At 38.5% G+C, this 71,298-nt stretch overlaps 1 protein-coding gene and 2 long non-coding RNA genes across 3 annotated transcripts; 1 reads left to right on the forward strand and 2 right to left on the reverse strand.

Moving 5' to 3' along the window:
- Positions 1 to 357: 357 nt before the first annotated feature.
- Positions 358 to 1,392, forward strand: LOC307151907. The gene is made up of 3 exons (XR_013819944.1): positions 358 to 503; positions 1,142 to 1,260; positions 1,350 to 1,392. It is a non-coding gene; the product is annotated as an uncharacterized lncRNA (long non-coding RNA).
- Positions 1,393 to 21,796: 20,404 nt separating this feature from the next.
- Positions 21,797 to 24,633, reverse strand: LOC307151774. The gene is made up of 3 exons (XR_013819931.1): positions 24,411 to 24,633; positions 22,184 to 22,306; positions 21,797 to 22,057 (listed from the first exon to the last, which is right to left on the reverse strand). It is a non-coding gene; the product is annotated as an uncharacterized lncRNA (long non-coding RNA).
- A 12,084-nt stretch (positions 24,634 to 36,717) lies between these two features.
- Positions 36,718 to 53,903, reverse strand: LOC307151531 (E3 ubiquitin-protein ligase RNF19B-like). The gene is made up of 4 exons (XM_079859625.1): positions 53,029 to 53,903; positions 48,486 to 48,589; positions 42,602 to 42,751; positions 36,718 to 37,512 (listed from the first exon to the last, which is right to left on the reverse strand). The coding sequence occupies exons 1-4, from the start codon at positions 53,099 to 53,101 to the stop codon at positions 37,057 to 37,059; spliced, it is 783 nt and encodes a 260-aa protein (XP_079715751.1). The 5' UTR covers positions 53,102 to 53,903; the 3' UTR covers positions 36,718 to 37,056.
- Between the last annotated feature and the right edge of the window lie 17,395 nt (positions 53,904 to 71,298).

Here is a 71,298-nt window from a genome sequence, read left to right on the forward strand (position 1 = left end):
TCCTTTAGGTTTTGCATCGCCATTTTTTTCAGCTTTTCGAAGAGTCTCCTGAATCTCCTGCAATGTTCCTGGAATCTCCCTTGCGGTACAATCGTGCCTTGTGCGTTAATGCGCAGAAGTTTGTGGGTCAGAAGTTTGCATCAGGTTCAGACAAACAGGACTTTCAACTTTTGTTGCAGTGGCGCATCAGTCCGAGGCTAGTAGAGCTAGAGTAGAGCGTGTAATGTCCTGAAATATTTATCAGGCTGGGGTCCACCCACCCTGTTGTGTAGAATGTATGGAGGTTGGCCTCAGGAAAGCCATAAATAACTAGTTCCTGCATAACCAACAAGTCCTACATGTCGCCAGAGAGAAGTTTGAATCGTTCGAGTCATACACACAAGTGCAGCGATGGAGCGCGTGAACACGAGCAGTGTGAGAGGATTCCTGAGATCTTGCGACGATCTGACTGAGAAGATTCGCTGTTTAATACAGAAGAAACTCATCAAGAAGTACTTGAGCAGGTATAAAAACCTATTTTATTTGTGGATTAAAGAATAGAATAAAAAATAGCCATTTCTATAATAAAAGTATTTCTCTCTCACTATGGACAACCAATCCCATGCATGCCAAACTATCATTATCAACATATTTTTGATAAAATAGTTCCAAAGTTCACTTTGTCCACAAAAAGGAACTTAGCCTTAATTTACTTTATGGATGTTAGGTAAATACATTTATTAAATTGTACACATTCATTATTAATGATTCTTAATATTGTTTCTTCTCCTCTCACATTAAATCACAATTTAGAAAAAAAGAAATTAGAAAAAAGTTGATTATTTTTGTAGTTGTTTAACATTTCTCAAAACATTTGTCAAATATGAAATGTTTAGTTTAGCTACTTGCACCTTATCTCGCACTTTATGACCGTTATCAGCTATTATCAGATACTATTGTCCTAACATAGACTATTGTTTTAGCTCTGGTTTAACCTGATGTGCGTCTGTTCACCATCCATCATGTGCTCTAACACTGCAGCATCAGCTTGTTCATTGACTTTGAACTGGTGTATGAATGTGTTTATTTTATGTTAACTTTATTTTTGCTGTACATACATTATATTCTTCTAACTGTTTGTCTTTGGTTAGCACAGCTGGAGAAGAACAACAGGGAGGTTGGAAGACACAGTAGAGGAACTACAGAATAAATATGGAGAGAAAACAGCATTAAAAAGGATCAAGTCCATAGTGAAAAAAATCAGAAAAAAGAATATCAAACGTAGGAAAAAATTTATAATTTTACTTTGTTAGTAGTCCATACGGTTCTCAATCTTCAATCTTCTTAAATTATTTTTTTTTTTTAAACAGATGGTGACGTTCAGACGCTGAGCATTCAAACACATTCTGGAAACATGACAAACCAACAGCCTAACAACCATCTACAACGACAGCATAATAATAATAATAATAATAATAATAATTCTACATCATTCGGACGGCTATTAATTCAGATCCCTAATCAGCTTACCTTCACAATTGACCAGAAGAATGGTGGGACAATAGTTGCTCCAATCATGGTAGAAAAGACAATATATGGTGATGTTAACATCATGAGTGTCTGATAAGTTAGTCCATAGAGTGTGGAACTTTGCATCGCTATGCTGTGTAAAGATACAGCCAAAGATTTAAGCACAACTACTTACATACATAGGAGAATATCTAACAATGTAGATTGTGAACTGAGATCTCTTTAATTTTGTGCCGGATGTTGAAGTGTTAGTTAATAACAAAAACTTTAAATCACCATAATCAATAAAATAAAATTACAGTTTGAAAATGTTTATTTACAACGTTTTGCGTTGTGAGTGAGATGTTAGAGAAATCTGGTTGCACTACGCCTGAAACTTAATCATCAACATCTAAACTAAACATTATCATGGTTTAGTTGTATTTTTCTTAAAAATGTTTTTTTTTCTTAAAAATTATCTTGTTTAATCGTATTCATATTTATCAGGTTGATATTTAGAAATAAGCAAAGTACATTTATAAAACAAAAAAAGAACCGGTTAATGGCCTTGTGTCAGAACACAACAGGTTATTCTAACTTTGAAAAGTGTCATACAGTATTTGATTTTGGGTGAAAATCTGGAAAACTACCTTACACATGCAGTGTTTTCGCCAACGGGCCTAAACCGTTGACCCCTGAAGTTCTGACTTCTGAAGGTCTCTCATGTGTAGATTGAAAAAATGGTATTTTATTAGCTAAAATCATTGTCTTTATTCATAAATATGTCCTCATGGGTGTAAAATGATCTGTGCCAATGATCTGATTTTAAGAAAGATAATTTCTTATCTTTTATTTACATGGGGCGGGTAAGTCCAAGGAGGCTTCCGTGTCGTTCCGCCATCTTGAAACACTATAATACCAGAGAGGTACAAAAAGCACTAGCAGGTTTCATCATCAACACTACTATAGTCAACAACCAAATTATGACTTAAAAAAAAAACGTTTTAAGTATTACATTAAAAAGGCGTCATTGTAATTCTGAATTAAAAAGTTGAAGAAGGCCTCTCATGCGCAGATTGGCTCGATTGAAAAATGGTAATTTTAATATGTGCTTAATATCTGCTAACTCTTTATTGTGATGCTCCCCAACAGATATTTTATTCTAATATTACTTATTCTAACCCTACCAGTCCACTAATACTCTACTAACACTAATGAGAGTTTACTTTACACACTCTGACTCTCACAAGCGAGTTAGTGGACATGCAGGTGCAACACTACTATAGTCAACAACCAAATTATGACTTTAAAACATTAAAAAGGCGTAATTGACAAAAATTGTAATTCTGACATAAAAAATTTAAATTATGACTATGCGTCATGATAATGAGATGAAAAGTTGAAATGATGACGTACTAAATTGAAATTATGATAAAGTATTCCATAGTGAAATTTTCTGAATTCAATATAATTGTATTTGTGAAAATGATTCAGTACCGAATCTTCAAGAAACTGCTTGTTTCTGCAGTTCGTGTAGGCCCCTAAGACTGTGAATAACTAAAAATGATCATTGATGAACTTGAATAACTTGAATTTTGTTGGCAATGTAAAAAATTGTCTTCCCATACCGGGAGTCGAACCCGGGCAGCCTGGATGAAAACCAGGAATCCTAACCGCTAGACCATATGGGAGACGTTGATATTTCCCGCGGCACATTTGAAAGGCTGCACTGCACGGTACAATATAATGCTGGATCATAGTTATGCCGAGCCACAGGAGAAGTTTTAATTAAATTCAAATTTAATTTATCGGTATGTAAATAAATATCGGGATAGCTTTTCCCAGGTGGAAAGAGGGACGCAGTAGACACCTACTTTCTTCTCGACGGGTAAGTCAAAGGTACGGTCTATTGCTTGGTTGCGTAAATCATTATATAGAACGGTAGAACATGTACGGTAGAACATGTAACAAGTACATCATAACGGTAGAACATGTACAATTAAACTCGATGAAGCGCTATCGGAAGACATGTTGTCATAGATTCTTGAAACATTTACCAAAGTTGAAAAAGCGATTAGATGGGAGAACCGCTAGAGAGCACTATTCGTTTAAATGCAAAATAGAATTTCACCGCTAGATGGGAATCTTTTTAAATCTTTAACAAAAAGGCCTGCAAAATCGAGGAGGTCAAAGGGCATGCTTCCTGCTATAGCTCCCCTACAAAGTCTGTTCATACGGCCACCATCAACAAATGCTAACATTTGAAACTTCTACATGTATTTTGAGTAGATGGCCGGTGGTATATTCTCAGTAAAGGGTTTCACCCTAGTTCGGGAGATACGAGTAAAAATGATCTTATACGATCTTATACTTATACTTTGAATTAAGACGATGTGTGATTTTTACTTATCACAGATTGCATCTCTCAAATTGTGTGGTGATTTTCCAAATTATACAACTTTGTCTAAATAAGAGCAATGTAAAGTCCTAGGATTTCTTAAAAAACATTGTGACAAACTTTGACAACATGTTTCATGTTGTATGTTGTATGTAACAATCTAAAGTTTTTGGACAGACGCTGCTTAGTAACAATAATACATAAATCTTCTAAGAAGATATGATTTTAATAAAACTTTAAAGATTTGATTTAAACTTTTAAGGTTATGCTTTTAAATGAAATTAGTGTAAACTATGGATGTAGTATGCTCTGAAACGCAGACTAGACTTACTGCGACATTGTTCGCCGAGACTCATCTGGTTTGTTGCCCTATATCCTGAAGCTTCAGGTCACACTGTAGTTTATCTCTGAAGGGTCTGGGGCTGATATGTTTATGACAACTTAAACTATTTGCTTTTTTGGATCGTTTTTATCATTGCATAAAGAACTACTTCGCCTCTCTGGAAATGTAAGGTGTTTTTATTTAGCTAAAACTTTGTTTACATTTTATTAAATTATTTATTTATTTCATTTTGAAAATGTAGTTTTCTGTGATGGTCGTGTTTAGGTGTGCGGGATAGCTATGGAAAGCCTCCCACCATAAAAATTGAAACCCCCAGATGGACAAAAAATGCTGATTGAATCTTTTTCATATAAATGAGATTTAAGACGACCAAGTACAGTTTTTGAACAGACATTGTTTAATAACAATTATACTTTAGGTCACCGTTAAGCAAAACAATAATTTATATCATACATAAGTACAGATAAATAGAAGATGAGTATGTATTGAAACTTTAAAGATTTAATTTAATCAATCTTTTAAAATATCTAATGCAAACTTTTTAAGGTTATGCTTTTAAATGAGAGAGAGAACCACTCTGTTATTTTGTATTATATTATATTATTTTAGATTATATAATTTATATTATATAAATTATATAAAAGGATAGAATATAAAGACTATAATGTTTTATGTAAGATGGATTTTATCACTTTTGTTTATCTAAAACAATTGGTTTCAGCAGATATTTTTTATATACTTATAAAGAACAGAATGTTTTTTAACTTTAGTTAGTGTGAGATACACTTCACAGTGTCACTGTTACCTCTGGAAATGGAAGGAGGGGATGTCAGAATGCAGCATAGACACACAGACACACGCGCGCCCCCGTCGGCCTGCTGACAGACACGAGCGAGGGCCTCTGTTTGAGAGACTTTTTTATTAAGACTTTTAATAATGTATTGAATTTAATTTAAAAACATTTTATAAAGATATCATTTAAACTTTGAAATAAATTTAGCCCTAACACAATGTCTCATTCTGATCGCTGAATAAACCCTAGGAGTCAGAGACGCTGGTGTGTGAGAGAACCACTCTGTGATTTATAGCTCTCAACAGCTTCTTGAACACATAAGTTCAAGAGTCGTAACTCTCTAAACATGTGAGATTAATTTTATTCTTTTTACAAGCATTTCAGTAGATTTCTAGCAAGGTATTTATTTTATATTATTTTTGTGAAATTTAAAACATTATTATCACTTTCACCGTGCTCAGGAATGCGAAGGAGCAGAGTCAGGAAAAAACAGTCTTTTCTATTACAACTGCAATCTCATTCATAGGATGTATGGACATCTATATGTTATGAAACAAATATTTTTTAAAAAGATATCATTTAAACTTTGAAATCAGTTTAGCCCCAACACAGCATTCAAAATGTCTCATCCCATCACTGAATACAACCCTCTGAGTCAGAGACGCTGGTGTGAGAGAGAACCACTCTGTGATTTATGTTTAACACATGCACACACACACACACACACACACACACACACACAAACACACACACACACACAGAAACGCGCACGGCTCCTTTCGTTTTGAGACAGTGTGAGGTCATTCAGGAATGACTAGATGAATTCAGTTGTGTAAAACAATTTTGAACCCATTCATACATTGCATTTTTGTGGACATCCATGGTAGGACATACTTTAACTCTCTCTAACATGTAAGATGATTTTTATTTTTAGTAAGATATATTGTATAAGCATTTCATTATATACTTTTAAAGGATAGAATGTTTTTCAACCTTAGTTTAATTGTTTTAGATTATATCATTTATATTATATAAATGATAGAATATAAAGGATAGAATGTTTTATGTAATTTTTTCTAAAACTAAAACAATTGGTTTTAGTAGGCTTTTTAAATGCTTTTAAAGAACAGTATGTTTTTCAACTTTAGTTTAATTTGCAAGATTTCATTTAAACACTTTTAAAGGATAGAATCTTTTTTCAACTTTAATTATTTTAGTGAGATATTATTGTATATTATTTGTATAAACATTTATATACTTTTAAAAAGAACAGAATGTTTTACATATGAATGTGAAATAACTGAATGTGACATATATGAAATAACTGACCCCATTTATATATACTGTTCAGGAATGTGAAGGCAGGAGGGACCTGCGACTCCGTTTCATACATTGCATTTTTATGGACATCCGTGGTATACTTTACCTCTAACATGTAAGATGATTTTTATTTTTAGCAAGCTTTTTTATTTTATATTCTTTTATTCATCTAAAACTAAAATAATTGGATCAATAAGATATTTATATTTTATATACTTTTAAAGGCATGTTTTCAACTTTAGTTTAATTATTTTTGTGGACATCAATGGTATGGACATTGATGTGTTAATTTTAAGTCTGTCATTTTATATTCTTTTATTCGTCTAAAACTTAAATAATTGGTTTCAGTAAGCATTTCATTTATACTTTTATTCATCTAAAACTAAAACAATTGGATCAATGAGATATTTATATTATTTTAAAGGCATGTTTTCAACTTTTGTTAATGTGAGATTTCACAATGCAAAGGAGTATGCAAAGGAGGGGGTCAGAGCTCAGACGGAGAGGGGGCCCGCATAGACGGACACAGACACGCGCGCGCACCAGTCTGAGTGCTCTGGTGAGCTCATTCAGGAAAGGAGTGTTTTTGTTTTACCACTTTTAATAATTTAACAACTCTATTACAACTTTTAATAATGTATTCAATTTAACATAAAGGGCCCTATTTTAACGATCTGAAACGCAAGTGTCAAAGCGCAAAGCGCAAGTAAGTTTGTGGGCGGGTCTTGGCGCTGTTGCTATTTTCCCGGCGGGATAAATGACTCTTGCGCCCGGCGCAAATCTAAAATGGGTTGGTCTGAAGTAGCTTCATTATTCATAGGTGTGGTTTGGGCGTAACGTGAAATAAACCAATCAGAGCGTCATCTCACATTCCCTTTAAGAGCAGGCGCGCTTGTTCTAAAGCGGATTCCTATTATAACGGCGGATTTGCCAGACGCGCGCCAGGAGCGGTTCACAGCCGAGGAGAGCAACGCTCTCGTCAGGGACGTTGGGGATGGAGAAACCCACCCAAATTAACTTCGGTTAAAAAGGCGTATGATAATTTGGGTAAATGTGTAAGCTAGATGTATGCTTTTATAATAAATTGTATATCTATCTATCTATCTATCTATCTATCGTAATAATGTATAATTTGCAAAAATGAAAACTGCTGCTTCTGTGTAGATGAGAGAATCAAAGTGCGCGTTGTGCACACGCTACATTGATTATGGCCAAGCATGCGCCCTTAAAATAGCATATGAATAACATGCGCAATGCGCCACTGACTTTAAACGATTTTTTCCTGGTTAGTGGCGCAATTGTTTTCTAAACCTGCAAAATAGCATGGAGGAACGTTTGCGCCGGAACACGCCTCCTTTTTTGCGCTGAACCGCCCAGGGAGCGCAAGTTCATTCCCTAGTTTAGCGACGTGCTTCTGTGGAGGGAAAAACGCGCTTTGCGCGGGTGCAAAATAGGAATGATACATGCGTCGGTGTACAAAGTCAATTGCGCTGGGTGCAAGATAGGGCCCGATATCATTTAAACTTTGAAATCATTTCAGCCCCTGATATCTTACAAACATATAAGATGATTTTTATTTTTATTCTTTTATTCATCTAAAACAATTGGTTTTAGTAGGCTTTTTATTTTATATTCTTTTATTCATCTAAACTGAAAGAATTGGTTTCAGTATAGATTTTACTTTAAAAGGATGTGAAGTTGTTTCAGCACATGTTCAGATGTCAGTGCCCGATGCTCAGGAATGCAAGGGTGGGGGATGCCGAAGGCATCTGTGACACATGTTCTATATAACACACACATACATCCGAACAACATGACAACATATAACCCTTCTTCACACACATATGACACAAAGCTTGTTGTCTGTCACACACACACACACACACATCCGTATAACATGACACCGGCTGTTTGATTCCATCAAAACTATCCGTCAAAACTATCCGCCTAAACTTCCGTCAAAACAACATCTGTTTTATTTCCTTCCGTCAAAACTATCCTTCAAAACTATGATTTAGGACTAACTAGGTTTAAAACGGATTAAGCACCTGTCATACAACATGATCGATGCGTGGGAGAGGTCAATAGGTTAATCCCATAATCCCATTCGGGAAGTTCAACCCATCAATCATAAAAGGTCACAGGAAGTTCAACCTGTCACAAAGGTCAAAGGTCAAAGTCATTAATCATTTTGACACAATGTGCCCCATAAGTACTCTGATTTTATTGTTTGTCGTTTAAACGTCACATATATATATATATATATATACAGAACTGCTTTTGAAATTACGATTGGAATTATTATAGGCTACAGCAGGGGCGATTCTAGGATTTTCATTTTAGGGGTGCTCAGCCCCCAATGAAGGTATGATAAAAAAAAAAAAGTTAGTTTATGGTCTAATGCTCATTATTAACTAGTTACATAAAAAAAAATTTTACACAAAAAGAAAATTTTGATTTCTCTGATCTACATATCTGCATTTTTAGATGTTTTGAAGGCCAAAAAAATTGGATAACAATAGCTTTAAAACCATGTACCGGCAGCTGTTTTTTTTCTCTCCTCATCAGCATCACACTCTTTTTTCTCTTTGTTTTTATCTTGCTCTGTCTTTTCCCCTCCTAAAGCTGAGCTTTGACTGATATAGGCTTTTCATTTTTGTCTGTCATTGAAGAAAGTAAACATTGGGTCAACTGATAGGTTGATTTATGAATCATTTTCTCAGACAAAGTTACCAGGAAAGCTAGGTAACTAAGTTTATTAAATTCATTCACAATATGTACACATTCATTATTGATCTAGGCCTAATACATGGCCATAGACAGGGCTTTATAATCAAAGAGGTCATAAATTTGAGGTTGTTATGGGGTTACACATTTTTATTTCTCTGATATGTGCATTTCAAGACGTTTGAAGGCCAAAAAAGGATAATAAATAGATTTAAAACCTGCTCTCTCCTCATCTCCATTACTCTGTCTTTTTCTCTCAGTCTCCTCATCTTGCCCTGTCTCTTCCCCTCCTAAAGCTGAACTTTTTTAATTTACTGAAGGCTACAAATTGTATTATATTAATTCTCAACATGTACACATGCATTATTAATCTTGTGCCTATGAAAACGACTTTGTTAATGTTTCTTGTCCCCTCACAATGACATAATTACACGTTATATAGGCCTATTTTCAGCTCAAAATGGCGAAATAGACAAAAGTTTATTAGTTTTCTAATTATTTTTGTCATTCGTTTAACATTTATGACCTAAAAAACTGTCAAATATAAAATGCTTAGTTTAGCTACTTACATCTTCTTAACTCGCACTTGACCGTAAACTGAAGCGTCAGTCGTGCTGCTAAAACGATACTCGGTTACTCACGTAACCTCGGTTCTCTCTAGAGAGGGAACGAGTATTGCGTAAGGAACTTACGCTACGGGAAAAGTCATCTTTTCTCGAGATACTGAAGCCAAAAAATTATCCTTAATTTTTCATAATTTGTCAACGCAGTGCAGCAGGCAGCACAGCAGAGCTAGAGCGGGCAATACTGCGTGCTCATTGGCTGCCGCGCGGCAACTGCTTAAGCCTACCAGTGAGCCCCGCGTGACGTCACGCCCAATCAGGGTGCGCGCGTCCTCGCGCGTCACAACCCGCCAGAAGGGGCGGCGTCAGAGCGTATAAAAACAGGGCTCGGAGGCTTAATTCTCTGGTTTCTGTCGAATGAAGCGACATGAGCTCGAGGCGCAAGCACGGCAGGGAACGCAATACTCGTTCCCTCTCTAGAGAGAACCGAGGTTATGTGAGTAACCGAGTATCGTTCTCTTACGAGAGGTTCTCTCGTATTGCGTAAGGAACTTACGCTACGGGAACCCTTTGTCAACGCCGTGCGCGCCATGCATCCACACACAACTCCAGGGGGAGGGGACCCGGGGAGTGAAGAGTGGGGAGAGAGGTGGCCAGCAATGCGGGCCAACACATGTACATAAGCACCCGTAGGGAGAAACAGAGCGGCGCAGCCGGTCTGTATATAAAAGCTTTCCCTGAAAGTGCGGCTCGACCAGAAGAGTCAAATCTAATATCCAGCCTGCGAAGAGCAGGGCATGAACATGATTTTAGACTGCAAGAAGTTTAGCCTGCAGGGCGGGAACTTCCAGGTTATAAAACCTAACAAATGTAGACGGGGAGGCCCAGCCTGCTGCCGTACAAATGTCATAAATGGAAATCCCACTGGACCATGCCCACGATGAGGCAACGCCTCTGGTGGAATGAGCCCGTATGCCCAGAGGGCACTGCAGGTCTTTGGACGCGTATGCTGTCGCAATAGCGTCCACTATCCATCTGGATAGCGTCTGTTTCGAGGCGGCGAGACCCTTGGTGTGCCCACCAAACGAAACAAAGAGCTGCTCTGAGAGCCTGAAGGCTGCAGAGCGCGTAATATAAAGCCTTAACGCCCTGACAGGGCAAAGGAGGTTATTATCGACCTCGCTGGCTGCCGGCGGCAGGGCTGAGAGGGAGATAACCTGTGCTCTGAAAGGAGTACCCAACACTTTAGGGACATAGCCATGTCTAGGTTTGAGAATGACTAACGAGTCGTTAGGTCCAAACTCGAGACACGACGCGCTAACTGATAGCGCATGCAAGTCACCCACACGTTTTACTGAGGCGAGGGCCAGCAGAAAAACGGTTTTGAAAGTGAGGTATTAGAGACCCACAGAGTCTAACGGCTCGAAGGGAAAAGCTTTAAGGGCCTCCAGGACCAAAGACAGATCCCATATCGGAACCGAAGGTGGCCGCGGAGGGTTCAGCCTCCTGGCGCCTCGCAGGAAACGGGTAATGAGTTTGTTTCTTCCTAGTGCGCGGCCGCGCGCCGAGTCGGCGAACGCAGCAATCGCCGCAACATACACCTTGAGCGTGGAGGGGGACCTGCCCGCGTCCAAGAGCTCTTGGAGGAAGTTCAGAACCTGTGGAACCCCACAGGACTGAGAGTTCAAACTCTTCCCTGCACACCATTTGTTAAACACTGACCATTTAGACGCATAGAGCCGCCTCGTCGAGGGGGCTCTGGACTGCGAGGTTGTGTTAACTACCCCTTCTGGCAGATCAGCGAATATTCGTTGATTACCCACGCATGCAGAGACCAGCGCTCTGGATGGGGATGCAGAATTGACCCTCGGGCTTGAGAGAGACGGTCTCTCCTCGCCGGAATCGGCCACGGGGCTGTGTCTGACAGGCTCACCAGCTCCGGGAACCAGGGTTGGTTCTCCCAGTGCGGGGCTATGAGGAGCACTGCGCAGCGCGTTTCCCTGATCTTTGCTAATACCTGAGACTCGAACACTCTCTTTTCTCCTATCACCGGCGAGTGACGGACGCGGGGACAGTAGCTTTCTTGTAACGTAAAGAAAACTAACCCCGCGACTGTCAGCTTCTGCAATCCCTTGTGAGCGGCGCAGTCTGCGCGGCTCGAACAGAGGGAGAGAGTGCGGGGAGGGCGAGCAGCCAGAGAGCATTATCCTGTTTGCAGGTGTGCGTGTACTGAGACAGGCTCGTTTACTGCAGTATAGATATTCCCAGTAGCCTGAACTAGGAGGAGACTGAGAAATATGTTAGAGATGGCGGTTAGACCGGCCTTGGCGGGTCTAGAACACTCTTTTCTCCTTTCGCCGGGAGACGGCGGGCGGGGGGAGGGGGGGTAGCTTTCTTGTAACGTAAAGAAAGCTAGCCCCGTGACCGTACGCGTCTGCGATCCCTTGTGAGCGGCACGTTTTGCGCGGCTCGAACAGAGGGAGAGAGCGAGCCCCGTAATCATCCGCATCTCTAACACACCTTGTGAGAGGCGCAGTTGCGCGGCTCGACAGAGGGAGAGAGAGAGCGGGGAGTGGTGCGAGGCATTTGAAACAACGCCTCGTGTAAAGATACATAGTAAAACACATAATGAGAAAGGATATATCGCCGGATAGCTGAGCTGGCACGGCAGGCTGAAGGCGGCGAAGATTCGTCCGGCTTCCTCAGGCTGTCCTAGGCTGGCTCGTTGCTGGTTTCGACGGCGACGGCTTCTCTCAGAGAGCAGCGATGCGAAGAGCTTCGCTGAAGAGACAGAAATCAGAGAATTAAGCCTCCGAGCCCTGTTTTTATACGCTCTGACGCCGCCCCTTCTGGCGGGTTGTGACGCGCGAGGGCGCGCGCACCCTGATTGGGCGTGACGTCACGCGGGGCTCACTGGTAGGCTTAAGCAGTTGCCGCGCGGCAGCCAATGAGCACGCAGTATTGCCCGCTCTAGCTCTGCTGTGCTGCCTGCTGCACTGCGTTGACAAATTATGAAAAATTAAGGATAATTTTTTGGCTTCAGTATCTCGAGAAAAGATGACTTTTCCCGTAGCGTAAGTTCCTTACGCAATACGAGAGAACCTCTCGTAAGAGAACTCGCGCTCAGCAGCTTCTGCGAACACGCATTTGTGTAGCCTACACTTAATCACAAATGTTTAGGGGGCCGAGGCAGAAGTTTAAAAAGGGCCTAGTGACGCCTTGGTTCTCACTCTGCGAGTGTTTCGCGCTGGATGACGGTCGTGCTGAGCGGTGCAGGTACAGAGGAGAAGTAGAAGAAGAGAAGAGGATTACACCATTTGCTAAGCGGGGATGTTTTCATTTTCATCCGTAACACATAGCCTACATTTTAAACCACAAACTACAGAGTATGTTTTGGACATTATTTAACCTTGTCAAAGACGAACAACATTTTTAGAATTAAAGCTGCAAGCAGCGATGAAAGGGCCCTCGCACCCGTGCCATCAACACTCGGTGGCTTTAGGAAGACAGAGCATGGTTGGGAAATGTACATTTAAGGAGGTATATATAGTAAGAGTATGTCAAAGTCAGTTACAAAATGTTTTGTATAATGGTGATAATAGCATGCTTCATGACTCAGCTAAGTGTTGCTAGCATGTTTAGTCTGTTTCTAGCATGCTTAGTACACAATAATTATGTGGTTAGTACTGCATTACTGTGTTAACCATGTCAGTTTCTGTTGCCAGTAGGTGGCGTTATGACTATAACTGAATATGAGCATGGATGTGTGTTCAGGACAGAACTCTTATCAAACTTGTGAAGTTTGGTGCAAATTGGACATTGCCTTCTTGAGTAACAACAAAGTCATGTTTCATTGAATTAGCATTCTTTAGCACTTAGCTAAGCATTACTAGCATGTTTTAATATGTTTCTAGCATGTTTAGAACTCAATGGCATTTTTAACATGTTGCTAGAACGGCATCAACGTGTTAAACATGTCACTTCCTGTTGCCAGTAGGTGGCGCTATTACTATAACTGAACATTCTCATGTAGATGTGTTCAGGCCATGACTCTTATCAAAAGTGTGAAGTTTGGGGCAGATTGGACATTCCATGCCTGAGTTACAGCAAATTCCTATTTAATTGCAATAATAGCATGCTTTAGCACTTAGCTAAGAGTTTGCTAGCATGTTTTAGCATGTTTCTAGTATGTTGTTAGCATGTTTAACACTTGCTGGCACTTTTTTATATGTTATTAGGAGTCCATAACAGTGTTAAACATGTCACTTCCTGTTGCCAGCAGGTGGCGCTATTACTGTAACTGAATATAAGCATGGTCATGTGTTCAGGACAGAACGCTTATCAAAAGTGTGAAGTTTGGGGCAGATTGGACATTCCATGCCTGAGTTACAGCAAATTCATATTTAATTGCAGTAATATCATTCTTTAGCACTTAGCTAAGTGTTTGCTAGTATGTTTTATTATGTCTCTAGTATGTTGGTAGGATGTTTAGCATCTACTGGCATTTTTTTATATGTTATTAGGAGTCAAGAACAGTGTTAAACGTCACTTCCTGTTGCCAGCAGGTGGCGCTATGACTATAACTAAATATGAGCATGGACATGTGTTCAAGAGATAACTCTTATCAAACATGTGAAGTTTGGGGTAGATTGTACATTGCCTTCTTGAGTAACAACAAAGTCCTGTTTCATTGAATTAGCATGCTTTAGCACTTAGCTAAGTATTGCTAGCATGTTTTAATATGTTTCTAGCATGTTTAGAACTCAATGGCATTTTTAACATGTTGCTAGAACGGCATCAACGTGTTAAACATGTCACTTCCTGTTGCCAGTAGGTGGCGCTATTACTATAACTGAATTTGAGCATAGACATGTGTTCAGGCCATGATTCTTATCAAACGTGTGAAGTTTAGGGCAGATTGGACATTCCATGCCTGAGTTACAGCAAATTCCTATTTAATTGCAGTAATAGCATGCTTTAGCACTTAACTAAGTGTTTGCTAGCATGTTTCTAGTATGTTGCTAACCTGTTTAGCACTTGCTGGCTCTTTTTTATATGTTATTAGGAGACCACAACAGTGTTAAACATGTCACTTCCTGTTGACAGCAGGTGGCGCTATTACTATAACTGAATATTCTCATGTAGATGTGTTCAGGCCATGACTCTTATCAAACGTGTGAAATTTGGGGCAGATTGGACATTCCATGCCTGTGTTACAGCAAATTCCTATTTAATTGCAGCATTTGCATGCTTTAGCACTTAGCTAAGTGTTTGCTAGCATGTTTTAGCATGTTTCTAGTATGTTGTTAGCATGTTTAGCACTTGCTGGCACTTTTTTATATGTTTTTATATGTCCACAACAGTGTTTAACATGTCACTTCCTGTTGCCAGCAGGTGGCACTATGACTGTAACTGAATATGAGCATGGTCATGTGTTCAGGATAGAACGTTTATTAAAAGTGTGAAGTTTGGCGCAGATTGGACATTGCCTTCTTGAGTAACAACAACATCCTGTTTCATTGAATTAGCATGCTTTAGCACTTAGCTAAGTATTGCTAGCATGTTTTAACATGTTTCTAGCATGTTTAGAAGTCAATGGCATTTTTAACATGTTGCTAGAATGGCATCAACGTGTTAAACATGACACTTCCTGTTACCAGTAGGTGGCGCTATTACTATAACTGAATATTCTCATGTAGATGTGTTCAGTACAGAACGCTTATCAAAAGTGTGAAGTTTGGGGCAGATTGGACATTCCATGCCTGAGTTACAGCAAATTCCTATTTAATTGCAATAATAGCATGCTTTAGCACTTAGCTAAGAGTTTGCTAGCATGTTTTAGCATGCTTCTAGTATGTTGTTAGCATGTTTAGCACTTGCTGGCACTTTTTTATATGTTATTAGGAGTCCATAACAGTGTTAAACATGTCACTTCCTGTTGCCAGCAGGTGGCGCTATGACTATAACTGAATATGAGCATGGTCATGTGTTCAGGACAGAACTCTTATCAAACGTGTGAAGTTTGGGGCAGATTGGACATTCCATGCCTGAGTTACAACAACTTCCTGTTTCATGGCGAAACATCGAAATTTATCAGGCCGCCGAGGACCCGCCCTTTGACGAAAACTCAAGATCTTCGCAATTTAACGTCGCAAAGGCCTTAAGATTACACTCACCAAATTTGAAGATGATCAGATTAAAACTGTAGGAGGAGTTCGTTAAAGTACGAGGCCTGAAAATGGCAAAAACTGCACAAAAATCTGAGAGGAAGTTCAAAATGGCTGACTTCCTGTTGTGTTTAGGGCTATGCTCCAAGAGACTTTTTTGTAGGTATTAGGTCATTACATGTATGTACCGAATTTCGTGCACGTACGTGGAACGTTGCGGGAGGCGCACTCCGTTGAAATTTTATAGGTGGCGCTATCGAGCCATTTTGCCCCGTCCAATTCTGAAACCTATATCAGATGTAAATTTTCGCCAGTTCTGATGCGTGTGCAAAGTTTTGTGAGTTTTCGAGCATGTTTAGGCCCTCAAAAATGCAATTAAATGCGGAGAAGAATAATAATAATAATAATAAACAGAGCAATTCCAAGAGGGTCCTCACACCATCGGTGCTCGGGCCCTAATAACAACATTTCTTACTCCAAGTTTTAGGGGTGCTGAGCTACTTTTTAGGGGTGCTGAAGCACCCCTAAAAAGGGGCTAGCCTCGCCCATGGGCTACAGAAGTAAAGTCATTGTATAATATTTGTTCCTTAGTGTAAAATGGAAATGCATGGTGATTTTATTTTGTAAATAGGCTATAAGCAAAAAACTATGTTTTAGAACTAGACAAATCTCTCTGCATCAACAATAGACTATAAAATGCATTAATAGGCTATAAAAATATCAATAGTCTAAGTTAGTTCGGGATTCGATCCCGTGTCATCTAAATGATCGTAACGTAAGTTCAACCACTCGGCCACGATTCACTCGTTGCGACATGGCCTAATGTTCCAGTGTGTGTTCGCTCACACGAGCGAGAAGCGCTCTTCATTCAAATGAACGCGCCGCCGCGTTTGTCGAACACTAATTCAACATGCCAGAATAAAACCTGGCTTTGGAACAATGCATAGCGCCACTCGTCATGGTCTGTGCCAAAAAAATTATAATAATTTAGTTTAATTTATTTCAGTGTTAGTGTTTGAGTTAAAAAAAATCCTCTACAAATTATATTAACACAAAGTCGGCTGTAAGAGTCCTTTATAGGCTAAGTAAAAAGCAAAGGGCTTACAGTCTTAACATTTAGGCTACTTTGCTTAAATTCGATACATTTATTTTCAGTAGGGCCTAATAAATTTGTAGGGATGTAATTTCAGTATGCTTTACCAACGCTATGTATTCAATTAAAGTTCCAAGAGGTCTGGTATATATTTCCTTCCCAGCTGACACTAATATGCAAGTGCACAGCAAAAATCACAACTTGTGCTTGCTGCGAATGCAACTTATTTAAGGTGTCTCAACTGTACACAGTCTACCCTACAGTGTGAATTCGTTACAAGGTTTCATTTAATTATTTTTTTTCCATCTATGTTGAATATGAAAAGTGAACAGCACGAGTAAGATAGGATGCATTAGGCTATATCGAGAGATGGATATGGAGTGGGTCAGACATGATTTTGACCACTTCATTAAGTTTTGTTCAGTAGAAAACCTTTCTTTAAAGTGAATTTCGTTTTCTATAAATTGTATCTTAATTTTAACCAATTTTTCATCAACCAATTGCCTGTATTTAATAAGTAAGAGAAGCAAATATAACAGACACTAATCATGGAGGCGCCCGCGCGGTCACTTGCGTTGCACGTCAGCTGGAGCGCATCTCATCCTAACCTAACGAAACTCAGCGTATGCCTCACACAGACATGATAAATACATCAAATACACAAAGCTTGAAATGCCTTCAAACGAAATAATTCAAAACGAAAAGAAAAGGCTACTCTGATAATCAGATTATGTCTTTATGTGCATTTATCTCTAGGTGCGTTCACTACAAATATGGCGATCGTCAAGAAAACACTAGTTTATTGATAAAAATCAATGCACGCATCACCGGATTTACAAATACACATCTTGCTTGTTGCACGCACACATATTATGTCGACAAAACGATATTATGATATAACGAAATATTAAGTTGAAATAACATTATTATTAATAATACATCTTTTAGAATATTTGATTAAATGCTGATTGTTGCGCTTGTTCAATTTAATAAAATTAAAACTTTAATTGTGATAATTCAAATAATTGAAAATTAAATATTTAGTGGCCAAGTTTTGCTAATTTATTATATAGGCTATTATATGCCTATTGCCTATATTAAGTAGGTCATATTAAGACAAGGCATATATTAAGTTATTTTAGCTGTTATGAGAAAAAATAAATCTAACGAAATCTAAAATCTAAATCTAATAAATCAAAAAAAAAATTCTAACGCCAATTCAACATGCCAGAATAAAACCTGATTTTTGAACAATGCGTAACGCCACTCGGCCTGGTGTGCCAAAACACTACATTTTAAACTTCAATGTTTAATTCAAAACAATCTCAAAACGCGTTGTGTCATTTTTTTAAAGCAGTAGCCAAGCCAATATAGATTAAGGGCATTGAAACCAGGATCTTAACTAAAACGCGTTCCGCGTAATCTCTCAAAATTTATGCCACACTACTCCATGTATTTTTTTTAAGGACTGCTTTTGAAATCACTATAAATTACTATGCAATTGTATCGCTCACGAGAGCTCTTCATTTATCTAATTCCTCAACAGAATAGTAAAAATATTCAGCGTCATTGCTCCTAATATCGTCTCTATTTTTAACTTTTGATTCTATTTTTTCAGTTCTAAAATTGATTCTATCTTTAGTTCTATTCTGTTGTAGCCTTATAGGCCTATTTATATATATGAAAAATATGCCTATTAGGCTTAGGGTTTTATATTTAACCCACTTACATTTTAAAATATGGCAATTGCTGCTGATTTGCACAATGTCCCTTTGCGCCACCTGGCGGTCATTTCGGGAACGACTTTGAAATGCGGCTGGCTTATTACTGGCTTATGAAATCACCGCGGCGGCTGGCGCGGCGGTAATAGGCATTCTGGTTGGGCACCATCTGTACCATGTAAATAGTTGTATCATTGTGCAATAGCAATGCATTTCATTATTTAAAAAAAAATATATATATATATGTATATTGTATTTATCACCATGAGGGTTCATATGATATTCATAATAACATATGAGTGCTGAAGCAAAACCTTAAAGGGACAGTCCACCCAAGAAGATCTCTTATGTTCCACGTGAAGGAATGTCATACAGGTTTGGAAAGATGTGAAGGAGTAAATGATGATCACAGAATGATTATTTTTGGATGATCTATCACTTTAAGAACCACTCTTGTAGATGTTATGCAGGTGTAATAAAAGGACCGACTCATCGATTTAATCATACACTCGATTTAATTATATCACATGGAACCGATCCAACCGATATAGATATCATTCCACAAAGTGACGATGTCACTGACCATTACATGGTAACTTGCATATTACGTACTCCTGTAATATATCATGCTGCGCCGCGTTATCGATTAGGCAGAACAATCCTTCCATCCACCATAGATAATTTTTCAAACAGCTTATCGGATCTGTCTCAGCTGCTCAGTGAACCCAAACAAACAGATGAACTTGAGGAATTAACTAGCACTATGAGCACCATTCTCTCTGGATCATTGGATATTGTTGCACCCATTAGATTAAAAAAGGTCAGAGAGAAAAGTAAAGCACCATGGTACAACAATACTACGCGTGTTCTAAAGAGAGAAACCCGTAATTTAGAGCGTAAATGGAAACAAACCAACTTAGAGGTCTTTAGAATCGCATGGAAAGACAGTATGTCAAGTTATAAAAAGGCCCTAAAAGCGGCCAGGGCTGAGCATCTACGCAAACTAATAGAAAACAACCATAACAATCCTAAGTTCTTATTTAACACCGTGGCGAGACTAACAAATAAACAGATGTCTCCTGAACAAAATATTCCATTACAGTTTAGTAGTAATGATTTCATGAAGTTCTTCACTGAGAAAATAGAAAACATCAGAACCACAATTGTAAACGTTCAATCCTCAATCGCGCCTTATAATTCAGCCTCAATTATCACCCCGCAAGAACAATTACAGTGCTTTACAACTATAGAACAAAAAGAGTTAAATAAACTTTTTACTTCATCTAAAACAACAACATGTTTACTAGATCCTATACCAACTAAACTATTGAAAGAAGTGTTACCTGTAGTGGAAGAGCCTCTCCTCAATATTATTAACTCGTCTTTATCTTTAGGTTATGTTCCAAAAACATTTAAACTGGCAGTTATAAAACCTCTCATTAAGAAACCACAATTAGATCCGAATAATCTAGTAAATTATAGACCCATTTCAAATCTACCTTTTATGTCTAAAATACTAGAAAAAGTTGTGTCCGCTCAACTGGGCTCTTTCTTACAAGAAAATGACACCTATGAAAAGTTTCAGTCTGGGTTCAGGCCGCATCATAGCACTGAAACTGCGCTCGTTAAAATCACAAATGATTTACTTTTAGCTTCTGACCAAGGCTGTATCTCAATATTAGTTTTACTTGATCTTAGTGCTGCGTTCGATACTATAGATCATACAATACTCTTAGATCGACTACAAAATTATACTGGTGTTCAAGGACAAGCATTAAGCTGGTTTAGATCGTATTTATCTGACCGCTACCATTTTGTTTATTTAAATGGAGAAAAATCTATCATAACTCCAGTAAACTATGGAGTGCCGCAGGGATCTGTGTTAGGCCCTCTATTATTCTCAATATATATGCTGCCACTTGGAAATATTATAAGGAAACATGGAATTAGTTTCCATTGTTATGCTGATGACACTCAAATCTATATTTCATCACGGCCAGATGAAAACGCTAAATTATCCAAATTGACAGAGTGTGTTAAAGATATAAAAGATTGGATGACGCATAATTTTCTTTTATTAAATCCAGACAAGACAGAGGTACTACTTATCGGTTCAAAAAACCACCCACAAAACCTCTCACAATACAACTTTAACATAGTAGGATGTCCTGTTACTTCATCCTCTACAGTAAAAGACCTGGGTGTTATATTAGACTGCAACCTGTCTTTTGAAAATCATATTTCATATGTTACAAGAACAGCCTTTTTCCACCTTAGAAACATTGCTAAGCTACGTAATATGCTCTCAGTTTCTGATGCAGAAAAGTTAGTTCATGCGTTCATGACCTCGAGACTAGATTACTGTAATGCGTTATTAGCCGGTTGTCCTGCATCCTCAATAAACAAGCTACAGTTAGTCCAAAATGCCACCGCTAGAGTTCTAACTAGATCAAGAAAATATGATCATATAACACCGATTTTATCATCCCTACATTGGTTATCTATAAAGTCCCGTATTAATTACAAGGTATTGCTACTGACTTATAAAGCCCTAAACGGCTTAGCTCCAGTCTATTTAACGGATCTTCTATCGCCCTATAATCCATCGCGCTCTTTAAGATCACTAAATTCGAGGCTTTTGGTCATACCTAGGATATCCAGATCCACCAAAGGAGGGAGAGCATTTTCACATTTAGCACCAAAACTCTGGAATAGTCTTCCGGATACTGTTCGTTGCTCAGACTCGCTCTCCCAGTTTAAAACTAGATTAAAGACACATCTCTTCAGCCAGGCATTCATATAATACTTTTAATCCTACAGTTAAATCCGACCTCTAGTTCATAAACGCCAGAGGAGAACTGGCCCCCGACTGAGCCTGGGTTCTCCCAAGGTTTTTTTTCTCCATTAGGTCACCTGATGGAGTTTTTCGGTTCCTTGCCACTGTTGCCTTTGGCTTGCTCAGTTGGGGATATTTGGGGATATTTAATTTAATTAATCAATCAACGATACTATTGATCAGCATTACCAAACGTAGACGTTCCACTAGAAACAAACATTGATGTATTGTTCTAATTTATTACTGTGAAGCTGCTTTGATACAACCTATGTTGTGAAAAGCGCTATATAAATAAACTTGACTTGACTTGTAACACTTAAACTATTAAGATAATGGATAGTCATGAAAAATGTCCAAAATTAGAATACAATTTTATTAATTTCCAAGAAGCAGATTAGTCCATCAATATTCAGCAGCAGTGTAAATAAAAAAAGTGAAAAAGTAAAGTCAATTTACAATATTTACAAGAATGTACAAAATGTACAGACACACAGATGTGGTTCTAATGGCGAGTCATTTATGAGTCTAAAAGATTCACATGTTGGGTGGTAATGTTTCATAAGAATCACTCCTGGGAATGGTGGAGCCGGCTCCTTGGGTCTCTTCAGCTGAAGGTTTGCCATAGGAACAAAAAATACAGAACACAACATAAATGTGATGAAAGGTTAATAAAGATGTTTTATACTCAAATTTAAAAGGAAAAGACATGTGTTTTATGCAATAAGAGACATTACCTCCACCACCAGGCATTCGAATAGCACACACAATAACATAGTTGTTTTGAATGCTGTAAAACCCGAGTGTGTTATCTTCTACCAGTTCTTTGTGTCCAAATATCAATCTCAGTCTGGTGATATCTATGAAAGAAAAAAATCATGCAGTTTTATGAGCTCATATTAAATGACACATGGCTAAAATTAATCACACTAGCCGATATACATATATCACCTTATTTAGCAAATATCACAGTCTATTTCACATTTGAACACATTGGTCTTTTTAAAACATTTCATCTATCAGGCCTCTCTTAGATTTAAAAGAAAATTTTATAAATGTTATGAATGTATTAAATGAAATCAAAATACAAAGAGTAGATATCTAACAGCATGGCACATCTTTTACCTGTCATTCCTCTGCCATCTATTGACTGTGTTTCGTCTAATCACTGCCATCACCTACAGCTAACTTTCATTTTGGATATGGCAGTCAAAAGTTTGGAATAATTTAATGTTTTTGAAGGAAACCTTTTATGCACACCAAGACAACATTTATTTTGTAAGAGTAGTTTATTCCTGTGATCAAAGCTGAATGTTCAGCATCATTACTCCAGTCTTCAGTGTCACATGATCCTTCAGAAATCACTCTAATATGATGATTTGATGATCAAGAAACATTTATGACTATTATCAGTGTTAAAAACAGTTCATGCTTTTGTGGAAACATCATACATTTCATTTTTCAGGATTCTTTGATGAATAGAAAGTTCAAAAGTTCAGCATTTATTAGAAATATAATCTTTTGTAACATTATTAATTAAAAGTATTAATTTCTTTCTTTTTTTTTAATCTTACTCACTCCAACATTTTAAATGGTAGTGTAAGAAGGTTTCCACAGAAACCTGAAGCAGCTCAACTGTTTTCAACACTGATAATAATCATAAATGTTTCTTGATCATCAAATCATCATATTAGAGTGATTTCTGAAGGATCATGTGACACTGAAGACTGGAGTAATGATGCTGAACATTCAGCTTTGATCACAGGAATAAATTACACTTTATTTCTCCATTCTGTCACTGATGGAGTTCTGGTTCCTGCCACTGTCACTTTTGTCTTGCTTATTTGAGGACATTTAATATTCAACAATATTATTTATCTCCTGCACTGACACCATTATATGAGAACTGAGCTGAGCTGATGATGACATCACGGTTTCTCCAGAGCTGATAGATATATATATATATATATAAAATGATCTAAATTAATAACTTTTTACAACAGAAATGAAGCATCACTGAACTTACTTAAGCTGTGATGATATTTTCTTAGAAACAAACTTTGTTGCATTATTTTCCTGTTATCTCTGTAAAGCTGCTCTGAAACACTCTGTCTTGTAAAAAGCGCTGTATAAATAAAGCTGACTCGACTTGACTCGGCATGGAAAACAGATACTGTAATAATATTTTGCAATATAACTTTTACTGTATTTTTGATTATATAAATGCAGCCTTGGTGAGCAGAAGAGACTTAAAATAAAGTGTAAAAATAATTTTAAAAGCTATTCTTTTGACTACCAGTATACATATTTTCCTCATTGTTTAGGACATGTTAGTAGATAAAGCTATTAGTACTATATTATTAAGCTAGGGTGGCCCTTGTTTCAGCCCTACACATTAAACAAACAAGAATATTGCCATATTAAACAGAAAAGAGACCAATGTACAACTGCGCGGTAAATTTGTGTATTGCGTTATTATGTGTATCTTACTTCAATGTCACAAATATTGCACAGTATAACCTAGTGCCTGTTGACTGTAAAATACGGCTTTTGGAAAGCAGCTGTTGCGGTTATTTTGACTAACGTTAGCCTATAGCTGCTTTGGTGACAACACGCACGAAACGCATTCATAACTGTAACCTGCTCCGTTAAATAAACGTGACAATTTGATGTGCTACTTGCAGTTTAAACTGTATTTTTTAAAGTTAAAACATGGGTAGAATACGATGCATTTAAGATAAAAGTTGCGGTAAAGTGAACCGTGCAGAAACACTGAATAGCCTATAATAGCCTAGCCTAGGCCAAACTCGAACCCACTGTTTGGAAGTCTCGTTGATTCAGATATCTTTATTTTACGAAACCATTTCTAAAACTAAACGACAGATATAAAACAAAATTTTGACAAAAGTTTTCTAATAGAGTGTAAATCCAAGTGAATCAAATGTGTCTTGTGTAGATCTTTACCTGGCCCTCCTGGAATTTCCTTCACACATTTCTGCTTTAACTCAGTAACGGTCGTTTGTTCAAGTTCCTCCTGCGAGTCCGCCACAGGTATTGGTAAAATGTCTTTCGTTCCATTAAATCTAAGAAGGACTTTATAACTCATTCTGAATTAAAGATTTCAGCTGCAAATTTCCGTAATCCATAAACGAAAGAGAAACTGGAGTTCCTACGTGCTGACGTCACTGGAACGCAAGACTTCACTGGTTTGGAGCATAGACGTAAAAATACATACTTCACATTGGCCGTTTGGGTTGGGTCGTAGGTTGGATCATACGTCAACGGCGCCGCCATTTTTGTCCGGGCAACTTGCCGTAACTCTCATAAGTGGAGTGAAGAACTCATCTTGTACACATGCTGTGAAAGAAACAGAATTTAAATTATTTTAAAGTGATGCCCTACAAATGAGATTGCTAGTATCAAAGTCCCTTTAGATCTTTTAGAAACCTGTGAAGGTTATCTTACTGAAGCTAATTTTCTTCCCTCAAGATGACACTATAATAAAAATGTTTAAATACTTTTTTCTTTTTTTTTTTGGTGGTGGTGGTGGTGCTTTAAGCTCTATTATACTACTTTATGCCAAAGTTATGTGATTTTGTTTTAAGCTTTGTATTCTGTGTCCATTTAAAAATTAAATAATACACAAAAATAAAGCAAATACATTTTAACAGTGTCTGTAGTGTGTGGGTATTTCTCTACAGTGTGGCATTATTCAGACAACATATTTTTCAGATGTACCTGCAATTTGCATGTTTCAAAAACTATGGGAATCTGCTACAAAATAAGTGCACACACAACACACTTTAAAAATATAAATTACTCAATGCCACATATTAAGCACTTTACAACTGATAATCTAGCTACTGTAAATCCCTGGGAGTAAAGTGTTTTGTAATAAAACTTGTTAAAACAGCATGACTCAATGACCTTAATAACAAATAAATTGAAAGAGAGTGTGTAACATTTGTTTTCTTTATTAATATAATTTTTAGCAATTATTTCTAAAAGCTGAAGGAATCTTTCCTCTCTTACTTCTCGGTCTCTTAATTCCTTCTCTGGCCTCCTGTTCTAGTCTCTTCTCATGCTCTCGTCGCTCTCTTTCTTTTCTTTCCTCCATCTCTCTCAATCGCCTCTCCTCCCTTTCAATTACATTTCTTCCTCTTACAGCTTCTTTCTCCATCTCTCAGATCAGATCCTCAACATCTTTTCTTTTCTTCCCCACTCTTTCAGGCTCTTACCTCACTGAGTATGGAGAGGTAACAGCAACATCCGGGCCAGATGAGGCAATGGGGGCAGGTGGTGTGATGGAGGGTCTCATCCATGGCAGAATACCATTTCCAGGATGCTGCTGTTACGTGTCCATCGTATATGCACTTCAGATTCTCGCCGGAAGTACAGTATTAGGACATCCGGGTACTTTTCACCTACAGGTTTTCAAATACTATGAATTTGCACATACTAAATCAAATCAAATCAAATCAAGTATATTTGTATAGCGCTTTTCACAATACAGATTGTATCAAAGCAGCTTCACAGTATTAAATTAAAATAAAATAATACAACAAAGTTTGTTTCTAGTGGAATTTATTGATTGACAGAATAAAATTAAATATCCCCAGAATATCCCCAACTGAGCAAGCCAAAGGCAACAGTGGCAAGGAACCGAAAAAAACTCCATCAAGTGACCTAATGGTGTCCTAAAACTCCATCAGGTGACCCAATGGAGAAAAAAAAAACCTTGGGAGAACCCAGGCTCAGTCGGGGGCCAGTTCTCCTCTGGCATTTATGAACTAGAGGCCGGATTGTAGTTTGAACTGTGAGATTAACAATATTATATGAATGCCTGGCCGAAAAGATGCGTCTTTAATCTAGTTTTAAACTGGGAGAGCGAGTCCGAGCAACGAACAGTATCAGGAAGGCTATTCCAGAGTTTTGGAGCCAAATGTGAAAATGCTCTCCCTCCTTTGGTTGATCTGGATATCCTAGGTATGACCAAAAGCCTCTAATTTAGTGATCTTAAAGAGCGCGATGGATTATAGGGCGATAGAAGATCCGTTAAATAGACTGGAGCTAAGCCGTTTAGGGCTTTATAAGTCAGTAGCAATACCTTATAATTAATACAGAACTTTATAGGTAGCAAATGTAGTGATGATAAAATCGGTGTTATATGATCATATTTTCTTGATCTAGTAAGAACTCTAGCAGCGGCATTTTGGACTAACTGTAGCTTGTTTATAGAGGATGCAGGACAACCGGCTAATAAAGCATTACAGTAATCTAGTCTTGAGGTCATGAATGCATGAACTAACTTTTCTGCATCAGAAACTGATAGCATATTACGTAGCTTAGCAATGTTTCTAAGGTGGAAAAAGGTTGTTCTTGTAACATATGAAATATGATTTTCAAAAGACAGGTTACAATCGAGTATAACACCCAGGTATTTTACTGTAGAGGATAAAGTAACAGGACATCCTACGATGTCAAAGTTGTATTGTGAGAGGTTCTGTGGGCGGTTTTTTGAACCGATAAGTATTACCTCTGTCTTGTCTGGATTTAATAAAAGAAAATTACGCGTCATCCAATCTTTTATATCTTTAACACACTCTGTCAATTTGGATAATTTAGCGTTTTCATCCGGCCGTGATGGAATATATATTTGAGTGTCATCAGCATAACAATGGAAACTAATTCCATGTTTCCTTATAATATTTCCAAGTGGCATCATATATATTGAGAATAACAGAGGGCCTAACACAGATCCCTGCGGGACTCCATAGTTTACTGGAGTTATGATCGATTTTTCTCCATTTAAATAGACAAAATGGTAGCGGTCAGATAAGTATGATCTAAACCAGCTTAATGCTTGTCCTTGAACACCAGTATAATTTTGTAGTCGATCTAAGAGTATTGTGTGATCTATAGTATCGAACGCAGCACTTAGATCAAGTAAAACTAGTATTGAGATACAGCCTTTGTCAGAAGCTAAAAGTAAATCATTTGTGATTTTAACGAGAGCAGTTTCAGTGCTATGATGCGGCCTGAATCCTGACTGAAACTTTTCATAGATATCATTTTCTTGCAAGAAAGAACACAATTGAGCGGACACAACTTTTTCTAGTATTTTAGACATAAAAGGTAGATTTGAAATGGGTCTATAATTTGCTAGATTATTATGATCTAATTGTGTTTTTTTAATGAGAGGTTTTATAACTGCCAGTTTAAATGTTCTTGGAACATGACCTAAAGATAAAGACGAGTAAGGATCGCTGTGCCGTACACGGCACACCCACCCTCGGAAGTGACGCTGCATAAACTTCATTGTAACTTTGAAGCATTAAATCTTCAAAGTATACGGTCATACAGCACATCGTTTGAAAGCGTAGACTCTCAAGATTCCATTAAGCCCACACACAAAGCATAATATGATTTATAACAGTCATAAAACTGTAATCTAGTTGTTAGTCACCTGAACTGGGCGGCGCCAATTCAGTTTGTTTACTTACCGTCAAAATTCTTCCCTCTTTCCACTTCGGTGAAATTGTCCAAAACAAATTGTTTTCATAAATCCCCAAGAGTCCAAGGAAATGGAATATCCAAGCCTTTTAATCCAAAACTATTTGTTCGCCTCACAATCTTGACATTTCTGACCGAATTACGATATAAAAACTGTAAACAGTAGTTCACTACCGGACATTCTTTCGACTCTCACTTCTCATTCGAGACTTATAATACTACATTTGGGTGTCATGTTTGTTGAGCAAAGTCTTACGTATCAAACAAGCCCTCTCACTTCTCTCTCCTTCAATCACAGGCTTTGTTTTAGACCAAAACAGTAAGAGAGTGCCTGACAGGCTGCGCGCGCTGTCAATCTCGCACCTGGGTTTTCGATTGGATAAAAGCCTGGATAAAGCCGGCCAATGTCCAGTCAGTTCAGTTTTGATTGATGGAAGTATTAGCCAACTAAAATCGATTGCAGTGATACACAGTTTATGCAAGCATATTCGTCAAATTCAAGTGCGCAATGTTTTCATTCACATGAGCGCTTTCGCCACTCGCGCGACGCACACACATAGTTCGCCGACCATAGACTGTAAACACACATATACACGCAATGTTTTGACACATGGAGCTTGCATAAATGCACGGATTTACTCCAAAACATATATCTGAGCATCTCTATCATGGATCGTCGACTACAGAAGAGATTTGGAGGTGTTTTTGATGAAGATGAAGATGAAGAGGAGCAGCGACGAAGAGCAGCAGAAAGTAATAGGATATTCATTATAATTATCAGTTTATTGCAATTTATTTGAGTAAAAACCACAATTTGTAATTACAAATGTTCTAAAACATTTATTGTTTTCTTTTTATATATTTTATACATTAGTTTGAAAATGATCACTTCTGGAATGTCTATACATGTAGTGAGAAATCACTGTTTTTGCTATTAGAATTGTTCAAAATAAAGGGAATTTTGTTCAAATGTTCAAATGTTGTGCTGAAATCGTTTTTTTCTTGTGTGGTTTGAAGGGCAGAACAGTTCTGAATTGATATACATGTATGTAGTAGGCCTATGTAGTGTTTACTCCTTATGTCAAGGTGTTGGGTGCCAGGTGTCCATTTGGAGTCTCCAAATTGCATTTTGGAAAGGACGCCTATACTTTTCTTGAATAAAAGCTTACAGAAACTACATTTCTGGGAGTATCATCCTCAAATTTGAATCTAAACATGGTCAGACATTCAATTTTATCTTTATGCTGTTTTCAGGCCCTTAACATAAAAGTCTGATAATTTTTTCCCTAAGTGAAGTTAATTCAAAGAAATCGTGAGTCACTTTCATGTAAATTTGACCTTGTTTTATTCTGTTCCTATGCTACTTTGAGTTATAATGACTCTTGTGTAACTAAGTTTCAAGTGTCTAGTTTAAAAAAAGATCAGAGTTATGAATGTGGACCATAGGGTTTAAGAGCTACAGACATTTGTATTTGGGTATGTCATTTTCTGAAAATTCTCAAAAATAGGGGGCGCTTGTTAAGAGGTTAATAATATTGAGGAGAGGCTCTTCCACTACAGGTAACACTTCCTTCAGTAGTTTAGTTGGTATAGGATCTAATAAACATGTTGTTGTTTTAGATGAAGTGATAAGTTTATTTAACTCTTTTTGTTCTATAGTTGTAAAGCACTGTAATTGTTCTTGCGGGGGGAAAATTGAGGCTGAATTATAAGGCGCGATTGAGGATTGAACGTTTACAATTGTGGTTCTGATGTTTTCTATTTTCTCAGTGAAGAAGTTTATGAAATCATTACTACTAAACTGTAACGGGATATTTTGTTTGGGTGATGTCTGTTTATTTGTTAGTCAGCCACGGTGTTAAATAAAAACCTAGGATTGTTTTGGTTATTTTCTATTAGTTTGCGGAGGTGCTCAGCCCTGGCCGCTTTTAGGGCCTTTTTATAACGTGACATACTGTCTTTCCACGCGATTCTAAAGACCTCTAAATTAGTTTGTTTCCATTTACGCTCTAAATTACGGGTTTCTCTCTTTAGAACATGCGTAGTATTATTGTACCATGGTGCTTTAATTTTCTCTCTGACTTTTTTTAATTTAACGGGTGCAACAACATCCAATGTTCTAGAGAGAATGGTGCTCATAGTGCTAGTTAGTTCTTCTAGTTCATCTGTTTGTTTGGGTTCAGGCAGCAGCTGAGACAGATTAGATAAGCAATTTGAGAAATTATCTATGGTGGATGGAAGGATTGTTCTGCCTGGTCGATAACGCGGCGCCGCATGACATATTACAGCAGTACGTAATATGCAAGTTACCAAGTAATGGTCAGTGACATCATCACTTTGTGGAATGATATCTATATCGGTTGGATCGGTTCCATATGATATAATTAAATCGAGTGTGTGATTAAGACGATGAGTTGGTCCGGTGACGTTTTGCTTGACCCCAAAGGAATTTAATAAATCTATAAACGCAGCTCCTAACGCATCATTTGAATTATCTACGTGTATGTTAAAATCTCCAACAATTAATGCTTTATCTACATTGACCAATAGATCTGAGAGAAAATCTGCAAACTCTTTTAGGAAATCAGCGTAAGGCCCAGGCGGTCTATATACGGTAGCCAAGGCTAAAGATAATATGGATTTTTTTCTAACATCTAAGAGCGTAACATTTAGTACAAGTATTTCAAACGAAATAAATTTATAACCCGTTTTCTGAGTAACATTGAGAATATCTCTATAGACCGCTGCAACACCGCCGCCACGACCAATCAGACGGGGTTCGTGGTTATAGGAGTATCCTGATGGAGTAGACTCATTAAGACCGAAATAATCATTAGGTTTAAGCCAAGTTTCAGTAAGGCAAAGTACATCGAAGCTATTATCTGTGACTATTTCATTTACAATAACTGCCTTAGGTGTGAGTGATCTAATGTTTAGAAGACCTAGCTTTAAAAATTGTTTTTGTTTACTAATAGCAACATTTTCTGTTTTAATAACAATTAGATTTTTCCTAGATCCTGCAGTAGAATTATTATTTGATCTCACTAAACGAGGAATAGACACAGTTTCTATGCAATGTACTACACTATTTATATCATTTAAATTTAAATTGGTGCAGGAGAGACTATGATTTGGACTTTTGGTTACTAGTCATTTAATGGTATTTAACATTTTGGAGATGTTATCCGACAAAAGATCCGATCCGAATCTGCTTGGGTGTAAGCCATCAGCACGGAAAAGCCTAGGACGCTCCCAAAACAGAATCCAATTATTTACAAATAGCAGTTTCTGCTCATTGCACCATGATATTAACCATTCATTTAGCGCGAATAATCTACTAAACTTTTCATGTCCTAGTCGGTACGTGGGAAGCGGTCCTGACACAATGATCGTTATATCAGGCGATGTGCTGCGTACCGTATCGATCAGATTCCTGAAGTCTCTCTTCAGAACCTCCGTCTGGCGCAGCCTGATGTCGGCCCCTCCCGCGTGCAGGACCACAGTTCCAACGCGCTCGTCATTGTTTAGAATCTCGGGAACGTGAGCAGCAATTTCAGAAACACGAGCACCAGGAAAGCAGTGACTAAGCACCTTACTTTTACCTAACGTAGCGTGTACGTGCCGAACGATGGAATCGCCGATGATCACAGCATCGCGTTCGGTTTCGCGAAGTGGGGAGAAGCGGTTTTGTGTGGATAACTCGAAAACCGGGAGGGTCGGAGAGAGTTTTGGTCTAGACCTGACTCGCGTCTTCCGCTGTGGAACCATCCAGGCTTCGTGGTGGCGTGTTGGAGCCGGAGTGAACGAGACCATAGCTGATCGCGGCCTCGGCGCTCGGGCTCGGGACCGATGCTGAGTAACGCACGGAGTAGACGAGGTCGGAGTCAGCGGGTTAGTAACGTTAATTACTGATTTGTGTGCATCGGCGCGTGATGTTTCAAGAGCTAACCGCCGGTCTATCAGCTCGGCTTGTCTCACTAAAAGGTCGTGGATCTTTTTCTCAACAGCTTCCAGCTCAGACTGCAACGCGTGCAGCTCAAATGTATCTTCACCTGCACCAAGAGGTAGACTACTTACATCTGATATATTCGCCATGTTTGTTGAGTATGGATAAGACGCGTTCAGCCGTGATCCACGGACGTAACCTATAAGAGTATGCAGCGTTGGATCACTAATAGGCTTGAGACGCGTCTGCTCAACAGTCCGCGTTGGATATATGAGGTTTGAGCAGTAGTGCTTCTCAGTAAGGAAATAGTAGAAAATGTTCGTTGTAAGTGAGTTTAAAGGGAAAAATCAAGAATTATAAATCAAATCGATAGAGCTCCAAAGACAACAACGCGTTCAGAATTCGCATTCGAATACCGGAAATGTGCCGTCAGAATACTGACATACTACTCTGCTCGCGTACTGTATGTAAGCTACTGAACTCTACATTAATTGTGATTTAGGTCTTGGTGTGAAACCAGTGAGAGTAAGTAAAAGTTATTTCCCAATGCAGTGTTGTGCAGTGAACATTTTTCACCAGATGACTTCAAACCGGGTCAAGGAAAGCTACGAGTTCTGAAATCAACAGCTGTGCCCAACCTGTTTTTACAAAACACAGAGGTATTAGTTGAATCGAAATGGGGAGATTGTTGAGGGTGTTATAGTTACAATATAGTAATTTAATTATATTACTTAACTTTTATGACTTTACAAACATGTTTTTAAATTACAATCACTGTATAAGTTAGTTACAACAGTTACAAATGCTGAAATGTTTCTGAAAACTACAAATGATCCATCCCAGCTCAGTCTGGACCCCCAGTCATTAGGCTCTACACAGGACCCTCAATCAGCAGGTCCACCTCTTACCAGTCTTCTTCCACAAGTGACTGATACATTTGAAAACACACAGGAATTTTTTTCCGCTGCATATTTAGCTGGTGTTCCACATTCAATCCGGGTTAAGCCACGTAGCATCCAAAGTTCTACGCGGGAATCTGAGGATTCAGCCGTCTCAAAACTTCTGTTGGTGCTATCAAGTCCAGAAACGGCTGAACAGCAGCCACGTCTTTTGTCTTGAATATATGAAATATGAGCCTGTAATACTCAAACAATTTTTTTAAAGTATAATTTTTTCCAATTTTTACCAAAGATTAGATTGATTGAGCATGTCTGAGCGCTGAACAAATACATCAAGCTATCTTTTAAAAAAAAAAAAAAATTTGTATTTTTTTTATTACAGACAAGTACAAGGCAAAAAGTAAGAGGCAAATATAAGGTATTGTGGTACAGTTCAGAGTATGTAAAACACAGAATAATAATTTGTAATGGGATAGTATGGAAACTCAATTAATTAATCACTCAATACAAAACACATTTTGTTTTCTGTTATTAATGCTCTTTATCAATTATTTCTTAATGTATATATCTCTAGCAAAAGTTAAATTATGGTGAAATGGGGCTGATCAATTTATTCAGTTCAGTTCAGTTCAGTTCAGTAATACTTTATTAATCCCCAAGGGGAAATTCTTTGTCACAATTGCACAGTTGCCCACATGTATAATAAACAACAATAAATATTGTAAAGGCATTTACACTATTTGGATATGTAATAATGAACATATTCATTCAATCTAATGTTCCAATGAACAAGGGAACACATAACAACGAAAGTATTACACATTAATTTTAAAACCGGTCAGATTAAACAAATAATGTTGCACAGCAACCAAAATATTTAAAATTTAAAACTAACTAATGGTTCCTGTGCCAGACACTCAGAGGGAAGAATTATAAAGCCTAATGGCCACTGGCAGAAATGACTTCCTGTGGCGCTCAGTGGTACATTTTGGAAGAATAAGTCTTGCACTAAAAGTGCTCCTGTGTTTAAGTACTGTAGCAGATCATAGAGTGGATGGGAGACATTATCCAAGATGACATTCAGTTTGGACAGCATCCTCCTCTCTGACACCACTGTTAAGGAGTCAAGTTCAACCCCCACCACATTACCAGCTTTACGGATCAATTTATTCAGTTTATTTGCATCTGCCACCCTCAGTCTGCTACCCCAGCATGCGACCGCATATAGGATAGCACTAGCTACCACCGATTCGTAAAACATCCGCAGCATCGTCCTGTCGATGTTAAAGGACCTTAGCCTCCTCAAAAAATAGAGACGGCTTTGGCCCTTCTTGTAAAGTGCTTGAGTGTTCTTGGCCCAGTTCAGTTTATTGTCTATGTGCACTCCCAGGTATTTATAATCCTCCACAATGTCGACAGGGACCCCCCGGATTGATACAGGGGTCACTGGTATATTTGTTCTCCTTAGATCCACAACAAGTTCTTTGGTCTTTGTCACGTTGAGCTGCAGGTGGTTCTGATCACACCATGTAACAAAGTCCCTCACCATAGCTCTATACTCAGTCTCATCACCCTTACTGATACAGCCAACCACCACAGAATCATCAGAAAACTTCTGAAGATGGCAAGATTCTGTGCGATAGTTAAAGTCGGTAGTGTAAATTGTGAAGAGGAAGGGAGAGAGTACCGTCCCTTGCGGGGCCCCGGTATTGCTGATCATGATGTCTGATACACAGTGTCGAAGGCGTACATACTGTGGTCTACCAGTCAGGTAGTCAACAATCCAGGACACGAGGGGGGCATCCACCTGCATTGCTGTCAGCTTCTCACCCAACAAGGCCGGCTGAATGGTGTTGAAAGCACTGGAGAAGTCAAAAAACATGACCCTCACAGTGCTATCCGGCTTGTCCAGGTGGGCGTAGATGCGATTGAGCATGAAGATGATGGCATCCTCTACTCCCAGTCGCGGCTGGTAGGCAAACTGGAGTGGGTCCAGTACAGATTTAATTATGGGCCGCAGCTGGTCCATGACCAGTCTCTCCAGGGTCTTCATCATGTGAGAAGTCAGTGCCACGGGTCTGTAGTCCTTGGAGTTACTTGGACGAGGCGTCTTTGGCACAGGAATAAGGCAAGATGTTTTCCATAGCACAGGGACCCTTTGGAGACTCAGGCTCAGATTGAAGACACGACAAAGCACTCCACATAGTTGGGAGGCACAGGCTTTGAGCACTCCAGGACGCACACCATCAGGGCCAGCAGCCTTATTAGAGTGTAATCTCCTCAGTTGTCTTCTCACCTGGTCCAATGTTAGACCCCCAGAAGTCAAAGGTGGAAAAGAGGGAGAGCTAGAGTCGTTATGTTGAAGAGGGCTTTTTATCTGAGGGCCGGAGGATGGGGGAGTAAGAATCTCCCCGGGGAAAAGAGGAGGACACTGAGGTGGAGGAGGAGGATGGGAGAGTAGTTGGATTGAAGGTGAGCCTGCTGCTGAGTTAATAGGTGGATGGAGTGGAGACACATTATCAAATCTGTTAAAAAACAGATTAAGTTCATTGGCCCTGTCCACACTGCCCTCAACACCTCTGCTGCTAGTCGGTCTGAAGCCAGTGATGTTCCTCATGCAGTTCCAGACCTCCTTCATGTTGTTCTGCTGGAGTTTATACTCCAGCTTCCTCCTATACTTCTCCTTAGCCTCCCTAATCTTCACCCTCAGATCCCCCTGAATGACCTTCATCTCCTCCTTTTTCCCGTCTCTAAACGCCCTCCTCTTGGCATTCAGGATTTCCTTGATGTCCCTTGTTACCCATGGTTTGTTGTTTGGGTAACAATGTACAGTTTTCGCTGGTACAACACAGTCTACGCAAAAAATTATGTAGTCCGTGATACACTCAGTAAGCCCATCTATATCCTCTCCATGTGGCTCACAGAGTGCACTCCAGTCTGTCACCTCAAAACATCCCCGAAGTGTCTCATAATCCTCCTCTGACCATCTACTCACCATCCTTGTGGTCACCGGCTGCCTTTTCACCAGAGGCACATAACAAGGATTAATATAAACCAGGTTATGGTCAGACCTACCCAGAGGGGGGAGGGGGGAAGAGCAGTAAGCCTCCTTTACATTAGCATACAGCAAGTCCAAAGTTCTCTCCTCTCTAGTATGGCATCTTACATACTGGGTAAAATTTGTTAGTGTGGTGTTCATATTGACATGATTGAAATCACCCGAGATCACTATAAGGGCACTCGGGTGTTGAGTCTGTAGTTCAGCTATGGCGGAGTAGATAACGTTACACGCCGATGTCGGGTTTGCAGATGGCGGAATGTAAACAACAACGGCGATGGCATGTGAAATTTCTCGTGGCAAATAGTATGGCCGAAGTCCCACAGAAAGTAGTTCAGTGTCCGGGCTACATATACGTTGTTTTACCGTAATGTGACCGGGGTTACACCATCTGTTGTTAACAAGAACAGCCAGACCCCCACCCTTGCACTTACCGCTCCCGATGCGGTCCCTGTCCGCTCGAACAATCTGAAAATTGTAAACAAGGCGGCCATGAAGTTGCTGCACAACAATTCCATGGTTTTCCAAAACTCTCTCACATTCCATGATGAGAGAAAGTCAAGTTAAAATTACTTGTAGACCGCAAATCACACACGTGCATTTAAAATAAAGTTTAAAATGAATAAATAAGGCAACAAACAACTGGGCAACTGCGACCGGCTGCATGCACAGTGGCGCATGGCAACAACCTATCATGGAACCACTGAGCCTGTAAAGCCTTGAAACAAAAAATAAAATCTGACTTATTCGTCAAGTTTTTAAAGAAATATTTTGGCATCAATATAAGGTAATGAATTAATATCACTGTAACCTAAATGTTTTACTTTTCTTGATAAATGACCATGAGTCCAAATTAATTGTTATGCAATACCTTTATTATGTGTTATAATTAGAACCAGCATAAAAGAGCAACAAGAAAAGTTTGAAAAACTTACAACAATGGTTACATTATTATGTTGACATTTAAACTTTTTTAATTTTATCCAAAGTAACTTACATTGAGGAACAATTTGGGCTAGTTAAATGCTTGCCAAATAGGTGTGTCTTCAGCTGTTTCTTTAAATATGACGAGGTGCAGTCAGACAGAGAGAAACAGAGAGGGAGAAAGTTTTGATTATTATCATGTGAGATACTTTTATCATACTACACATGCTTTTAAATATTCTACCACATAACTGCCATTGTGTTTGTAATTTATTGGTTAATTCTCCAAACTGGAATAGATGTCTGTCGTGGAGCCACACCAGATGAACAGCGAATATAGTAATCACTTGTCTTCAGACAGTCAGGTGTGAGCTTGAGACAGACAAAACAAAACTCTTTGTTACACCGAGAGCACACTATGTTTTTACATTTCTCTGCATTGTGGTTAAGCAGCAAACCACATGTTGGACAAGCACGAACCGCTGGACATTCAATGTTTTCAGAATCTTGTAAAGTAATAGTTTCACAATCTCTCAGCAGATCCAGCTCTTTATTGCTGCAGCCGTCATTGTCACATCTATCAGATCGAGGACGCGGACCTTTCCACTCTCTCAGACACTGCCAGCAGAACTCAAAGGTTCTTTTGTTTTTTACAGAGCAAATAGTGCAGAGCACACTGAGATTAGACGAGTCTGATCTCTCGATGATCCAGTCACAACCAGGACACTGAAGAGAGAGAAAGAGCTTATGAACAATAACTTAAAACTTTCACAGGCAGCATTTTTTTTATAAATTTTATAATGCAAGGCAATGCAAGTTTATTTAAATTGCACATTTTATACACAATGGTAATTCAAAGTGCTTTACACAGAAAAAGAATCAGAACATAGGCATAACAAAAAAAAATAACAATCGTATTTAACTAAAGGCTAAAATTCTACATTCAGGGCGCCCCAATCTGAATGAAAGAGAGAGCTTTGGTTTGCGAGACACACTAGTAGCAACTTCCTGGCTTACTAGTGACCTCCTACCTTTCAATAGGGAGGAGTTATTCCGACACTTTCTGCCTTTGATGGCGTTTGGTGTCCCTCCAATCCCTCAATGGAATGGAGTTATCAACAACCTTCTGCATCTGATGGCTTTAGGTGTTCCTCTGACCCCTCACTGGAGTGGAGTTATCACCAACATCAAGGCTAGATTATTGTAATGCTCTACTGCAGGGGTTCCCAAACTTTTCAGACCGTGACCCCCAATATTAGACTGCTGACGACCCACGACCTTAACGCTTAATAAACAAACTACAGGTGGTTCAAAACGCAGCAGCTCGAGTTCTTACCAGAACCAGGAAGTATGACCATATTAGCCCGGTTCTGTCAACACTGCACTGGCTCCCTATTAAACATCGCATACATTTTAAAATATTGCTGATTACTTACAAAGCACTAAATGGTTTAGCTCCGCAGTGCTTGAGCGAGCTCTTAACGCATTATAGTCCTTTACGTCTATTGCGATCTCAAAATTCCGGCCAGTTGATAATACCTAGAATATCAAAATCGACTGCTGGCGGTAGATCCTTCTCCTATTTAGCACCAAAACTCTGGAACAGTCTTCCTACCATTGTCCGGGAAGCAGACACACCAGACAGCCCTAACCAAAAATACACAGTGCTCATTCAGTAAATGCACAGCTAAACAGAAGTGTTTTGAGTCTGAATTTGAAACTGGCTACTGTTGGAGCACATATGATATATTCTGGAAGCTAGCTAAAAGCAGACTCTCCTTGCTTTGAGTGAACCCTTGGTATTTCTAACTGACTTGATCCTGATTATCTGAGTGATCTGTTGGGTTTATATTCAATGATCATATCTGCAATGTATTGAGGTCCTAAGCCACTGAGTGATTGTAATCAAGTAAAAGTACTTTGAGAGTACTTATAAAGTAATCAAATGTATAAAAAACTAAATAGTCTTCACTATGGAAAATTAAATTACATTTATTCTTATTAGAGTTACAGAATTGATTCCGTCAAGAGCAGTGAGAGATTTTCCCTTTTGTTGTTTGATTAGCATGAATAATGGCCGCAGGTAAATAAACAAACACAAATGCAAATTATATTTTGGGACTGCATAATTGGGATGGGCGATATTTTGTGATTTGCGATATACCTGTAAAAATTCTCTTCATGATGAGAATTAGTCTTCCCGCCATAATAACGATAAAGCCAAGTTGATGAGGTATTTCTGTCTGGGACCCATTCGCTCATGTGCAGAGCAAAAACAACTATGGCGGAAGGCGAGAGTGAAGCTGAGGCGGAGTTTATCACTAAACGAGGAACTACGTCTATAATCTGGAACTGGTACACAGATATATTTTCACTCGCTCGAGAGTTTTGCTGTTTGAGTTTTTTAAGTACACTATTTCACTTCATCTCAAAAAATGCACATGAATTTGCAAAACACTAGTGTCAGGCATCCGACCCGCTGTCGCTTTTCTGAGAGCGCTCAGTGTTTTTCACACACTCAAAGAGAGCGTGAGAGTCACATACCACGCAGAATTTACGTGCTACATGTAAAGTAGAGTTTTTTTGGAATTATTCAGCGTTTATGAGCAAGCAGAAACTAATACACAAACGCAGACGTGATTATTATTCATGAACCCGGCAACTCATCAATCCTTAGTAGGGTTGGGAACCGAGATTCAGTTCCTATCCAGAACCAGTAGTGTTTTTTGAAAATAAATAAAATAAAATCCGAAACCAGTTCTGGTGCAATGTGTGGGCAAAGTGCTGTGAGCTTTATCTTTAATAGCAACGTCTCCCCTCATGAATATTAATATAGTAATGAATGCACTGAAAAGCCCTCGCGCTACTCATATAAGCTTTGTGCCAGATATCAATGCAGAGAGAGGGTATAAGACAGTAGAGCTGCACGATTATTCTTTAAAGCTACAATGTGTAATAAAATATTTTTGTAATAGAATATCCAAAAATCATTTGTACAGTGTGATATATTTCCTGCAGTTGTGTACTTACAATATCCCAAAAGTTCCCAAAGATTTTTAAATTTCAGAGAAATTCCAATTTTAAATAGTGCTTGTCCCTGTTCACTTGTCGCCTGTCAATGACATAATATCCGCGATATCCCTGGTTTCCGCTCGTACTGCCATAGTAATTATTGCGACAGATGTGGACAAGAGCATTAAGTCTAGCGGCACGCTCACGCTGTTGCTGTTTCGTTCAAACATTATGGACCATGGCAAGCAGACTTTGGGACAAAAGGAGAACTAAAACGAGGATGAATATCAGCGTGGCGTTTTCGAGACGCCGAGAGCTAGCTTCCGCGACTAACTTCCACTCGACAGAGACGCTGGCTCTTGCATGAGCTTTATTAGACAGGTGAGCAAATGTACATAAAACTAAACAATGTTATATAGCTCAACATGATGAAATGTTAGAACTATTCCTTTATATCCGTGAGACTCGCTTGTGATATCTGTCTTCTAATTAGCACTCGCGACCTGCTTCATACCACTGTAATGTTAAAAACATCAATGTATTCACTCATCCAATAAACATTATTAGATCAATCAGCTTGACAGCAAGTCCCATCATTCAGCTTATCACTGCGTCATAAACCTACGCCTTTGTTATTGTAAGAGGTTAGCGACTATTGTAGCTATAAATATACACGTCTAATATACATGCATAGGACAAACACACCAGATTTTCTCTCAAATGTTTGCGTTCACTTTTGACATAACCAACTCTGTTTATATAAACCTTGTGTGTATTTGACAGTATTAGCGCAATTAAGATTTGAAAGATAACTTAGTCCCGTAATCAGGCGCTGCGCTGTTTGAAAGGCTTTTAGTGTCTGTGCACTTCGGTTTTCAAGCGCTCAGAAAAACGCATGTTAGAACAGCGTATCAGCATGCAAATAAAATGTTTAACCGGCAAGGCTTTAAAGCATATGGAAATAATGAACCTTTGTGAATTGCAGTGTCCCGTACCTCTGCATTACCATGTGATGTGAATGTACGTCGCGTTGTACAGTTGAGCACATGTTGAGACGGAGGCGCCAGAACTGAACTGATAATGCACTATAGCACGATACTACGAAGATCGTGGAGACATTTTAATCGTCCACGATCAAAAATCGTGATATTGCACACTCCTAGTGTATGGTACAATATTTATATTGTCATTGAAATCATTATCGCAATTAGGGCTGGGACGGTTACCGCATTACCGCAATACCGCGGTCACGTGACGCCTACCGCGGGTCTGAGCTCGTCACCGTCATCACCGCAAAAAAAAATAAAAATAAATTAAAAAAAACACTGGCCTTCACATGTGTTCACGTTGTGTCTAATGACATGGATTCATTGATTCTAATGACATGGATTGTGTCTAATAACATTGTGTCTTGCATGGATTCAAGGTTTTCTAAACAAACTTATCAAAAGATGGAGCAAATCCGACCTTTCGCAAGTTCGCAAGTTGTTCCATGACACATAATAACATTCCATTCGTAGGCTATTGACTATAACCCCTTATTTACACTCTGGGGCGCGTTACGGCTGCGACGCGGCTACCGGAGCTGATCGCGCCCACTCTAGTCAATGCTTGTGTTTACACCAGCCACGACGCGGCGCGTTCAGAAGCATCTCTCCGAGCCGCTTCGCTAAAGATAGGCGCCTAGTCTATTTTCGACGGACGCCGCGTCCAAGCCGCACCGTAAATAAAAAAAAAAGTAAAAGCAGGACCTCAACTTTTAATTGCACGTGCTTATTTAACACAGTTCTCTCACGTGAAGACCGCATTTGTCAACCCTCGCGGAGTCGCGGCGAGTGCACACTCACAGTACCAGAGAGTAATCTTGACGGCACTTGCAAGAAAATGGATAAGTAGGCTACATAATCAAATTCACAAATATTACACCATTTAAACATTATTAAAAATACATAGACTACTGAGTTACTAAAACAATATTTGTCAAAGAATACACTAGCTTGAACGTTTTTGTTTCCATTTGTTTAATTTCAAGATCTGAGGTGAATCCATTGTTGCTTTTACAGCTACAAAGCTGGAGCACTAAACGATATTCAAAGTCACATTACATGCTTCTAACATTAAATAAAGCACATAAACACTACCTGAGATTATCATTGCCACACTTTGTTTGTTGTTCCAGCCGCAACGTCGCAGAAAAAAAAACTGGGGGAGGGTGGGAAGGGGGGTTGAGGTTTAAAGCGGTTTACCGCAATACCGCGGGAATTTCTTGCTTTTCAACCGCGGCAAGAAAAAATCCATACCGTCCCAGCCCTAATCGCAATAAATACCAGAAAATATCATGATATAGTTTTAAGTCCATATCGCCCATCCCTACTGCATAGCACAGCAACGTCACGCGAGCATAACTGCAATTGAAACAATATTCCAAAATCTCTACCGGTTAATTGTTAATTACCGGTATATCGCCCACCCCTAAATGCCCCAAAAGCTTCACAGTCCTATAGCTCGTCCTGGGTCTACATTTCATTCAGTAACATTAGGCAGTTTTGATTTAGAAGCTGTTTAATGTTGATGATCGTGTTATTTTACATGTGCATATGATTACGATGGTATCGCTGGTTTCTGCTGCTTCTTGGCATGTGTTTTGATCAGGAGATTCATTACTCTTTCAGAAGATGTGTCATAGTGCTTCCTACTGTATAACAGTTAAAACACGGAAAGCCGGAAATTTCCATCAATGGTGGGGAAAGTGTTAACCATACTGAAGTTTGTAACAATAAAAAGCTGTAGGAAATATACTTACATTCTTGATGTCGACTGTCTTTCTGGTAGCATTGTTGGCAAGATTTTCCTCAAAGTACTGCTGTTCTTCAGGTGTAAGTTTGGCTAATTTACGGACTTCAGTGTAAGACCATTGTTCTTTACACACAGGGCATCTCAGCTCGGGTTTACCCTGAAAATGATCATTCACATAAGAGCAATGTACTTCATAAATACCATAGGTACATTCATATAAAAATGTTGAGCTAAAAGGTTCTGCTTAATCAGTAACGTCACCTCAAAGCAGAAATATAATGGAAAAATAATGTCAAAAATAACAAACATTTTGTTTCAAAGACTAGTTACAATAACTATTCTTACTTAAATTACATCAAAACAAATATGACAACAAAAATCTTAAACATTATAGACCCACCAATTTATCGGTTTTGCAGATTCATAGGCACCGATAGCCAATTTCTGGAACTATCGGTTATCAACAATAATCCACAACGATAGTTGCTCCTGGTTGTGTCCAGTTTTTATTTTGCCTCTAGAGGCCACTCTTGTACAGTATAATGGCTATAAACTAGATGTACCGCATGGCGGTACAAAATATGACCGCCGCTCAGGCCTGCACTGGCTTTCCACAAAAATAAATGACGTGGAGCAATTTGGCTGTATTGCGTGTTTATGTATATACCTAAAAAAAGTAGTAGTATGTGCATGTCTGTCTGTGTGTGTGTGTGTGTGTGTGTGTGTGTGTGTGTATGTGTGTGTGTTTGTGTATGTATGTATGCGTGCGTACATGTGTGTACGCGTGTGTGTTTGTGTGTGTGTGTCTGTGCATGTGGATTTGTATGGGTGTGTATGGGTGTGTGTCTGTGCGGGTGGATGTCAGTGTGTGTGCATGCTTGCGTTTGTTTGTATTCCTGCATGTGTGTGTGTGACAGTATTAGGGATCGACCGATATGGATTTTTTAGTGCCGATGCCGATACCGATTTTTTTTCATCAGCCTTAGCCGATGACCGATACGGGCTGCCGATTTTCTTGGGCCGATATTTGGAGCCGATACTGCTTTTGCTCACTCAATTTAAATCATAAAAATGACACAATGATGATAACAAATGTTACAAGTCTCAATTTAAAAAAAAGGAACATTTATTGAACTTAAAAAAAAACAATATTTGACAAATATTAAAAACATATGAGATAGAACAAGTAAAAAAAAACTTCTGAAAATAAATATTTAAGCATAATTCAAATTCTTTAAGTAAATTCTGAAAATAAATATTTAAGCATGAATAAAATAATTACACACAGTAGCAACAAGCAAGCAGCATAAAAAACGTCTGTCGTTGCTATGCAGCCATGAACTGCGCTCTCCATGATGACATGGAGGAAGGATTCATTTATTTCCTGCCCTTTACGACAACATATATTTATGGAGATGAGAAATAAAAACCCGCCCTGTCCAGCTATGATCAGCTGTGCGGCCGAGCTTTCGATGCTGTCGTATTATTCCACCACGCTTGCGGCATTCTGAAAAGTTGAGATGTTTTTATCTCGATGCGGCGCGGACGCGCTTGGAAAAAACGAGCGCGTCGCTTCCATTATGAGCGCGCATACCGCGCGCCTACATTTGAAATAACGAACTTGAGCGCGCAAAAGACGCGATATGTGAACAGGCCCTAAAAAATGTAGATGTTTTCATCTCAACACGGCATAGGAGCGCCTGGACAAACGAGCGCGCTGCATCGCATGCGTGTCGCAACCGCGTCGCTTCTTTTATGAGCACACGTCCAAACCTCAGCCAGGTGGTCGCTGAATAAAACTCCCACAAATATCACGGAACAACATCGGCATTATTTAATCCTATGACCAGTGTTTGTAACAGCTGCCGTATGCATATGGATAGCCTCAAACTTAGCTATTTGCAGCTCCCTAAATACAATGACAAGCAGTTTTATAGATGAGGCATTCGCGTTTTCCATTTGGACCCACAAACTTGCTTAGTTGCACGCACATATAGAGCAACGTGTTTTCACTTTTAAAGTGTATGTCAATATTTCAGCTAAGTCAAACAGTTAAAAGATGCTTTGAAAGTTTAAAACTTGCCGTTGTCTTGAAGAGGCTTCCAGCACTCTGCTAGTGTGGGAGGGGCAGTGCATGGGCTGCACGTGAACTGCAGCGTCTCCAGCAACAGAGCTGCCTGCAGACGCCTGTCTGTAAATAATGCCGGGAAAAAACTATCGGCGAACGCAGCAGCCGCGTATCGGCCGATGCCGATACACGTCAAACCCGCAAATATCGGCCCGATTTATCGGCCGACCGATATATCGGTCGATCACTAGACAGTATCATCCTAAACCAGCAACCCTTCGCTCAACACCACCATCTACAGGCCAATGAGTGTACAGTCACTAAATGTGCACATAAATGAATTTATTTTATACCCCCCCATGGATGAAATTCTACGAAACTTAGCAAACCCCCAGAGGATGTCAAGTTAATCATACACATGAAATATGGTGCAGTTCTGAACATCTCAACTGAAGATAGGGGCGATTAAAGCAGAATAATATTGCATTTTCATTTTTTATGGGAAGGGGCGCAAATCACAAATGAGTGATTATGGGCTAGGTTGATGTGGGCCCTTAAGACCAACATACCATAAAAATGTCTTCATCCTCGGTGCCACGGTTCAGGTAGTTATTTAGGAAAAACTGCATTTTTTGGGTTTGGGGGGGCCCAGCGCGGGGGGGGAGTGGCCCCCGGGGACCAAACGAAATTTTTCCGTAAAAGTCTAGTGGGGCTACATGCCCACCAAATTTCATGTTCCCCGGTGCTTCGGTGTCCCTGGTATCGTTGACGAAAAATTCAGTAGATGACGAAAAAAAAAAAAACTTTGACAATCCCTATATGACCGCTTTTGCTAGCTATGCTAGCGGCGGTCATAATAATAATACATCGAATGGCTGAAAAGTTTAAAAAGGCTCTGCTGTCATTATACAGTACAAGTGTTGTTTGTTTTGGCATGAGACACTACAATCTGCAGTGAGGGGAACCATATGCTGATGTGAACCTTTGACAAAAATACACGCAAATCTGAAACAAATGTCATGAATGTTGCAGTCTATTTTCATTAGTTTACATCCAGCTTGGGATGTTTATTCATTTGTTAGCCAGCTAAGTTGCATCTCAGCAGAAGTGGACACACCTATATGCAACTTTCATACAGATAACATAATCAGAGAATATCTGTTTTCGAATTGATTTTTTTTTTAAAAAGTAGACATTTCAATTTTTTTTATAGTTATATTTCACATGTAAGTGAGGCAAGTGTACACTAAGTTTCAGTTTAGTTTCATGATGTGCTCTAGCTCACAAAGACTGAATCAGCAGAAAGCGCATCCTGTTTGCTTGTTTTACAAAAATGGTTCATTATTTTGAGTGTACACAAATAAATATAGTCATAGTTTCGCATGATGCAATGATGCACTCATCTGTTTGACCAACAATGATGGAGTATTTTAAGTTCTTTCCAATGTTAACAGGAAAAAAGGCAAGTGATTGAGCGGGCGCCTCCATATCATGCAGTAAGTGCACTAATGCCTTGTTTCCACTGAGCAGTACGGTACGGTACGGGACAGTACGGTACGGTTCGGGTCTGTTAACCATGATCTGGCTAGCGTTTCCACTGCCAACAGTACCCTTACTTGATAGGCGTGGTGTTTCGATCGTCGTCATTTTCGAGCGAAGAAGAACATAGTAAACTACAATGGATGACATACAGCAGATCTTGTTCTTGCTCCTCGACATGTTTGTCACAAGAAGACAAGCGCCGACATTAGGCTTTTCTCAATATCAAGTACGCAAAGTTTGTAGGCCTACTTGCCATGTGCGACTCCTACATGGTACAGCGCGTTCTTAAAAGCGTCACTCAGCTCGCTCTGCTACTCCGGGTATCTCTGTTAACTTACTCTGTACATTTTAAGCAACAATAAAACGAAATATGTTATAAAACACCACTCTGCCTCTTTTCGTTTAAATAAATTAAACATTATAGGGACACAAATGTGGTTCATGCGCAACGCATATTGATTATTCACTGCACGACGTTATACGTTATTCTATTCATTATTCTATTTATAACAAAACTAAATTTAAAACACAACCCTAACGTTACCTCTTTTCGTTTAAAATAAATAAAATAAACATATTCCAGGCAATATATGCATTTGTACAAATGTTGCAATAAACATCAGTGATAATCTTGTAATAAAAAATGACAAGAAACCATATTTCTTTTTGTAAAATTTCCGTTTTATCAATAATAGCCTATATAAAAGTTTAAGTAAAGTACAAGAAGCTATACAATAAGAAATAAAGCAAACAATTCAGTCAAATATCCAAATGCAGCGCTCTAGTCTAACATTACAAGTAAAGTAATACAAATAACGTTAATATGAAACTAAACTTAGCCCTCAGCCAAAACGATTGACAGGGAACTCATTATTTATTCACGAGACCAAAGATCGCCCGTTAGGTCTACACAAAACGAATTATATCTTATGTTTAACCACTACCGTCGGAGTCAGCGTCTCAGCGAGGCCGAGGAAAAGCTCATCCAGCCGGGAAACATGAGCGCCGAGCGCCCGCTGAACGCATGGATCTCACAACCGGGGAAAAAAAATAATCATCTTTATAAATAAACCACAGATTTGAGCTTTAAACAACTACATTCTCGCCTGAAAAACTCTTAAAATTACATTTCGTGATACAGAAACAGTAGTATTATATTAAACAATGGCGCTTCTTATGTTGTCATTCACCTTGTAGCACACGCAAGTGACGATTCTCTGTCAACCAATCAACGTCCTGCAGTGAGTCTAGCTCCACCTTTTAGTACCGTTCCACTGTGCTGGTACCCCAATGGAAGGGTACCTAAAAAGTGGTATGGTACGGTTCGGCATTTTGGTACCATTCACAACTTTTGATAGTGGAAACGCAAATAAATGCGTACCGTTCCGTACCGTACCGTACCGTACCGCTCAGTGGAAACGAGCCATAATAGGCTACTTTAGCTTTCACACTCCACACAAACACTTGGATGTGCGCCTAACAACAGCGCACATTTATCTAGGTTAGCATTAGAGCGAGCAGCCATGTAGTGAAGTTCGTCAAAGTTCCTACAATTTAAATCACTGTAGCCTACATTAGACCTGCGTTTTACTAGGATCACCCTCTGTGATTCTGGAACCAGGCATGGTCTTATAGTGTTGATATTTCAAGATGGCCAGGTTGTCAGTGCCATTAATAAAGATTAATACATGCTGTAGAAGTATTGTTTATTGTTAGTTCATAGGGGTGTGACGATCTCGTGCCACAAGATCTCGTGAGACTAAAATGTGACGAGATTACCCGTCGAGTGAAAATGTGTCTCGAGATATCGCCATGACAGAGCGTGAGGGTGAAAATAAGCATAGAATATTACACCAATACGCTCAAATTCCACATTGTACCCAACCATTGTAGTGTGAAAATTGTGTTTGTTTTTTTATTTTTGTTTTGTTAAAGGAACAATACAGATATTTACACACTGAATATTTTTTGTGTGAGATGTTTTTGTTAATCAATTCTTTGAATATACATTTGTTTTGTGTAACTTGTGGCTTAGGAGTTATCCTGGTTTAAATTCTTATGTTTTTTGGTAGACCTAATTCTACCTGGTGCCCAAATTAAATAATTTCAAATTGAATTCCTTTTGTATGGGTGTGCCACTGTTACAATAGTAACTAGTCTAACATTAATGAAAAATAGTTTTTACAAATACTAATAATAGCTGTATATTGTTAGATCATGAAAGCTAATGCATTAATTAATGTTAACAAATTGATATAACATGATAATACACTACACTTACATCATCCAGCTGTACTCTGCAGTAGTCAGTCAGTGTCTGTGGACCAGTGACGTGACCACAGGATAACTCAGCTCTTAAAACACTCAGGTCATCATCACAGGGATCTGATGGGGAAAAGACACATCTTAAACCACCAGGGTGTGATTTGCTGGAGAGGATTTATATTTATTTATAAACCGTATATATATATATATATATATATATATATATATATATATATATATATATATATATATATATATATATATATATAGGGCTGGGAATTGATTAAAAAAAATTAATTAATTGCACAATTTGCTGTAATTAATTGCAATTAATTGCATTTCCTCCAAGCTTGTAATCATCAATATTTAAACTTAGAATCACCTAATTAAATTAAAACAACACAGGGAAAAAAGGAACAGAAAATAGCCCTATATTAAAATAATATTATTCATCAATATATCAATATATTATTCTTTTTCAATAATCAATCAACATCATCAATGTAACAGATTTTTTTTTTTTTTTTTTTGTGAGAATTATCAAAATAAAATATAGTCCTACAAAGCTATTATTACCAGAGCATGTGATCAGAGAAGGTACTTTTACCATTGTTGCCCAGCATGACTTTACCAGCTCAGTAGGGCTATTGCAAACAGAAGTCTACTACAGAGAAATTTCATGTAGTGAGAGATGACAAAGTGCATTACATAACGATCCTGGTTCCAGTGACCTTAATCCATGGCTTTTCAAAATATTACCATGAACATTTTAGCACAAAAACTACAGCTAGTCAGATATGAAAAAGAATTAAAAGAATTCTGATCATGATCCCACAAAGTTCCGTTATAAATTCAATCATGCAGAAAAAATGCAGATGTTTTGAGCAGTGAGTGGATTCTGACTAAATTATACACCTCTGATTGGCCATTTATGTTCAAGAGATTAAAGAACAAGGCAAGAAGCGAGTTCCTGCAGAAGCTCCACCATGCTTCTAAACACGAGAATTAACCTCATTGGTTCTTGCACATCAAGCGAAGATATTTGAGCTTCTGTTTGCCATGATGTGTGTGTTAATGAATGTGTATATGTGAATAAAAGCCTAAATTAAATCTGTTATAAAATAATTAAATCTGATATAAAGTGATCCGAGTCTCTTCAGAAAATCTGGACTAAATTGTTCGATTCATATGGGTTAGCTTTACGATCTCTTTATGAACTTTTATGAATTTTTAGAAGTGGTAAATTGCATGGAATTACAATGGAGGAACAGAAAGCTCTCAGATTTCATCAAAAAGATCTTAATTTGTGTTCCAAAGATGATGACATGAACGACATGAGGGTAATTAATGACAGAATTTTCATTTTTGGGTGAACCAACACTTCAAATAAGTTTAATCTTTTGTTTTGTTGCGTATTAGTGCATTCCTATGAGGAAAAACATTTGCATATATTTTTTTAACTGAATCGCAGCCTTTGTGATTTCACAATAGCACTATGCTATATTATAATAGCAAATGGTTTTAAATATATTGCATAGCCTTAGAAAACGGTGTAATAATGCAGTTCATTGATTCTCGTCTGTGGAACGGCCACTGCCGGTATTTTTCCGGTTACTCGACACGGGTAAATTGCAATCGAGGATTTTTTTAATTCGGTTACTCGACTTAAATCGAGGAATCATTACAGCCCTAATGAGAGAACACGCTTCACGGAGAGCACTGACACTTCAGATGCATTTAAAACACCGACAGCGGAACGGTATGAATACAGAACACTAAAGTACATATTGCCATATCATTATAAAGTAATTAATTTGTTGACTAGATGCTGCATTAGCATAGCCTTAGGCTATATTCTTAGGTTTTCTCCGAACAAATTTTTACCGGGCCAATCAGCGAACAGAGGGAGTGGCTGAGAACGCTGACGTTGAGGTTGTGCGCTAGTTTGAGTTGTAGGGTTACGTCACGACCAAACGTTAGCGATTGATCCAGAGTGACTTCAACAGAGTACCGCCTTCAAGGAAGTTAATGCTTGTCAATGGAGAGTCAGTGGCCAGACTCTCTGTACAAATGAAATGTACGAGAGTCTGGTAGGACCAGGCTAGCATTAGCAGGGAAAGAATAGAAGTATTTTTGCCATCCAGTCTGAGAGGAATAACATTAGTAGTGGCTAGTGGTTAGCCGATATATCGCCACGGCCGATATTTGGCATTTTTAAAATATCCGCATCGGCAGATTAGTTTTTCTGATTGGCCGATGTGTTGGAAGCGGGACTTTTATTTTGACAGGCAGCGCTGAGAACACCAGCACCTGAGAAGAGAACAGCAGCGCCTGATCACACAACGCTCACTCACATTCTCCGTCTTCAGTAGTTTATGATCTCTGTCAGTCTTATCTAATACTTTGTTAGACAGAACTGGTAAACGAAGAAAGTAAATGGTATGCAAAAAAGTAAGGCTAAAATAGTTTCTCATTTGCCGTCAACATTCAGCAAATGTGCATCTACATCATTTAAACAAATCTCTGAATATATAAACATTTATTTTCACAAACCTTGCAGATTTAATGGAGTCCAGCTGTGATATGTTGTGAAGTGTGCATTTGTAGCCTGTGTTACTGCGAGTGACGGTCGATCCGTGCAAAGTGAGTGAATGCGAACAGAAGATCAGCTTCACAGGAGACGCGATTGAAAACTTTAAATCCTTCATTTTAAATGCTGTGCTATATCCAGTTGCCCACTGTGTCATATTCATATTGTTTTCACTGTGTGCTGAATCTAAAATCAGCATTACCATGTCTTTATTTTAAAAAAATATAGTTAAAGTGTTTACTTCCTTTTTATTCACATTCATATATTTTTAAACAATTTCTTTATTTGTGAAAAATACTGTAACAGGATTGCAGATTCAAGAAGTTGCCATCTAAAGTTTAAGCATGTTTATTTTAAGGATTTGTTTTCTAATTTATTAAATATTGAAATATTGAAATAAATAAATATCGGCGTTATATCGGCCATCGACCACCCTGCTATCTAAGATATCGGCATTGGCCGTCAAAAAAAAAAAAACATCGGTTGACCACTAGTAGTGGCTACCTCAAGCAATTTGATTAGATCATAATCAAGTGTTCTAAAATAAAAGCAAATAAAGTAAGAGACTACACATGTAATATAGGTCAACATTTATGTAATTTTAATGGCCATCTTTAAGCATGACTCTTTGGATTTATATGAAATGGTAACACTTTACAATAAGATTTCATTTTTAGCATTAACCAAGGTTAATACATGTTGTAGAAGTATTATTCATTGTTAATTTCAACAGTTACTAATACATTTTAATTGAGTTTTAATTTTTATTTTATCTGTTATTACCATAGTTCATGTACTATGAACTAACATGAATGATAAAGGTACAATTGTATTGCTCAAATATTACATGCAGTAAAAACGTATATTGTAGCCTATATTACATAATGCATAGTTCATGAAAGCTAGCTAATACATCCTTGTTAAAAAATGGGACTTGCAAAGCGTTACCTATGAAATGTATGTTTCTAGGGTTATAGCTAAAGAAACACACTTTTGTAATATTACCTGTAATACCTGTAATATTTTAGCCTAATGTTTAAATTATTTTCTGTAGAGTTTGTTCTGTAGAACTTCTCATTATAATATATTAATATTTATATATTTATTTCATTTAGCACATTTCAGTTCAGCACTGTTTTACTTGGAGTGTTATGTTTTTTTTTAATCCAGTATATATGTAAAAAAAATATCGGTTGAATAATCAGTTATCGACATGTATGGTCAAACCGGTACCAGTATCGGTAAAATCCACAATCGGTCGACCTCTATTTCAGATATCTGAAAAGGAGGCATAGTGATGATGTGAGTAATAATACATTTCTGATCATTTTTACTCATTTGAAATACAGTGAGTCAATTATTTAATTTACCTTAATTGTTATTTTTGTAACAGATAATGGCTAAACAGATAGCCTAACTAATGCTAACTTGTGGTAATTTAAAATTAGATTAAATTGACCTACTTGACAAAGAGAACACCTGCCAGCAGTTACATAAAGTTGGTGTATCATTCATCCTTTTACACATTTACATTACACATAAATAACACATTTACACATTTGTATACAAACATTTTGGATGCATATAGGCTATTTTATTCAATTAACAAAATAAATTATTTAGGCAGCATAATAACCTAAAAATTATGATATTTGTGGTTTTCTAATGATAATCCACATCATATTAAATGGTTGTAACTGAAAATATATACACACACACGCTTTCTTCTCCTTATGCTTTGCTCCTGTAGGCTACTAGCGGTTTAGTGTGTAGGCCTACTTGCAAAACAAAGCATACACAAAACGAAACACTAGGCTTCGCGTGGAGACAGAGTTCGACGCAGAAGTAAACCTGGTTACGGTGTGGAAATAACATTGTTTACTGTTTCAACCCAAAATTGAACATTTTGACTTTTGTATTGATTTGATTTCTTTAGAGTCAGACCAACAGAAGGTGGTAACAAACTTACCAATATCGTTGCACTTTTTCACGAATTTAATGTATTTCTCAAATCCATCATATCGTTTCTCGGCAGTTGACATGATGAAGTAAATGTATCATATAGTTGTTTCAGATTAGCGCTTATAAGATATACTTAATGTTGTAAGCGCCGTTCTAGACGGTTTCTCTTTTCTTTCAGATCATAGACTTTTTTTTTTTTTACAAAATACGTCTCTCTAAACAACCCCGGAGTCTGCGCAGTAGTCATCCTTAGTTGAGTCGCATAGTCCCGCCCACATTCCCGGACAGAGAGAGATATTATTGGAGAAGAGCGCATTTAGGCCACGCCCACACTGGGGAGCAAACAATCCAACCGTTTCCTTTGATTTTGCATGTGAAGCTGTCTCCTTGTCATTTCTGACTTATAGCACAAAAAAAAAAAAAAAAACTGTATAAAAGCTGCTATGTATTATAAAAGCTGCTTATTAAGTTTTTATAATCTGTTGACCCCAAAAACAGGGCGTTGAAGGACACAAACCTACAATGACAGAAACCATCTTCGGGAAAAAAATATTTTAAGTGTAATTGGATTTTTTAGTTTGGCTCGCGTTTCTTTCTATTACATGGACAGGGCGGGTTCATGATCTATACTGCAGCCAGCCACCAGGGGGCGATTGAAGTCCTATGACTCGCGCTGTCTCGCTGTTTCAGATACTGAAAATCATGTGATTTATTTCCCTTCAGGGCGGAGCTCTTCGTTATGACGCTTTTGTCCAAACTTTATTAAGAATAATTTCAGCTCTTCACAACATTTGACATATGAAGAGGTTTGAAATGACAGCGCTGAAACCAGAACGTGCTCGAGTCGGGGCTATTTTAAAAAGATGACATCAAGAATGGTCCACTAAAGTAAGTATTGACTGTATTTAATATGGTTCATATAAAATTAAATAAAAATAGAAAGTGAAAGTGCACGGAGTATTCGGTTTAAAAAGCAATGACTTGAAATGCTTTTAAATGTTTTGTGTTCTTGGGCAGAAAAAGACTCTAGTTAGTTTCATTATCACTTTTTGTTGTGCTGGTGACTCGGTTATTATCTGATAAAAAAAAATGTATTGTAATAAAATATTATATTAAAATATTATACTATTAAATTATATTATTAAATTATTTTACAGTGGTCTGAAAACATTTGCAGCTCTGTGTACATCGATCTACAATCAAAACCAGACACTTGTTCTGTACCAGTATATTCCAGGAGGAAAGGAACACCAAACACAGTAGGTGCCATTTTAGCAACAGCTCCTGTAAGACTAATATAATACCATGTACTGTTTTAATTAATACTAATTCATGGGATTATGATTTTCTTTTGTTGATTGAATAAAATGCAGGTTCTGTGTGTTCCAAACATATGAGAACATGTTATTTTGGGTAAAATAGGCCTAAGGTAAATTCTCATATGTCAAAACTTTCTTCTGTCAATCATAAACAGCATATCAGTAATTATCAGTAATTGTACACAATAGAATTCTATACCTAACTCAAACATCGATATTTTGCTTTACATTTTATTGCTGTATTCTTCTTTTGGGGAAAATAGCTGTCAAAATAAGTCTTGTTATCTGGAAAGTTTTCTAGAAGTTAGATGGTAGACCACAAATATCGTGAGTAGGGCTGCAACAACTAATCCATAATCAATAATGAAAATCATTGACAACGAATTTCATATGTCATAATGTTTAACATGGCTTACCTTGTCAGTCACTTTGACAGATGCGTTTGCTGTTTAATGTCTTTCCTCAGCTCAAAGCTTTCATTTTAAGGTTATATCCTTATCTGTAAATATTGCACAATCATGTATTTGCATTTACATTTTTGCACGAAGGCTCCTGACAGGCTCCTGATGGTCTGCGTTAAACTTCAGCGACAGATTCGTTGAATGCGATTTTCCGCGGAAAACAAATAAACAAAAATGTTTTCCACATTATTGTTTTAGTGTCATTATCTGGACTTTGTTGTTTCCTCGGTCTCTGTTCTCATGTATTTCACGCAGTTTAAGGGAGTTTAAATGTGTTTTAATGTCCCAGATCCCAGATAGGACGTACGTCTCCAGATGTCTTATATATCTGTTCCTCTGGAAAGCATCTGCTGTGTACAAAGATATGATAAACGTCAGTGTAATGGAGGCCAGCTGGTAGTCGCTGTGCGAGTTACAGTACGGATCCACTTTTTCGACACTACTGAACCGAGGTGATGCTATGGGTGTGGTTTTGAGCCAGCGACTCATGATTCGCCCAGTCTCCATGTGCTCTACTAGATAGACGCGTCGCTTTCAACGGATTAATTTGCAAACGGTAACGGTGCAGATCCACTTGTCCGTGTGACACTTCTGTCGCGCCGCTCTCCACTATATTCCTATAGCCGCCTTTCCACTCCACACGACAAACGACAGCCGTCGGACCGGAAGTCATTCATTTCCAATGGAGAGTAGTACAGGAACTGCATGGAGTTCCGATCATATACGTATGCGGAAATTTCTGATCCAGTTTGAGCTTCGGATGCGTTGAAATATCTGAACTTCTGCGGCTAGACCGTATGCGACCGGTCGACCGGTTGTGATGTATTCTAATCAAAACTATGAGCGCGAAGCTAGAATTACCAATATTTGAACACTTTAACGTCATTCTGTAAATGCTATTTCTGCAAAATGACTGACACTAGGGGGCGAAATGCGACAATCGTATGCGAATGTCGTGTGCAGTGGAAAGGTGGCTTATGGGTGACGTCAAGCGACTTTAACGCCCCCGAAAAGCATCCCGGGAAGGCGGCGCTTCATTTGTTAGCCTCCTTGTTAGGACACCTGTCTCCCACGCAGGTGACCCGGGTTCGAGGCCCGCACAGAGCGGAGAGAGGACCTGTGTGGAGGGTTACATCAGTTTTACATACATTATAAATCATAAACATCTTACAGAAATTTTCTAAATGTCTATTTAACATCTGTCAGGAAATGTTTAATAGATGCACTGCAGATGAGAAAACACTCCAAAACATACGTCTTCCAGATAAAAGGAACTCAATATCAAGTAAAGTCTAGCATTTACTATATCATATGCATTATCCTATAGCATTGGTCAAATTTTAACTAGTTTAAGACTTTATTACGTCACTTTACTGATCCATAAATGACACCTTAAAAAGTAAATATGGTAGTGCCACATGCCATAAATTGAGGAACATGAGGAAAAATGCCTTCCCATGTTCATTATACACATTAAAGGGTCTGGCTTTGAATCCTGCATTACCATCACATTTTCCTAGAACTACTGTTGGAAATATGTTTTATATGGCATGGAGATGAACATCATGAGTCATGAACTGAGAGTTTATTAAAGATTAAGTGTTCTCCACACATCCAAATGACACACACTAAATGTTTATAAATAACGGGACATGGGTTTTTTAATCTATACTCCATGAAATATCGCATGCGATAAATCTGTCGCCGCCTAACTTCTGCTACAGTTGGTACTCAACCAGAATGCCTATTACCGCCTCGCCAGCCACCGCGGCAAAACTTCTGCGGTAAAAATAAACCAGTCGCATTTCAAAGTAATTTGCGAAATGACCGCCAGGTGGCGCAAGGGGATATTGTGCAAAACAGCAGCAATTGCTGCATTTTTTTCAATTGCCTTAAGTGGAGTTAATGTCAATTTACAGTAAGAATGAAATACTACAACTATAGTAAACAGAATAGAACATTTTTATAAGGCCAGAAAAATAGAATAACAAGTAAAAAATAGAGACAATAACAATATAACCTGTATTTCATATTGTAGGCCTAGACGTCGGTGGGCGACAAGCCTATTCCCCGGGGAGCAGTGCGATAAAACACACACACACACAAAAACAAAAAAACAAAACAAAAAACAAATGTAATACCAAAAATAACAAACAAAAGTAAATATGTGCAATGAAGCTGATTATTTGTACTATTCTATTGAGGAATGAGACGATTGGAACGTGTGGTCATTTCGCATCGAGTAAAGTAATGGCCGAGTGGTAGAACTTACGTGTCGAACATTTAGATGACACAGGTTCAAATCCCGAACCAACCTGAACTACTGTAATTTTTATATAAGCCTATTAATGCATTTTATAGTGTATTGATGCAGAGAGATTTGTCTAGTTCTAAAACTCTGTTACACCATAGTTTTTTTGCTTATATTTATAAAATAAAATTACCATGCATTTCCATTTTACACTAAGGAACAAATATTATGCAATAACTTTACATCTGTAGCCTATAATAATTCCAATCGTAATTTCAAAAGCAATTCTGTAGGAAAAAAAAAAATAATAATAAAAAAAATAATAATTATATATATATATATATATATATATATATATATATATCAATGCTAATTCAATAGACCATATTAAATATATAAAATAAAGATATGCAACAGGCACGTTTAAACAACAAACAATACAATCAGAACCAGTATTCTGTTACGTTCATGGTTTCAGTGGCCGTAATGCATGCGTGGCTTTTCAAAATGTCAAAGCGTTTTTTGAGATTGTTTTGAATGAAATATTGAAGTTTATAATTAAGTGTTTTGGCACACCACAACGAGTGGCATTATGCATTGTTCTAAAGCCAGGTTTTATTCTGGCATGTTGAATTTGTGTTCGACAAACGCGGCGGCGTGTTCATTTGGATTTATTTTATTCTTAACAGCTAAAATAACTTAATAGGCTACTCTGTAGTTTTTCGGTCATACAGATAAGAGTAGAGCACCCTACATCGTTCAAAACTGCTAATGTCTAGAATAGCGATTTAAGTGTAAATTGCAAACTCTTTGTTTTAAGTCAGTCTCAAACTCAGAGCCTGTGGGGGGTTTGGAGAAGGCAGTTGCTTTATCGTGGGGGTGCAGGACCAACCCGAATAGGTGTTAATGTTCCGGCTTTCATATGTACAGTGTCGGATAGCCAGCCTGATGAGCATGAAAAGGCAAAATTATTTTAAGGATAAATATCAACAGCTCCAAAAATGTAGACCCTATATCTTATTAAATTATTAATATAGTAGTTTTATTTATTGTAGGCTATTTAAAGGTTTTCCACACACAATTTCAATTTAGCAGATACAGAGCTCTTTAATTCGCGATCAACCTCGTTTTAGGTGAATTCAGCAAGGCATGCTGTATCTTTGAAGCAGCAAAGGCTATTTGTTACAGTTTTTTCTTTCTTGATTTGTGTGGATGACACGCAGCGACATATAGCCTACAGTATTATCAGCTGTATGGTGTTTTTACCCTGAAATGTTTAATTTCAAGAAAGACCCGCGCGCGCAGTGAGGGAGGCAAAAGAAACTTACTAAAAAGAGATCCAGCGCGAGAGAGAGGGAAAAAAAAACGCCTGTTCTTAATTTGTGTTGCTGAGTTTGAACTATTTTCGTTTTGTACCGTGTAAATTTTTTAACTTAGCTGCAATTTCGTTTGGCAATAGCCTACACATGTAAAATGTCGCAAGAATGAGATGTGTTTCTTATTTTGCATCGCAAAAGGGAATAAACTTTAAACTTGATGCAACCCTCTTTTAAATAAATAAACTGTCCCGACACTTTATTTAAACCTTGAAATGTGCAATGGGGTTTCAAACGTAATTCATTTTAGTGTTCTCTTGCATTTTGTGTGTGTGTGTGTGTGTGTGTGTGTGTGTGTGTGTGTGTGTGTGTGTGTGTGTGTGTGTGTGTGTGTGAAAGCAATTGAAATTCTTTTCTGATTTGTTTGGTCTGTTTTGAAAAATGTCTTCCGTTGCTATGGCCGGGTATCACTGTCAGTCATCTCAATTTCGTGAATGATTCACAAAACAATAATTTAGCAGATTAAGGATGAGCTTTAATCTTCATTTTCTGGTGCGATTGGCTGACAATCTTCCTTCAAGTTTTGTCGTCTGTGCAGAGGCTCTACTGGAATGTAGAAAATGTATGTTGTAGTGTAGCTTACAATCGATAATTAAAGGGGTCATATAATGCCATTTTTGTACAAGCTAATATGTTTCTTTAGGGTCTAAATTAAAAGTTTGTAATATACTTTAATTAAAAATTCTCATTAGTATTGTAAGAAAACACTCATTGGTCAAAAACAGCTCTGTTTTCAGCACGCCGTTTCAGTGCATGTGTCTTTAAATGATAATGAGCTTAGCTCACCCCGCCCCTCTGTTCTGTGAGGCGTTCTGAAACAACGCACGTGGGCCGTTGCCTTGACAACAGTTGAGGTTATATTTTGGAACAATAATGGCAACGGGAGTTTCTGGGGATCGTTCTTTGCAACCATACCAGTTTGAACCTGATTCGGACTCTGAACAAGATGACGGCCCCGAAGAAGTTCGACCATTACGGCTCGGACAGGACGTTTCTGAATGGTTGGTTAACGTAATGTCATTTTGATCTATTTTTGTATGTACTGGCACGGTAGAATAGTGAGATACAAACGCTATGTGTTTAGCTTTACTTATGTATAGGTTAGTTCATTGACAGATTGATGCTGAAAATTTTTTTTTGTAAATGTTAGGCTTCTCAATGATGCGTATTGCGTAACGTTATCTCTGTGTTGACTGTTTCTAGCAGTAGTTGAAACAAAGATACCTAATAATTTGTTGTACACAGTTTTTATAACACATTAACCATAACGCGTTGTTCATTATTATACAGTATAGGATTATGAGTTGTTTTGAGAACGTTGTTACATAGAAACATGCCGTAATGTACCCTACGATGAAGTAATGAGTGTAAACATTAGCCACATTCATCATAAAGTGCAAGCGATTTGCAAAGATTAATATACAGGTTAATAAAACGTTATACTTACTTCTTCTGGAATTGCAGCAGGCACACGAATAGTTGGTACAGATTCGTTTTTCAGTAGCAGCCTCTTAGCAAACCCAGCTTTATACTGACACTCGTTTAAAACGCAGTCTGGTGAGAAATGATTAGCGCAAACATAATGGCATTTAGATTGATCGTTGGGAATATTTCCTTCAAAAAGAGGAGAGATCCCCTGATATGATTGTAAAGCGCTTTGGGTGTACAGTAGTACATATGAAAGCGCTATATAAATGCCCGATTCTATTCTATTCTAAAAACCAAACTCAGCCACTGCGTCTTCAGCGGGTCTGATTTCGGAACAGTAAATTGACTGCTGTGTTCCTTATTACATCTAAGAACTGAAAACCACAATCGCTTAGACGCCATTCTGCTCCAGCATATCAACAATGGCGGACTACTATGACGACGGCTGTCACAGCTTGCTCAGGGCGGGTCTTGTGTTGAAACACGGCTGTCAATCACAATTGCGGGAGGGGCGTTGGATATTATGACGTCACAATATCGAACGGCTTGATTTCAGAGAGGGTCAAACATATAAGGAGATTAAAACAAAACCACTGGATGGATTTTTTATCATGATAGGATGGTTGTGTACAGGCACTGCCAACAGACATTTCAGTGCAATCAACTTGTAAAAGTACATGTACCATTATATGACCTCTTTAAACAAAACGCTTGACTTTAATAAACAGTTACATATTTAAGCATCAAGAACAGTAAAACGTACACGCTGTCAGCTACACTGAGATTCGATCTCAAATAGCTTGAAGCTCCGCGAGGCTCATGTTGATGCGTTGACCACAAGGCTATCGTCTGAATGCTGTTCTGTTAATGTCTTATGGTGTTGCAAAGCCTCATTAATGTAGCCTCACATTTTTCTAATGTTAATGCAATGTTTTATGTTGAAAATGTTATCACTATTAAATTTATTCAATTTGATTTCAGTAATTTCTGAATTTGAATTGATCATCTGCTACCAGCTTTCAATCGCTCTCAATGAGCCGCGGCGGCAGATTACGCAATAGAGATTAAACTGACACTTTGCAAAGTCTGTGATAGTTGCGCCCCTTAGCGGTAAGAGGCTGCAAATACACACCCACAATTTATCCCGCGGGAACGGTAAAAGTATTATTCTGGTTGAGGACCAACTGTAGATGTCAGGAAAAATTGTTTGCGTGTACGCGCATGTCCCTAGTTAGCATGATCCCCAGCGTCACACAGACGGGGCATTAGAGAGGGAGACAATTAATATTCAGTGCAAAACTATATTAATTTTGCTGAAATAATTGAAGTATTTTATGAGAGTGGTAACTGTAAAGGGATACCAGTGTGTAACAGGTTTCTGTGTCCAGAGTGAATGTGTGTGTGTTCCTGCAGAACATTCCTCTTATCTCTTAACACTGAGTTTGTGTTTTTAAATTTCTTTATTATCTTTATTATCCTCATTTTTAATTTTAGGGATTAGGGCTGCACGATTAATTGAAATGAAACCACACGCGATTTGGCAAAGGCTGCAATTATTTTATGCACAGCTTGTCTGTGCAGAACGGCTGATCAGTAGTAAATGCTGTTTCATCTGAACACCAGAGGGCGTCTCTCACACACCAAATCTGCCCCGCTGCTGAAGTACGATAACACACATCATTCCAGTAAATCCCTACGCTTTGATTGATTTATTAAATGTTGTCTTTTGTTGGACAAGAGGTTCATAAATGCTTCTCATGTTTGGTAAGATGTTTGACGCGTGTTGCTTCTTCAAATGCACGTTATAAGCGACTCAAACTCGCAGTGCTTTCAGATGGAGCAGCGTTTACAACTGATCACAGAGCCGTACGTCACTGACAAGCTGCGCTTAACAAATAATTGCAGCATTTGTGATTTCAGAATTGCGATAAGCCACAGCAGACTTTTCGACTCTTCCCTCCACAGACACACGTCGGTAAATTAGGGAATTAGGGAATGAACTTGCGCTCCCGGGGGCGGCTCAGGGAAAAGAGGAGGCGTGTTCCAGCGCAAACGTTCCATGGTGCTATTCTGCAGTTTCAGAAAACAATTCCTCCACTGACCAGGAGAAACCTCGTCTAATTTCAGCGCGTTATTCAGATGCTGTTTTAAGAGCGCATGCTTGGCCATAATGTAGCGTGTGCACAACGCACACACACTTTGCTTATTTCATCTACACAGACACAGCAGTTTTCATTTTTAGAAAATCATACATTATTACAAGGAAAAATATTACCACACGAGGGAAATCATTGTTGTGTCCATGAAGATGTGAAAGAATAGGCATAAATCTAGCTTACACATTTACCCAGATTATCATACGCCTGTTTAACCGAAGCTAATCTGGGTGTGTTTCTCCATCCCCAATGTCACTTCTCTGTGTTTTACGGCCCTGACGAGAGCGTCGGTCTCCTCGGCTGTGAACCGCTCCTGCAAATCCGCCATTATAATAGCAATCCGCGCCTGCTCTTAAAGGGAATGTGAGATGAGCTCTGATTGGTTTATTTCACGTTACGCCCAAACCACACCTATGAGTAATGAAGCGACTTCAGACCAACACATTTTAGATTTGCGATTTAAAGTTACCTGCGTTTCGCGCTTGATACTTGCGTTTCAGATCGTTAAAATAGGGCCCAATATGTTTTCATAGCATTCAGTTGGTAGGTTTGTTTGAAGGACAACATTTGGCAGATTGTGGAGTGTTTTGTCAATAACATTAAAAAAGAAGATTGGGCTTTTTAAAATCTGATTAATTGAAGAAATAAACGACCAACGAAACGATTATCAAAATAATCATTAGTTGCACCCCTGATAGGGAGACATAAGGCTTAGCCTTAATGTACTCAGACCTTTGACAAGAATATATAACAGCTTCAAATGCCCACTGATCAGTGTTTTGTTCAGTATCAGGTAGGGCTGCACGATATTAGGAAAAAATGACATTGCGATATTTTATTTTTCTACGATATATATTGCGATATGAAATGAAATCTAATCTATTTTTTTCTTACAAACAAATATGGGGTATTAAACACACTTGCATTCTCATTTTAAATGATTTAAACAGAGTATTATTTAAATTAAATGATTTGTTTGTAACTTTAGGATATGGTTTGAATTGTTAACATTAGTTAATGTATCTAATAACTAACATGAACTTACCATGAGCAATACTTTTGTTACTGTATTTATTCATCTTTGTTTTTTAATTTATTTTTTTGTTTATCTTAGTTTATAAAAAATACAGCTGTTATTGTTTGGTAATTTTACTTCACAGTGCATTACTGTTAACACATACTGTACAACTTTTGATTTCAATAAGGCTATAGCCTAAATGTTGAAATTAACAATGTTGTAGAAGTGCAGTTTACTAATAGTAAATGTTAACTAATGTAGTTAAATAGTTTAATAAATAGAACATTATTGTAAGGTGTTACCGATTTTTTTTTTTTTATATATATATATACACCAATTCAGACGTCTCGTGAGTTCAGTGTTGGACAGGTCAGTTGTTTAAAAACCATTCATTAAATTGAATCGGTTCGGGTTCAAAGGAATCATTAGTTCGCGAATCGGACATGTAGGCGAGTCTACGGCACGCGTTGTGTAATTACCTCGGCAGTTTAGGATATCGCACAATATTTGTCAACACAGAAAACATTTCATCACTGGATAGTTTTTTTTTTGTTCGACTCCATCGTGTCAATTGATTTTGATTAATATGCGCGACTCGCGAGGGAGAGAGAGAGAGCAAGACAGCGCTCGTGTTGTTTGAAGACGGTGAAGGTGAGCGCGCACGCGGCCGGGGCTCTCTCGCTCTCGCTCTGCTCGTTCTTAAATGCGCCCTGTTAAACTAACAGGACTTAAAAACGCATGCAAATGATAAACTTTCACTCTATGATGGTTAAGATGTGCAATTAATCCGCGAATCATATGTGTTAAAAAGGCCGGGGAGCAGCTGGCCCGTAAGGTTAATGAATCACGGATTAACTACGACAGCCTACATCGCACATCCTGCGATGTGACTATCGTGGATTCGCACATCGCGATATCGATGTTTAAACGACACATCGTGCAGCCCTAGTATCAGGTTTAGGGGTAGGTAAATGTAAAATCTATGTTGCAACAATATTAGACCTGCTTGCAAGTATTTCAGCATCTGTATCTTAATGTTTACCTGCACATATATATTCCCTTGTCTTTGAGAAACTTTTACGTTGGTCCGGATTAAGGTGAATTCTAAAGATAATAAGAATAGTCTTATGTAGCGACTGAGACAAATCAGACACAATTATTTGCCATAGGCACACACAAATCTTTAAAACTTCCATCCGAGTGCAGGGTCCCAACCCCCCAGGCGGGGCGAAAGGGGCCTGGTTGCCATGGCCGCGATCAGATAGGATGTTTTATGACTCTCAGGAATGCTAACAAGTAACTAACTCTGCCACAGATATCAGAACAAACTCTCCTGCATTCATTTATTGATGAACTGACTGACATGAAATGAACAGGCATTCCAGAACATTTTGAGAATGATTTACTGTTGTGTGTTTTGTCTTTTAATAATTCTGTTGATACTATGATCTCTTTGATACTATGTAGTTATTACGGGACCAACTGTCTATGTAACCATGTTTGGTCTCGATAAATTGGTACTTTGAAGATCGAAATGATTGTGTACATGATATGCCAATAGCTGTGCAACACATTAGAATTACTAAGAATCTTCCTTAGTAGTGTCATTAAACACCAATCCAGCATGCCAGTCCGAGTGAGCAAGCTTAAGACAAAGGCTTGTAAATCCTGGTGACAGAAGAAACTCCCGCCAGACAGTCCACCCTTCTCATTGGTACAGCAAACCCAGAGAGGGGTGGCCATTCTCAGGCTTTATTAGAGACTGACCACAGTGACCGCGCTCTCTTCTCAACGCTTCTCATCCGACAACAAGGCAGCTTCTGCTGTTACTGGGGGAGGGGCTGGACCCCTTCCCCCCCCACTTGGGCCCAGCTCCCTGGGCCCAAACAGGCCTGAGCAATGCCTGCCATGCTTTCATACTCCAAAAAGGGAGTCAGACTTTTCTTCAATCTAGAAAACAACTGCAACTTTACCATCACTGACTCAACGATCCACTCCTGGTCTTCAAGCCAGGACAGCAGGCTTCGACTCACAACAGCCATGTGCTCGAAGCCACCATGCTTTTCTTCAAGGCCATAGACCCAATCAACGAATCCAATCCAATCCAAGAATTTTCCACGATTGCAACTGCCATGCAAGTATTCTTTGATGAGATTGCTATGAAATAAGCTGATGGTTCTTTCATTTCTTTCCATACTGAAATAGATCGTATTCCATAGTTCTATTTCCTGTTTCCGGTTCCACATCACTCACCCCTTTACCTATGCATGTATGTATGGATGTATGAATGTATTTATGTTTGTTTAGTGTTAGTTATGCTTGTGATTTAGTTAATAAAACTTGTGCACAATTATGAATTTGGTTTCTGATCCTCTGTTTGCATACAAAGTCCCTTTTACGATTTTGATCTTGCTACATGCTAATTGCTGTACATAAGGAATAATTATTTTTCAGTGACCATGAACAATACATTTTCCTTAGAATAAATGAATAATCAAAGAGTTCGTTGGAACTGATTAATTGATTGTAATATTAATTTGGCTTACCTCAAAGTTAATCTAATTAACTGACCAAAATATTAATAATTAATCATAATTGGTAATTATGGATTATTATTAATATTTCCCCTTTGAGCTAATATTATTACATATGGTGGAGAATCTTGGGAATTGTATTAAACATTGTATGCAAGCAGACATTAATCAATCATATGTTGTCCCATAAGTTTTTATTAACATCTCATACATGCACGTACAAGTTTCTGATAAAATCAGCAAAACTATTGCTTGAATATGCCTTCCTACGAATGGCAGAAAGTTTCTCAATGCTATTATGCATGTTTAAATCGTACAATAAGAAACTTCTGATTTTAGCGAAGAAATCCTAATTTCAGATATAAATCGAGCGTAAGCCTTCTCTGACGAAGAAATCTCAGATTAGCCGCCGGTATAAATGGTTCCTGATATTAGCAAAGCAACCCTAATTTCAGTTCTAAAGTGATCGTAAGCCTTCTCTGACGAAGAAATCTCAGATTAGCCGCACGTATAGATGGTACCAGAACAAATTAGTCTGAGATGGGCGAAGAAATCCCCATTTTCAGCAATTTTTAAGGTGTTTGAGCGATGTTCCTCCTCACCGATTTAAGGCCTTATTATTATTCGTCACGTCATTGTATTCATATTAAACTGCTAAACCGCACATATGAAACAATCGCGTCGATTTAGTGGTATAAATTCTAGCCTAGCTAACTAGGAATTTGCCATTGTCTGTGAAAGAACGGTGCTGTTTGATTTGTGAAAGAATCACTTACATGCAACGTCATGTGTCTAAACTAGACAATCTCTGACTCAGTGCAAACCTTCAGCACAATGCGAACGCTGCTCCGTTCGACTTGTGTTGCTGGTTGGCAGTGTGTCTGAAGTGCGAGCAGGCACTTCTGTTTACGTGAAGAACAGCACCAATCTCACAGACCCCTTGTGTAAACAAGTGAATGCGTGTAGCCAAAGCCAGCTCGCTAGCAACCCTACGCGCATACAAGCCCCTTTACCTCGAGTGATAGCTTTTAGCACTGACTAAAACTTAGACACGTGCGAGCGTAAAGTGTAACCTTAAACCAAAGACTACAGACTTTGGACCTTGGCCCTTGAAACAAAGGGGTAGTGTTTTGAACACAAGAGTCAAAGCTTCTCGAGGCTTTGAATCAAAGGAGTCAATTGCATCACAAATGATTCTTTGTTTTGAAGCGCCCTCTTTGGCGACCCCTGCTGGTCAGAACAGTGTAAGTGTAGAGAACTCAGCGTAATGAAACACCTTTAACAAACCAATCGCAAAGGTTTGATCAAAGGTGTAAGCATGTTATAGCAACGCACAAACTATCTAATACTATGAGGTGTCTTTCAAGGCACAATAATTGAATAAACTGTAGGGCTCGTTTATGAAAGAGACTATTAAATTCGCCTCTTCCTTTTATCAAATGCGTCATTAAATGTGTACGAATCTATAAAGTGATACAAGATCACATAGAAATCAAATACACATTGTTTCACGAACCGTTGAAATTTAGAATAATTTCTAAATATCTATGACGCGCAACAAAGCCCGTTTACTGAAATCCTGTGACTTTAACAGTCTGATACATGCTCAGAATCACTGATTTGAGACAAATGATTCACACCGGTTTCCGAGCTTCACGAAGCACATATCATAGGCGGTTTAAACTACTCCGCCCTCTCTCTATTTCTGTCTCTCTCTCTCTCTCTCTCGACCCCCCCTTTTTGGTTTCACTTTAGTTGAAACCCAGATACCTTGGTTTTATTTGTGTTTCATTTATTTCGACTTAAGTCTACCCCTATTTTATTTTGGTGTATTTACACCTGATGAGCCTGAATATTCCTATTCAGTTAAGTTGAATTTAATTAAATTTGAGATTTAATTAAATCAATTTGCTTATTCAATTTCCCTTTTAGTTACCAGGGCTATGAGGACAATCCCTGTTTACTTTTGATTTTGATTTTATTCAATTTATTTACTTACTTTATTTCAGCCTGAATTTCCATATTCAGCTAAATAAAGTTTAACTAAATTTGAGATTTAACTAAATCAATTGTTTCCCTTTCCTTTGGTTTTGAGCTATAAGGACATTCTACCTTTACTTATACCTTATCTTAGGTACTTCCTATCGACATCTTCCCTCTCTCTATAGGATTACAGTAATTATAGCAACTGTTGTTTCTGTAACGACCCAGGTCATTAGAATCCTAACCCCTGTCTGTGCTTTAACCCTCCTCACTCCTTAGCACCAAGTTGAGTACATGAAGTACGGTTAACGTAAACGCACAGTAGGCAAAAGACAGAACGGGAGACACTTCCCGCTGTTTCTTCTTCTTTTGACCTTTTTGTCTGATGTTTGATGTGTCCCTGCTAGCTTCATCTAACAGCAGCTTAACCCATACGTGACACCTGTTTACCTATGTCTCCTAGCTAAACTTAAATAGGTAGAACACACCTTCCCTTCCCTTTCGGATTTCTATTGTTTCTATTTTGTTTTTCTCTATTTGCTACTCTCGTAGTAAAACGTGAAAAGAACCATCAGTTTTGAGTAATAGTTTTAGGACATGTAAAAGGCCAGTCATCAGTCGATGCTGCTTAAAGCACATCAACTTGAATACTCAAAACCCTTTTGTTGTGTGCTCACCAACACTAAATTTAATGGCCCACAGAGCCACCTCTGTAGAAACTTGCATTGGCCTTTGTCACTCCTCTCTTGTGTTCCCACAAAGTATGCCAGTAGGCCTCAGACATCCAGCCCTGCCACCCACCAGAACCACCTGGAAACCGGCAGAGCCACGTCCTCGACATCCTCCAGCCTGAAGCAGACAACGACCTGCCGAGGCAGAGAAGGGAACCGTTAGACGACAACGAAAGCGGACGTCTGACACCCAGCCTGAGTCACCAAGAGCTGACCAGCATCATCTTCTCCTTAGCCACGCTCCCTCAGGCCTTAAACAGGAGGTAAATGAACTTAAAAAACTGGTTGAGCTCAAAGAGAGACACTAAAGCCATCAGTGTCCAGTCAGAGCTGAAGTCCAAACACTGACTCAACAATGCTGCAACATTATAGACAAACAGAATGTGACCCTGAACAGAACTGAAACAGTCCAACCACCTGCAAATGGACTTCACATAAACTTCTAAAGTTTGCTAAAGCTAAACTTCACATCAGCCGCATAAGCTCCCCCAGCCCTGTACAAAGGGGGGGAGGAGTCAAACCCTTGGCTCGACAGTCACCCGCCAGTGTCCTGAGAGCCTCTGCAGGCGCAGAGGAAAAGGTTTAATTCAGACAAACCCTGAAACGACACATGAAGCGATGCTCCAAGAACCTTTTTCTCCAAAACCAGTTAGTCACCATTCCTGGCAGCTCCATGCAATGCCCACTCAACAATGTGTGACCTGACGCAGAATGCCTTTAACACACGAGGCCTCATCAGAAAGGGTTCATAAACCCCACTGACTCTGAACTGCAAAGATCAGAAGACACACAGCCCGACCATAATGCAAACCGCTGCTACAAAGTTCATAGTCAGCATAGGACATAGGACTTTTAAAGTAGATGAAAATGTGTGCTCAAAAGAAGCAGGAAGCGGCATTAGTAAAATTAGAATTTTACTGACTTAAAGAAAATCTTGAATGCATACGTAAGCCCAACGCGCCAACAGACTATGCACTGCTTTCGAACCATACAGACATTTGATCATTGCAATCCAAATAGGATACAACCTGCGATACGCACTTTGATCACTAGTTACTGGCTTGTTTAAGTGCAGATAAAACGATAGCTGTAATCGACATCTCTACTAAGAATAAAAAGTCATAGATTTTTAACTAGTATCGGCAATTTCAGCATTAAAGCTTAAGTCTGTTTGACAAAGGAAGCTCAACTCAGCGGCATGCTGTGCCGGTATTTATTATTCTGCCTTGACTGGAGAAATCCAAAGTGCAGCATTGTTTAATCTGTTCGGACGAAGAAATCTCAGTACAGTGTTATATACACGTAGACTTGGGTGATGTCCCCTCCTTTCTACAATGTAAAGGCCTTACAAATTATTGTTAGATTGATGTAATTCATCTAGATTTTGGGCTGCATCTACAAGCAGAGCTACTTAGTGATCAAGATTGTTTCACTCGCTGAAAGTCAATATTTATGCATGAGATGGACGTAACCTTGTATGCTTAGACAAGCTTTAACTTACAGCAAATCCATTTCCTCACTTTTTAAACAAGTAGAAGAAGTTGTTTAAAGTAAAGAGAAGCATTACACAAGTAAAAGTTTCAAATGCCAAACCACATTTGCATTTTACTGAATGTAACATCAAGTTTTGGAAAGACTCAAAGTATAGGCGCCACATTTTAACTTGTTTAAACATGTATGACTCATTTCAAATGTACAGACATTCGTCATAGACTGTTGAATTGCTCTGACATGGTTCCCTTGACAACGACTTGTCACAGGAAGTGCAAACGCATAACGTCATATTGTAAACAAATCAGCCTAGATGGCTAAGCCAACCTAACCTAGCGTCCGTTCAGCTTAGACCAAGCTAAATAATAACTGCTACAGTTAGCGGTTAGCATCATTTACTTGAAGCCTTTTTCTACAGCTTGTGCTGTGCACAGTGCAAAGTTTAGCCACTCGTGCTATTGATTATTCCCAATTTCAGATGATTCCTGCTGTTTTTATCACTTATTTAAGTCCTTTTTATTTATTATTTTACTTTGATAATAGCCGTCAGCTATTCACTTGTCTATTCTTTCATTTATTTGATTTATTTACATTTCCCCTCTTGTTCTAATGTGGTTCCAGTCCCCATAGGGCCCAGAAAGGAACCAGAGACACCTTTATTTGTGATTTTGTTTATTTTCAACAAGTGCACTCATTTTTATGACCCTGCAAAACAAGTAATCTCAACGATTACTAGGGCATAACCATAGTCCTGAGGATTGATAATAAGCATAATCTGAATAGGAAAACTGTCCTTTTCCTACTATCATTCACTTCGCCAAGCCCGTTGTGAACAACCAGTTAAGTCCAGAGAAATAATTTAGCCATAAGAACCATCTTAAGTCATTTATTTCCTCTTGGCTTATGCCCTTTTCAAAAAAAAGGTCTACTAACACTAACACCCACAGCTAAGATGATAAGGGTACAAGACACACTTGACAAGCTACACATAAACACCTAGCTTTATGCTACATACCTAGCTAACCTATCAAACCTTAGCTCTGAACTCTTTAGGGTCATGCATTAGCCTCTCACCCCTAGGGTGTCAAAAATGTCGCAGATCCTCTGTTCAATCTGACCCTAACCAGACAGGAGACCGAAAGAACTGACAAGCCCTCACAAGGAACACTGTTCCACCAAGGCTGCTGACATCCTACAGCACCAGAGCCAAACGTGACTGAACCTTGAGAGAAGAGGACCAACGACCCATGACCCAAGCCAGAGTTATAGCCTCACCAGGCTGATCAAGAGTATCATCTCCTTACCCCACCTTTTGGGTGGGAAACAGAAGGTACACAACCTTCTATAAAGATCACAGCGTCCCACAAGGAGCGGACCAGTGCTCAAAGCCTCACACACCAGCTAGAGACTGAGTTTCAAACCAGATTCAACGCAGCTGGACTGAGCATGCCCAGCACCAGCGCAGAACTGTCCAGGTAACCCAGGTAACAGTCAAGCTCTTGGAGAAGCACCCTCCACCTGCAAACACC

The sequence above is a fragment of the Squalius cephalus genome, assembly GCF_949319135.1.
Source record: "Squalius cephalus genome assembly, chromosome: 23".
NCBI lineage: Eukaryota > Metazoa > Chordata > Actinopteri > Cypriniformes > Leuciscidae > Squalius > Squalius cephalus.

What these genes read in the sequence shown, in the direction of transcription:
- LOC307151531 (XM_079859625.1), bottom strand. Translation starts at nt 53,101, where the DNA reads ATGTCAACTGCCGAGAAACGATATGATGGATTTGAGAAATACATTAAA. An exon ending in GAAAAAGTGCAACGATATTG is followed by an intron (nt 48,590 to 53,028) that starts GTAAGTTTGTTA and finishes TTTCCCCATCAG; the next exon opens with ATCCCTGTGATGATGACCTG. An exon ending in GCAGAGTACAGCTGGATGAT is followed by an intron (nt 42,752 to 48,485) that starts GTAAGTGTAGTG and finishes GATCATTTTCAG; the next exon opens with GGTAAACCCGAGCTGAGATG.